The following is a 72,089-nucleotide window of genomic DNA, read 5'->3' as shown; positions in this document are numbered from 1 at the left end:
GGTGGACGAATGCAGCAGTTGTTTCACCTTTGTGAAAACTCCTTTCTGTACTGTTTGCCAAGACCACGCTGGTTTTTCTTGAGTAGGTAATAGAGGGGTGCCAGTTCTGTTGTCAAATTAGGCAAAAAGCATCCATAGTAATTGATCATCCCCAAGAATGATTTTAGCTCAGAGGTGTTCCTTGGTGCTGGTGTCTCTCTAATGGCTCTCACTTTTACTTCAACCAGGTAGAAGCCCTGTGCATCTACCCTATGACCTAAATAGACTACCTCTTTTGCTTGGAACATGCACCTTTCTTTTTTTAAACACATTCCCACCTGTGAGAAAAGCTTCAAAACTTCTTCCAAGTTTGCCAAATGTTCCTTTTCAGTGCGTCCTGTCACTAGAACATCATTTAAATAACTACAACATGAGGCAATCCCTGCAGTAAATTTTCCATTGTTCTGTGGAATAAGGCACATGCAGAGGATACACCAAAAGGCAAACGGGTATATTGGTACAACCCTTTGTGTGTATTAATTGTGACAAACTTCTGGGAGGCCTTCCCTAACTCCAATTGTTGATAAGCATGGCTCATATCAAGCTTCGTGTAGGCGGTTCCACCTGCCAACTTAGCTTACAGGTCTTCAATTTTTGGTATAATGTATTTGTCCAACTTAGCCACTTTACCAACAGTGAATTTGTAGTCTCCACAGATTTGAACGCCTTGGTCAGGTCTAAGTACGGGACTATCGGTGCTGCCCATTCCGAGAACTGCACAGGAGGAATCACTCCCATTTTCTCTAATCTGTCCAATTCGGCTTCTACCTTTTCCTGCATTGCATATGGTACTGGTCTTGCCTTCATAAATCGGGGGGTAGAGTCTGGATCAACATGAATTTTTGCTCGTAGCCCTTGGACCTTCCCAAGTTCAGCTTGGAGTACATGCAGGAAGTGAACACTGACATACACAGGATGCATGCCACAGTATCTAGCATGGAACAGTCAGTGGCAATGATGGCACAATGATGGCTGGTGCTGTCCTCCAGCCTTCCAGAATGCCAGCCAAGGGCTGAGGATGTCACCTAGAAGGATGAGGGTGCCACCCCTCACGTGATGTCATCATCATCATCCTTGGCTTCCTTGGCCCCTGTGCATCTGTGCAGCAGGACTCAGCAATGAAAGACTGCCTCTGCAATGATGCAGGTGCAGCAGTCTGGAGAATGTCCCCACAGGCACCGCCACAGGCATCTCAACTGTGGGCAGAGACAAACGGGTAAGCTGCCTCCACTTCCCCTGAGATCATGAGGAAAGCACTTCAGTGAAGTGGGTGAATGCAGAGGCCACTGCATCGGGCAGAACACTGAGTGAATCACTGGGGCGATTCTACCTGTAGCTGTGCACTTTTTTCCTATTTGTAAACGTTTGAAACCAGAGGTCTGAGCCTCCTTTATTTAATAGCAGGGACAAGGAAAGGGGTGTGAAGTTATAAAAGAAAGCAAAGCTTTATCAGCTGTGATGGTGAAATCTCTTGGAGATGTACATACTTCATTGGCAGTAAAAGGTTAATTGTTCCAGACTGCACCTTCACTGGGAGTGTTTGCACAGGCAGCTCAGGGTGAGATCTGTCTATTCGTTCCTCCTGGGACTGAGGGGTTCATTTGAATCAGATGATCCCTGATGTTAATGGTACCCTGGCAAGATGCTTGAGCCTCGCACTGTGCCCGGCCACATCCCTGCACAGCCCATGCACCTCCATGTTCTGCATCATCATCCTCCTTTCATTCCTCCTCTTCCATATCCTGCTTCTCCTCTTCCTCCAATGAGCTGTGTCCTTCCAGGGCTTCATCCTCTTCAAGGTCCACACATCTCTGGAGGGCCATACTATGGAGAACACAGCAGACCATGAAAATGAATGGGGCCCTTGAAAAAAGGTATTACAGGACACTGCCCGACCACTCCAAGCACTGTATCTTAGAAGCCCAATGGCCTGCTCAATGGTTGTGCTCGTGAGCAGGTGGCTTAGGTTGTATCGCTTCTGTGCCTCTGGCTTGTGCTCTTGTAGAGGGATGAATAGCCATCTCTTAAAGGGATACACCTTGTCCCCTAGAACCATCCCTGGTGTTTGAGGGGGGCGCTGGTGAAGGCGGGTGGGAAATGAAGAACTGCAGCAGCCTGGACTCCCAGACGATGAAGGAGTTATGAGAGCTGCCAGGAAAACAAGCACATACATGAAGGAAGCCAGTGGTCGCTTATCAGTTGAATATTGAGGGAGTGGAAGCCCTTCCTGTTGATGAATTGCACAGAGCAGTCACTCAGTGCCTTGGTGACCACAGAGACTAGACACCTTAAGGCAATAATAAGAAACATCCCTCATGACAATAATAAATATTTAAAACCTTGTTTGTAAAATTCAAAATCCCCCTTCCTTCCTCTAACATAACATCTTATGTTATTATGTTCCTGTAGTCCTCATATCCTTCCTCAATAACTTCACAATTGCAATAGTGGAAAACAGGTGACCCAGATCTTTCTGTCAGATGAACTCAACCACCTTTTTTTTATCACAATCAGGAAAGAATGGGATGCGCCACATAAATCTACTAGAATTATCGAGGAAGGGAGTCACTTGAAGGATTTAGTACAGCTCCATTTGTGTGTACAGTTCAACAGTTTAGCCAGTGAGTCAGTGAACCATGCAGACTGTGAGTGTTCCAGGATTGAACCACGGTCTGTACTGATTTTGCTGAATTGAGCCAGAATGGCACTAGAGCTGCCACAGTGGCCTCAGCATGACTTAAATTAGATGAGGGAAAATCAGCCATCAATTCCTACCAGAAATGCTAATGTGAACACTAGGTGAACATTGAATCAGTTGAGGCTCTGATGCTCCATTCTCATTTAGTTTATCAGCACTCAGCTAAATTTACAAATGAACAATGGCAATTTGAATAAGGCAGTCGAAGAATGTTAGTGCCCTTGGAATTGTACTCCTTCAGGGAAGAAGTCAATGCCTTCATGGCGAAGTGGAAAAAATTGTCAGGGTAAAGAAGGTCAATTTTCAAGATTTAGGGTGGGAATTTTTGGCCACGCCCACAGCTAGGATCATCTGGTCCTGCCGAAAGCCAATGGACTTTTAGCTAGGTCGCTGCAGCCCCCACAGAGTCCTACCATGGTGGGGACAGAAAATCCCAGCCTTAGAAATTATTAGCATTCATTGGTAACTTAGCCAGCTGGAACTAAAACTAATTCCACATTACGAACTGTAATGTGATACTAAATGAATGTGGAGTACATAGTAGTTTAATGTAATCTCCTGCTGATTACACTGCTGACAAATATTATGGAGAAGGGAAAAAGAGGAGAGACCCTTTATGGAATTTTATCTTGCAGCTTTGACACGTCTGTTTTACAAGGCTGAAGCTACACACCATGATAAAACAAATAATAATGACCTGCAACAGGAACAGGGGAAGAGCAGAATGACCATATTCAACCTATACCTTGTATCTTTATGATCCCCAGGCAAGGGCTTACCCTAGTACTTGCATCTTCCATTAACAATTTCACATTTACAATAATGGAAAAGAGGTGACCCAGATCTTTCTGTGATAAACCCAATCACCTTATTATTAAGTACTTTATTAAATATTGCTGTAACCAACATTCCTCAAACCAACAAATTGGTTGCTTTTTGCATTGATGATTATAATACCTTGCTAGGTGAAAACTGCAAATATATTTGCCCAAAAGTACAAGAGTAATATTCATTGTGAAATAGTTCGGAACAGCTTAAGAATTTGAAAGGTGCCATATAAATGCAAATTCTCTTTTTTTCTGTGCATTTTCCAAAGTTTTAATTATGGAACCTTTTACTAAAGCAGCTGACACCAGTTTGCCGGTCACCCATCAAGAATTTAATGCTGGCAGACATTACATCTACATGGATCTGCGACAGCTAGAATGGGATGAAGTGCAAGGCTACTGGAAACCGCAAATTGCAATAGGAAACCGGTAAATCTAACCAACACTTTTAAAATAATGTTTTCCAGCATAAAAAATTATTAATTGCTTCTTTAGCTCTCCTTTGCTGCTTTTTTCTGTTCCTATTTCTTTCCTTTCAGGAGAACAGAAAAAGGTAAAAAGATACCAAGGTTTGCAGACTGCATTCTCCAGAGTTCCTTCCAAAACCCTTTCTCTCCATCTCTTTGGTGTTGTTATGGCCCCTACTCTCCCCTTCCTACCATACTCTCATTACCATCACTTACCCTACTAACTCTCACTCTTGTTCCCTTTTGATTATAGTAAATACTCTGTCTTTCCATCCCCCTCACTTTGCTGTCATTCACTTCACTCTTCACACTCTATACACTCCTCATTCATGCAGCTGCCTCATTATTACTGTCAACCTATTGATTTTGACCTCCAAGAGATATTACTTGCTTTAAAAATTCAATTTGCAGGTTTAAGAAATAGTCAAATTTAGGTGATTTAAAATCTGTCTGTTTGCTATATATTTATCTCTCTTTCTTTTTTTCTCTCTCTTCTGCCTTCTCTGAAATAACATAACATTTAAGATAAAACTTAGCTGAAGGAAGATTGGCCAAATTTGTTCTCTAGCTTTTCATCAAATAATTTTGAGAAGCAAATGAGCACAAGTATACAAATGTATGAAAATGTTGGACTTTGACCCCAATCCCTTCCTTACCTACCTGCTGCCCCTAGGTGACTTCATCTGCAAGTTCAGCTTCTACACTTGCAGAGATGATATCCAGGAGTATATCTGCAGCACCCATCTTAACTCTTGCATTGCCTCTATACTATCAGACTGCTTGTCTGATATCCAGTTTTAGATGAGCCACAATTTCCTCCGGCTAAATATTGGAAAGACAGGCCAAGATGGTTGGACTTTCTCTTGTTTAAGATGGTCATTTCCTGACCTTTATGAATATTACCTGTCACACATTAACTGAAGCCTGCATGTTGTTCAACTCCTGCTGTAGGCTGGCACGCATTGCTTCAAACATCTCAGCTCCTTGGTGTTGTCATTCACTTCACTCCTTGGTGCCATACTTGGTTGAATGCTGGATGCAGTCTCTTGGATGTGACGATTCAGGTCACTTCGCACACACACTTTTTATGGATTAAAATACTGAATTCTAATGACAATGATGGTACTTCTTTATGCAGATTCACTTCATGGTTACCTGGGGAAGAAGTTAATGATGACTTGAACTCCACTTATGGAGGTACAACTGGTAAAAACATAATTTTTTTTAGAACTTCAGTAACATTTCTGTATTAATGACAAAATAGAGCAAGATTACTTTGTTTCCAATATTCAGACAATGTGGAAAGGAATTGTTTTGGACTGTTGCCTAGTCCTACTTGAATATTTCCCATTATTATTTTCAGTTAATAATATGCACAGGGCTTGAAAAGCAAAGTTGTCACTACTGTAAATGCAGTCAGTCAATAATCTGTGAGGCTCCTTGCAGCCTGAATCACCAATGTTCCCTGTAGCAATATGATGTCCGATTCAAGTATCAACTGGCACTGTCTTATACCTGCAATGGAGTTCCTGATTCTCAATAAAGAATATGAGTGGTAACAAGCAAAGGACAAAGAAATTGGATTTGATAGTCAATTCCAGTTGAAAGAAATAGTACTATTGCAGGAGTGATGGGCTGAATGAATCTTTTCTGTGCTGTAGTATCTATGATCAGCCTTCACTTACTGTGTAGTAAAGGGAATACATTTTGAAATTCGTACAATTTGCAATAATCTGGGCAATGCAACACATGTGCTTACAATAGGAAAGACACATATGGATTTGATTTGCTGTAACTTCTTAAATCCTTAAGGATGTGTATAGTCTCAGGCTGACTTAAATTGTATTGTTTCAACTGGGTCAGTGTTATCCCTTCTGTTATTCACAGAATCATTTTCCCTCTCAACAGGCTCACAGCAGTTTCTGTAAGCAGACCTGCCCCTTTTGATCTGGAAGCTATATTTTTGATCATAATCTTTCTTCCAGCAGATTTCATGGCCTGAAGGTTAACAACTACCTTAGTTCTAGTAATTAGTTTACTGAATCAAATAGAGTGCCCTCCTTGTGTTTGGACGGTGCCTTGAACTGGTGGATATTTAACTGGCCATCATATAACTGACCATCATAACTAACACATTTATTTATGAATAAGTAAGGGTACAAAGCATAAAGCATTTCACAAGTACTAGAGAATGCAATATAAATCATAAAATGAAAAGAAGAGTCTTAATGAATGGACTAATTAACCACAATAAATGCATTTAGATAAACTGAAATCTTTTCAGTTTTTACCAAGTTAATGTATTGTGAAGCCAGTTCAGTTTTCAAGCACAGTTCAACATGACAACTTCAGGTGAGGCATGGTAAAGTCCATTGGCATTCAATGCAACAGTCCCAACTTATTGGCCAGGATTTTCTGTGCCCGCTAGCACGGGTGTGTTCGGTGGCGTGAGCAGATAATATGGCATGACAATATGGCACCACAGTGTGAAACCAGTTTGCAATCGTCCACTGAGCTAACCAATGGCGGGCCACGTTTCCCACCATGGAACATCAGGAGCTTCACCGTAATACATCTGCATATTATTATTAGGCCAGCCCACTGGAATAGTGCCTCCCCCCACCACTAGATCATCCGCCCACGTCAATTTATTTCACAGCATATATAAGGCATGCACTTGGCAGGCTGAACTTCATCAGGACTTCAAGATTTGTTTGTCTACCTTGTTTTGGTCAGCACTCACAGTCATGCCAGGCTTCACAGGCAGCACCACATCACTTTTAGGGGGGCTCACAGGTCATAGTTGGGTGGCTGTTCAATGGCTGCATTGAACTTGCTTGGGGAAGGAGAAGAAGTGGCGTCAGGCAAGGGAAGAGGCTGCATGACGAGGGTTGTACTGGGGAAAGAGGGTATCCCAGGGTGTGTGTGGGGGCACATGTTGATCTGTGCAAGTGGCCTCAAGATGGCAAGGGCTGAGGAGACTGTCTCCAGAGGAGATAAGGCCAGATGGACATGTGAGGGTATGTGTGTGAGACTGGGTGATGATGTCGTTTGAACTGCCAGTGAGTGTGTTGCCAGTGAATGTGTGATGGGTTTGAGTGTGTGAGTTTAGAGTGATGAGATGGTTGCCTTACCCTGGCTGCACTGATGAGATTATTCATCCTCTATCTGCATTGGATGGCCAACCTCTTCTGTGCAGCAGTAGCACTGATCACCACTGCCATCGCCTACCAAACCAGGGTGATAATGTTGCTGCCTCTCCTGTGGCCAGAGTGGGGATAGAGGACATCCCAGCTGGCTTCTTGCCTTTTGGGGCCATGTCTTCTTTGTTGCAGTCCCAGGCTGGAAGCACTGAACACAGCTGTATTTAAAATGTGCCTGGCATGATGAAGCAGCGAGGTGACGGCGTGGCAGGCGAATCAGATCCCGTCCACCATTGAAACAGTGTGTATCCCGGAAATGCCTAATTAATTATGATGATACGGCGTGAAAAGCCGACATTGCAGCCAGCAGGCAAAAATGTCATTTTTACCGCCCGCTACCACACAGTGCAAATCTGGGACAATTCTGCACATTATATCTGATTAGAGTGATTGTTAGCACTGTTTTAAGTAGTCTTTAAAACTATGTGAAAATTGTAGGATTCTTCTATAGCTTTTCATTCTGTAAGGATACTTGAACTCTATGAATTAACTAGAATTTACTTCATTAAACGTTGCAGCTTCTACTCAACCTGATTGCATCCAAAAGCCCTGCTACTCACCAGACTCTGTGAGAAGCATGGTTTGTATAATAATACATCATGGAATGAAGCTAATTTTATTATTTTTAATTTGTGCTGTTTCAGTATCTTGTTATCCTACTGCTTCAGTGTATTATTCAATTTGTAAATAAACCTAGGCAAATTGATTAGCCTGTATACATTGGTTTGACATTTGTTATTTTCTGCCTAGCAGAAGGGACAAGGAGAATGTATTAGACACTTTCTCAAATGATGGAATTGGTACCATTAAAAGTGAATTATTATCCCACACATTGCATGCATAATGGCGCAGGTTTTTGATTTAGAGGAGAGTTGGTGTGCTTTTGAAAGCTGCCCTTTTACCATAAACACAAAACGAGAATCTCTGCTGGTTAAAGTATTGTGAAACATACCCCTTTCAGCATCCACTGGAAGTTTCTAAAGGTTTTTATCCTTATATGCTATCATCAATAGACAGCCAAAGCAGTGGTGTTCCAAAGAGTTGAGTGTTCTCAGGTTGAAAAATGAAGAGAGCAAGGGACTTAGACAATTTAAGATTAGCAGAGAGACCAAGGTCAGTTAAAAAAAAACAGTTACTTTGAGCAGAGTGTCCAGCCTCCTCCAAATAAGCACTCATATTTCATGAAAAGGACTCAGTTTAAAATTTTGTTCTATTAGTTTTAGGGGAAGATGTTCCTCCTGACTAACAAGTCTCCTTGGTATTATGAATATAGGAAAATCAGATGGAGAGGAGCATAGCCCTGCAAGGGGAACCTGCCTGATTTTCCATTGGATCTGCCTCCAAATTTTGTAATCATTCAACTTTTTTTCCTCTTTTGTTAGCTCTTCTTTGTCTGACTATGTCTCACTTCTGCCAAATGGTGAATGCATGTCAGCCAACTTCAGTATGTTTATTTTTCAGGTATTGAAGAAGCACATGCTAAACCCAAGATTATGAAGAAGCTCAAAAAGCAGTCAGCAGCTGTCAAATCTGGGACAAAGGTGGGAAAGAAAACAAAAACAAAACAAAGATGCTGAGTGTGGTTGGGGGTGCGGTGGTTGGGGGTGCGGCGGGGGTGTTGGGGTGGGGGTGTGGAATCCAAACTGCTTCAATTCTACCATCATAATTCAATCCATGTGGTTTTCAACATGATCTATTTAACCTATATTGACATTAAGCTGAAAGTATACTTTTCAAATTGGCACAGCTGACAAATTCCTTGTTAAAACTCAGTTGTTCAAGATTGAACTACTTCTCCCTTCATATGCAAAGCATTCCATTAGATAATAGCTAGATAGTGCGAATATTAGTAAAACAAAATTCAATCCATAATACTATCAGTGAATCAATCCATTAAAAGCTGGAGGGGAAGGATGGATAAGAAGACAGCATATGCTTGGCTTGAATGTAGTCAGGCTTTTCAATGTTTAGAAATGATTATATAGAGCAATATCATTTCTCTCAGGAGAATGAAAAAAATTGTGTAAAATGAATTACTGTTATTTTGCTCTGTAGGTAAATTTGTCTGCCATTTTATATGCAGTGTTCCTTTGGTTGTTTTGATTTTGGAATGAGAGAATCCCATGTTGTTCTTTGAATAATGCCATAGGCTCTTTGGCAACCACCTGAACAGACAATACTTTGATTCAATCTCTCATGCAGCTTTATTATGCAAAATTGGGCTCACAATGTTAGGGGTAATATATAAACATGGACTGAGGATTGGTTAATGACAGAGAGTAGGAATAAATGGGTAATTTTCCTGATTGGCAGGCTCTAACAAGTGGGATACAAAGATCAGTACTTGAGTCTCAACTATTTACTAGATTGATGACTTAGATGAAGGGACAGAGCAAAATGTCAAACCAGGTTTATAAAGTGAGCAGGTGATAAAACTTACTTGGACTTCTGTGTGCCAGTAGATTAGGGGCTGAATTTTGAGCTTGTCGGGCAGGCACGGTGGGTGGGCCCGGGAGCAGCCAGGAAACGTCCCGCTGCCTGCGATCGGCCCCTAACCACAATTTATCATCACCTTTTAGCCTATTTTCGATCTTATTTCCCACCACTGTCCCCTCTCCCCACCCCACCTCCACAAGGGCCATCTGTCACTTGTTCATGTTTTTCTTTCCAGAGTGCTTACCCTTGTCCTGCTATTATCACATTCTGATTTCTTACCTTAATGCCACCATCAATTCCTCCTTTAGCCTGTACCACTGCCATTAACACCCCTTTTGTTCTTGATATATTTGTCAATCTCTCCTTTGCCCCCACCTATCACTGGTCTTCTATCCTGCTTCACCTGCTCCACCCACCTTAAACAGTATAAATTACATTTTTAGTTCTCTATTGCTCTGAAGAACGTCATATGGACTCAAAACATTAATTCTGCTTTTCTCTCCATGGATGCTGTTAGACCTGCTGAGGTTTTCCAGCATTTTCTGTTTTTGTTTCAGATTTCCAGCATCCACAGTTTTTTGCTTTTATCTAAGTGCCTGAACTTCGTCATGCTCAGGTGCTCCGCCTCCGTAGGAGGTTTAGGATAAATGCAGCTCCGGATCCCTAACTTTAACTGCCAGGTGTCACTGTCATTTCGGGGAGCGTAACACAGCCGACTGAGTCATCTCTAAGTGCAGTCACAGCAGCAGTACTTCATCGTCCCAAGTATTATGTTACTGTGTCACCATTGATGTAACATTTTGTGCAAGGTTGCGTTAGTTCCGATGGAGGAGCTTTGCCAGATTGAAGGCCACTGAGGACCATGCACATGCTCCTGCGTCTTGTAGGGAGCTGTTGCGACTGGCATGTTGGATGGACGTATGAACAGGCAGCACTCTCTGATGTCTGATCCTGGGACGCCCTCCTCCAGGCAGCAATGATGCACTGTCATCCAGAAGCTCGTGGGTGAAATTAGAGGAGTAGCTATGCTGGTGATCATGCTGGCTCATGGCGGAGGGAGTTGTCCAGGAATATCCTCAGTGCATCTTGTCATCCTCCTGGAATCTGCTGGTAATGAGGTCCTCACAAACACCTGCCTTGTCTGGCCCATGCAAAGGCCCCTCTCCTGCATCCTTGGCTTCCAAGACCTTATCACTATCATCCCCTTCGAGGTCCTCCTCATTGGAGGAGACATGCTGCTCCTCCATCTCATCATCTGCCAAGCCCTACCCTCATTGCAGTGCTAGGTTATGTAGCATGCAGCAAGCCACGACGATACGTGAGAGCCTCTTGGGAGTGTACTGGAGTGCTCCACCAGATCTGTACCAAATTGGAATCGCATTTTCGGGATCTCTGTGGTCTTTCACCAATGTCCAGATTGTGCCATGAGCCTTATCATACCTCCGCTCAGCAAGAGTTTGAGGCCATCGCATGGGTGTCATCAGCCACGTCTTTTGCAGGTAACCCTTGTCCCCAAGGAGCCAACCCTCTATCATGTGTGGACCCTCGATGATGTCACGGATCTGAATCCTACTCAGGATGTACGCGCTGTGGGCGCTACCTGGGTATCTGGCGCACACCTGCATGATAAGTTTGTTATGGTTGCACACCAGCTGCACATTGAGCGAGTGGTAGCCTTTCCAGTTGACGTACTGGACTGCCCATTGCCAGGGAGCTTTCGTAGCCACATGAGTGCAGTCGATGGCACCTTGCACATGTGGGAGACCAGGATTCTCAGCAGAGCCCGGTGCATTTTGCCCTAGCTTGCTTGATCTCTGTCAAAGGTGATGTAATTGTGGGCCTTTGCATAAAGGGCATTTGTGCCTCTTGGATGCAGTTGTGGGTGGACACTTGAGAGATCCCGCAAAGGTCCCCGGTGGAGACCTGAAAGAAGCCACTAGTGTAGAAGCTGAGTGCAACGGTTACTTTCACAGCCACTGGCAATGGTTGCTCTCCAAGTCCCCTTGGTGCCAAATCCTGCAGAATGTGACAAATGTGACTCACCAGATCCCTTGACATACAGAGACATTGGTGACACTGGTTCTCGCTCATTTGCAGGTAACACATGTGATGTCCATACACCCTGGGCCTAGTGAGGCACCCACAAACCAAGGCTCTTTGGGATCATCCTTTGCATCTGCAGGAGGACCTGCTGTCACTTGGTCTTGGTTCTGCTCCTCCATGTGGCAAGCCAGGCACCTTGTTCTCATTCTCCCCTTCTGCCTATAAGCAATACTGCAGGCAGCGATAACGCCAGGCTTCATCTGCCTGGTGGTCTCCTCACTGTAGTATCAATGAGAAACACACAACAGTCATCATTTTTTTTTCCAAAGGTCCACCTTCTGTCAAGGAATCGTCTGTGATTGTGGGATCAAAGCCTTTTCACGCATGCCATAGAGTACTGGCCCCTGAAATGATGCCCAGTGCAGGGTGCACATGAACATTCACCACAAACAATTCCCCAGGCTCCTGCCCACTTGACTGACTGCTGACAGCTTCGGCCAGGTGACTGGAAGCTCTGCTTTCAGCCAATGCATTGGGATCATCATTACCTACACTCCAAGACTGTGCTGTTTGGACTAACCGTGAGAGTGAATGTTCACTGAGCACATGAGATTACTTTAGGGAATCTGGAGGCTTCTTCTTTGTGATTAGTGCGTGGCCACATTTCCAAGTGGGTTCTCAAGCTTTCATAGGCGCCTAATAGTTCTGCAGTTCCATAATACTTTGGTGAATTTGAAGGCTGTACGAACGAGGGGTTAAGGCTAGGGGAACAATCATTGCCACTTTGAGGAACCAGTGTTGGATGAATGGGCCTTATTGCTTCACTTTGCTGACTCCCTGCTTATCAATTGAACAGCTGCTAACCTGTCTCAGCTGTGCCTCTATTCCCATTGTGGAACTATCAATTCAGTTGGGTGGTCTTTTAGAGCAACACCCCACCCCTCCCAGTCATGTGTCTCAGTGCAACCTTCACTGCTCGTTACTGCCAGTGTAGCCCTTGCCTTGCAGCTCCTTCCCTTCTCTCAGTCCTGCCTGGCCCCTTCCCCAGTTGAGCCTTTACCCTGCAGCACAGTAAAAGCCACCTCCGCCTTAATCCTGGTGTGGTAGCTGCAGAGACTTGCCTGTGAGACCCTCGTGAGGCTGCTGTGCAGCCTGCGAAGCCTGGTGCTGAACCCCATGAGCGCTGTGCAATATAAGGCATGCAAACTAACCTCAGAGCCTTGAGCAAAGCGCAGGTCGCCAGCTGCATGTCATTTAAATCCTGTTGTGAAACACTTCGGTCTAATTGCAGCCGATGTGGGCTCTTCATCCAGCATGGAGGATAATTCCAGCGAATAGGCAACATAATGAGATGCCGATTCATGCGAATGACATCCACGATGTTCGGCAGTGGGAAACGTGGCCTGCCATTGATGGCTGAAACGCACAATCGTATCCTCATTTTACTTCATTGTAAAACTGGTTTTGGGCCTCCTCGTGTGATTTAGCCCTCACGCCCGCCATGACACCTGTGGCGATCGGGGGCGGAAAATCCCGGCAAATGTGTCTCCCTATATGTGCACAAATAATTATCCAATGAGTTTCCCTCACCTTTACTCTTAGTCTTAATTTATACAATTAACAAAGAGGTCTTACTGCAATTTAATATGGTCTTGGTGAAATCAGATCTGGAGTTCTGTCTCTAGTTTTAGTCTCCTTACCTAAGGAAGGATTTACTTGCCTTAGAGAGAGTGCAACAATGGTTCACTAAACCAATTTCTGGGATGAGGGGATTGTCCTATGAGGAGAGATTGAATGGACTATGCTAATATTTTCTGGAATTTGGAAGAACGAGAGGTGATCTCATTAAAATATATAGAATTCTTAAGGGGCTTGACAGTGTAGCTGCTGGGAGAATGTCTCCCCTAACTGTGGAGTCTAGGACTAAGGGCCACAGTCTCAGGATAAGGGGTTGGTCATTTAGGACTGAGATGAGGAAAATTTTGTTAACTCAGAGAGCTGTGAACTTCAGGAATATTCTACCCAGACAGCTGTGGATGCTCAGTCATTGAATATTATTTCAAATCAGAAATCAACAGATTTTGGGTGCTAAGAGTATTGAGAGATATGGGGATAATATGAGAAGTTGTGGCTAAGTTACAAGATCAGCCGTGATCTTATTGAAAAGCAGAGCAGGTTAGGGTCCAGATAGTCTGCTCCAGCTCCTGGTTCTTAAGTCCTTATGTCCTTTGAAGGTAGTTTAGATTATATACACAAATTCTGGAATACAGTTTATGGCTCAGAAGCAGGATTGGAGCTAACTCAGCCAAGCTCACACACTCTAATTTTAATAAGGTCAGAATGGAAAAAATTATCATTCATTTGTTTCACAAGATTTTATTTAAACATCAACAATACCTAACATATTCTAAGTTATTTGAAAATTACAGTGGATTTAATTGTTGCTCCTTGTTATGATGTGGCAGATGATTTGTGCCAGTCGGACCAAATCCATGAGGGAAACTTAAAGGTTTTGCAATTTGTATTTATTACGAGATGTATGCACTGAATTCAGAAGTAATAAGTCTATCAAGACCTTTAGAGACTTTAAAAATTAAATTAAAATATTTATTAACAAAATATGAAAAAATTATGGGTTTATGGAAATCTTTATATAAATTTGTGAATTTAGTAAAGATGCTTAATTGTCATAACACTCATTATTTGTGAACTTTCTGATTTTAACAATCTTCTCAGACACATCTGCAGCCCTTCACAGCAACATATAAGCAAACTTTGTTGGACGAATGGGTTTCCAGGGCAAAAGCAGGGGAAAAAGTGGGAATGAAACCATGCACCACCAGAATGACACATAATGCTGCAGAATTAAATATGGTGAGGTGTACTGACTTGTTCTTTTGTGACTTGTTTATATGTGAAGTATAACTCATCCATTTGAACTAGGAGTCTCTAGTGGAGCATGGAGCAGCAACTGAGTCCATCTAAAAGTTCCTCAGCTTGCAATATTCTTATTCCTCCTTGAAGAGTATGAGTTGACCTAGTAGAATGAAGTGATGCCTGCCAACATAAGGTTGTCATATCGGCTATTGGTACTGTTGTGTTTTAGAAATGTCTTTGATAATTATTTGTATGAATATCACACATGCTCCAAAGCAAACTTGCTGAGCTGTCAATAGGGCAAATCTGAAGCTAGCTGAGCTCTTTCAGAAGCTGTCTAAAATTACAATACTGTCCCTAAGTAAGTTAATTGATGCAGGATCCTGGGTTCTTCTGCAATTTACTTCATTCTACTTGTAAGTCTTTCTATTTGTGACCATGGAAATTTAATGGCCCTGCATCGCCCTGTAAACCAGCAGCTGGCATCTACCTAACACCTTCTGTGTCACTTATACCCTCTCATCTCCTTCCCCACAGTTTGGAAAACTCCACCCTTGTAGTGGATATTTGAGGAGCTGCAAACCTGTCGCAGTTCTCTCTCTAGTATATGGGCTGTGTTACGATCACGATCCTTGTATAACCAATAATGTTTAAAAAGAAATTTGAACTTCCAGTTAATAACTGTAAAGGGCAACACAACATTTAACATTTTAGCATTTTTATTGTAACAAATTACTAAAGCATTATATGCTAAACAATATTTTTGTAATTTATACTTTAAACTACAGAAAGGAATGTCCCTCTTTCACATTTATCATTATTACTTACACATCACATTCTCTACAGAATTACTGTCCTTGTAGCAAACAGTCCATAGTCACTTCCAGCTTCCATTAGGTTCACATTTTCTCATTTCACCGGTAATTTTGACCATTTCATGTTTTCCTCAGTTTTCAGAGAGTTCTCCAAATGCACAACCAGCCGTAAAGCCTGCTCCAATGACTCTCCCTCCTCCCCCACCCCCGGCCTTGCCTGGATTCCTAAAATGGCTGCGAAATGCGTCTCTTTGACTAGCACCAAATCAGCTCACAAAAATCCTGCAGCCTCTTCTCTCTGCTGATCACAGCAACTGCCGTACTTTTCATCTCTCTTTTTCCTTCTGCCCCAAAAACCTGGAACCAGCAAGTCTATTTACTGTTGGCGTAGCTTATGTTCCCAGGCGTGAGGACTTTGCAGTTTGCTCAGCTAGTCCCTTTTCTTAGTCAGGCTTGTTGTCAGGCAGAACTCAGAATAGTCACATGAACCTCTTCATTTTGACCTAAGTTTAAAGACACCGTCCAAAACATCATAATTGTAACAATTACTCTGTCCTTGTAAAATCCAGCTGTCGGCTTGCAGCCCCTCATGGCATGACAGATAAGTTATTAACTTTTTTCTGGTATTGAGTTGCTACGCATGGGGTATTTGCATTGGTTGTAATTGCACTGGGCTCCTCCTTCCACTACTGCTAAGCATCTCTCCTTGGGATACTGTGTCACTCTGTACCAAACTGACCCGCTGTTGTAAATTATCCAGCAGCACGCCAATAACTCTATTCACTAACTTGGAGCTGTGCCCTACTCTTGACCTCCTGCACGTTTTGGTAAATAAACCTTGGTGTTCTACTCCCGATAAATAAGCTACTATTCACTGATGGTCCAATTGTTGGAAATTATCCTGATTTATTCAAGTGAAGCTGCCTACAGCAGGATTTCTCACCTTACCTTGGATAGCCACCAATCACGCACCACCCTATTTCTACTCAGGATTTTTTAATGAGAAATACTAGGCTAATCAAACCTATTTTCCATATGATTATCATTGATGTTCAGGGAATATTGATGCAGAACTTTCCTTTGGGAGATTCAATAGACAGAATAGCATCCACAATAGCCAGATTGTACATGGTTTGTTGAAGGGAAGGATTGATGATCTCATTTTACTCCTTGTTTCTTTGTACAGCGTCATACAAAAATGCTGTTTTTGCTGAGATGTGACAATAGGTGCAAAAGTGAGAACCATTGGAACATTTCCTGTCAGCAGAGTCTAAGTTATAGTATTTCCTTGCATTCCTAAGTGAAATATTCTTTAGACTATTGTATTTACTATCTATTAACAGTGAGAGAGCAACTGCACCCAAGAAAATAAAGTCCATTCTTGGAATGAGAAAAGCCACACAGGAATATCTTAAGTGGAAGATGTGTACATTTATAATCAGCTTAAATTTCTCATTTAGATTATGCCTACTGCAACTGCTGACTTGACAGAAAAGCCTGGGACATCTGTAAAACAAAATAAGCAGATAAAGAATAAAGAAAGGTACTGTGGCAGTGAATTCTTATGGTAGGCTGGGCTGTATGAATAAAAACTGTCCTCAGCTCAAAACTGTGAAGTTCTTTTCTAAATTCTGAATTAACCAGAATTGAGAATTAAAAGATTAATTTGTCAACACACCAGGGGTGTGGCACTTATAATGTATGATTCTTAAATTACAAGTCTTGCTAATGTTTCCTTGCTAATGTTCTCCCACCCCTTCCCTTGTCCTCCCTTCTCTCCTTGGCTCTGGTTCCACAGAGAGTGACTATTCATATCTTGGTCTTGATAGTGAATCCTGGATTTGCTACAACTGGCCACTTGTTGTGGAGTTGTTAATAAGATGGACAATAGTGGAATATCTGTTTAGTTTTGTCCTGTTGGAACTTCTCCGACTTTGTTTGACAGCAATGTTGCTGTTGAATGACTTTAGCCAGTTGGGCATTTTATTAACACGTGAACACCTTGCATGCCATTTCCTAATATATAGGTACCCACACAACAAGTCTAAAGAATGCTAACTGTGGCTGATTTCAAGGCCCAGAGAAGTGGTTTGAATTGATAATATTTCAATCATTTGTGACTGTTTTCATTTAGCTTATTTGTTTTTCTGCTGGCACTTAATTTCTCATGAGCCTTGGTAACAATTCTCTAAATAAATGTTTCCCCCTCTACACCATTACTAAGTAATGAGTTCCAGAATCCTTGGTGTTTGGACTGTTAAGAGGACCTGTAGAGGCTAGTCAATCTGCACAAATACTGCTCTGTCCTCATCTGCACATTTGCATCTGATTATGCTTTTGTAGATGCTTATCTTCCCTAAAGAAGCTGAGACCGATGATCCAAGTACCACTAAGATATGCAAATACTTTCAATGTAATGTTAGATCCTTCCTTGGAATGACCTTGATCACAAAGCAGCATGCAATTTTAAAAAAATTCTCATCCTTGTTTTCAAATCCCTCCATAGCCTGGCCCTTCACTACCTCTGTAACCTGCTGTAGCCCTGCAACCCTGTAAGATATCTGTGCTCCTCCAATTCTGGCCTCCAACCATCCCAATTTTTATTGCTCCAGCATTGATGGTCACGCCTTCAGCTATCTAAGTTCTAAGCTCTGAAATTCCCTTCCTAAACCCCTCCCTTCTCTACCTCACTTTAGTCCTTTAAGACAAAACCTATGTCTTTGACCAAGCTTTTGGCTGCATACTTTAGTATCTCATTATGTGGTTCAGTGTCATGTGTTGTTTTATAATATGCCTATGAAGTGCCTTGGGACATTAGAAATACAAGGTGTTGTTGTTGCTTTCAGTGACAGTTCATGAAGTAAGGATGCCAGGTTGATCCACATTACCTGAAATGGCTGCACCTGCCACTCAGTAACTAAGAGACCTGCAAGCCCTGGTGCGCCTATCTTGCTGTGACAATTTGGGACTGTTTCCAAGGGTTTGGATAGTGAGAGGGAAACATGCGGAGCTGTTCCATCTGCTGAAAAAATGCCTGTAGCTACCACATAGGTATAGGTCTGACACATCAATGAGAGTAATGGTCAGTTGTGACTTGAAACTCTTCTCCAAGTTATGGTGCCATGAGTAGAACAGAGACCAACCTTCCATTTCAATAACCTGCTAATAAATGGTGACATAGAATCCTCAGGTGCTGGGAATTCTGCGATGAGTAACTCACCTCCCCAAAGCCTGTACACCATCTACAAGGCACAAGTCAGGAGTGTGATAGAATACTCTCCGCTTGTCTGGTTGAATGCAGGTCCAACAACAGTCAAGAAACTTGACACCTTCCAAGGCAAAGCTGCCTGCTTGATTGAGACCCTATCCACCACTTTCCACATTCTCTCCTTCCACTACCAATGCAGTGGCAGCAGGGTGTACGATCTACAAGATGCACTGCAACAGCTCACCAAGGCTCCTTAGACAGCACCTTCCAAAACACAACCTCTACCAGCTAGAAGGACAAGGGCAGCAGCTGCATGGGAACACCATCCTCCAAGCCACACACCATCCTGACTTGGAAATATATCGTCGTCCTTCACTGTCGCTGGGTCAAAATCCTGGAACTCCCTCCCTAACAGCACTGTGGGTGTACCTACACCACATGGGGACAAGAAGGTGGCTTACCATCAGCTTCTCAAGGGCAATTTGGGATGGGCAATAAATGCTGGCCTAGCCAGCGACTCCACATCCCCTGAAAGAATTAAAAAATGGTGCGCATAGGACAATCCCAGCCCATAATATTTAAGACCAAAATCTAAGCAGCACAAGAAAAATCATGAGTGTTATTGCAACCAAATATAGGGCAGTCATTCTGGGCTGGAACTGAATTTATTTTTATAACTGGTGGCGGGGTGGGGGGGGTGGGGGGGGTGGGGGGGGGGTAATCAATGGGCCTGAATATTTAGGATGGCAGGGGCTTGCCAACTCTGGCTGCCCTACAGCCATTTTACGCTCAAGTGAGTGTTGATTGGCAGTAGGCAGGACTTCTGCCCCTCTTTCGGGAGGATGCTAACCAATCTGATTGGCTGGCAGCTCTCCAATCCCTGCAGCAACAGCGCTGCAGTGGCTTGAAGAGGAACTGTAAGGAGCTGCCAGAGACTAAGTCCTGGGAACCAAAGACCCAGCTAAGTGTCAGGGGTCCCATGGCAGGGTGGGTAGGGAAGGCCTGAGGTCACCAGGGGCCGATCGGAGTCACGGGAGATAGGCCAGGGTGGGAGGGGGTTCCAGAGATCACCAGGCCTTAAGGGGAGGTCACCCCCAGTTAGAAGGGAGCTTCTGATGGAGGCCACCCCCTGCCCACCCCCCCACCACATGCTGCAGCCCGAGAGCTAATTTTATTTATTTTCGGGTTTCCCCCATAGAGCTTCAATCTGCATTAATTGGCCGCTTAAGGGCCTCAGCTGGGGCAAGGGTAGGCTTCCCGTCCAAGGCTTTGCCCACCCCAGCATAAAATCGCTGCGAGGCTGGGGAAGGCAGGAACCCGGAGGGAATCCTGCCCCTGCAATTTCACACTCCCCCAACTCCTGCCTAAAAACCCACCAGGGGTGGAAAGTGTCAAATTCTGGCCATGATTTTGAATCCCAGGTTAAAGGTGATATAATAGAGACAAATTTACATTTCTCTTGTGTGGTCCTTTGTGTTATGAACAGGTACATTTTGATGGATCTACAGGGAGCTGATGCAATAATCACTGTAATTTTCCCTCTCACAGACAGCCAGACAGTGCATTGGCTTATCAGAAGAATTGTTTTGAAGTATGGAAAAGCCATGCCCCAAAGATATTCAGGAACAGAAGAGCTGCGGTAAAAAGTACAAAGAGAGAAGTATTAAATATATAAAATTCATTTTATTTTCATGATGTCTCCTGCCTAAAACTTTGCACCTTTACCCACAATTTCAACCCCTTCCCCAACTGCTTTAGCTTAAGCATAACGTGCACATCCTTGATTTAAGATGAGTTTTAATCTCCATTATCAGATCTAAATGACTTAATTACATTTTTGATCCAGCCTCAATCATCACTGCCAAAACCCTCATCTCCATCTTAGTGCCAATTGGGTCTGATTTCTTCATGCCTTCTTTTCCTTAGATGCACCATTCACAAACTCAAACTTGTCAGAACTTTGCCTGCAGCTTATCATGTATCTTGTATTTGCATATAATTTTCAAATTTCTCATTTTCATCTTCATCTGCAAATCCCCCGTGATCTCTGCAATTTCTTCCAGTCCTCTCTACATCCCATTTGGGCTTCTGATTCTGGCCAGAACTCTAACAACATGCCCCATTTGTGATAGCAGAGCTTTCTACCTCAATGTAATCTGCAATTCTGTTGCTCAGCCTATCTTCCTTTCCAATCTCTTTGCATCTTCAAAAGTCATCTCAAAGCCTACCTCTCTGTCAATACATTCAGCCAGTTCCACTAATACATCTTCCAATTACCATTTGGCATGTGACCACCCCCACCAACTTCCAACTTCAGGAGTTTGCACTGCACCAATGATTTTACATTATAAACTCTGTACTTGTCAAACTGAGAGCCAATGCTACCTAAGGAATGTATTAAGCAGTTCCATGTATGCTTAATGAGAATGAATTCCCCAACCTTGAAGAACATTCGCCAATCCAAGGAGCATGAATTTTCAGCAACTGTAAGAAATCCCTATGAAAGGAGCTTGGGGACTTTCAACCCAGCTCCTGGTGAGCATCAGCCCCAAACACAATAATTTGGCACAAGTTCCTGGTCTTACCTTAGTAAAGAGAGAATTGTCTTCAGACCAGAAATTTACTCCATAGAATTAAGGAAAAAGAAGTTTTATGTCTAGGCGATACCATGAAAACATAATGACGAAAAAGAAACAAAATGAAGAGATGCAGTAGGAGAAAGATCAAAATAGTAAAAGGCACTGACATGCACTTTACGTATTTCAATTCTTGCTTCCAGGTGTTAATAGCCCCCGTAAGAAGCTACCACTGAAAAACCAACCAAGAAGAGAGACTGGTAAATCAGTTTCCACCATGCCAGTTCATAGTTCCTTCAAAAGACCTTGTAACATTGATTCACAGAGCTCTTCATCATACAAGTCATGCCCCATTTATGCACCTCACGATCTTCTACAGTACAGAATAGGCAGAAAGCGATTTTCTAATGTAAATTCACACAGCAGCCAAAATCAGGTGAAATAAACTTGTATCTTCATAATGGTTTTAAAGGATCTTTAGACCTTTGTACTTTAAGTAAGAGAATCATTGATTATATAGTTGTATTTCCAATGATCAGTTATACATTCTTAAAAAATGATATTGTATGAGCATGCTACTTATGGTGTGACCATGGGCCTCTTGCTTCCCACCCCAGGCCCCATCCCTCATCCCAAACTTCACCTTCTGAATTCTTGTTTTCATATGCTTAAGACTTGTCAATTGCACAGCCCCAGGACCCCTGGGTGAAGGAAAAAGAGTGACAAAACAGTACTGATGAAAAAGCCCCATCACCTAATCTGTCACTCTCAACCACCAGCTCTGGAACTGCATGTTCCTTGGAGAGTATTATCAGGTTGGGATCGGCTTGTGATGAGTCACCAGGCACAAGTGGGCTGCAACCAGGCATGGGTGAAAGAATGGGATGTTTACCAGCTCATTGGAGAGCAAGGTAGCAGATGAGTACCACTACAGAGGACTCAGATGAGGGTCTTAATTGCTTGGCATACAGGGGAGTGCTGAATGGACATGTACGCCAAGCTGCTGGGTGCATTGGTTGACATGCCAGACAACCTTCTGTCACTGCAAGGAACAAGGAGGAGTCCAGTTCCAACTTGGCAGAGGGGATGATAAAAAACTTGCCTTCTGGGCAGCCTCTACCCCATATCTATCGTGTTGCAGACCCAGAGACACTGCTACTGTTGACCCCTATCTGTTTCAGTCTTTGTGCACACAGGTCACCTTCTTCACCTACAGTGAGGATGCAATGACACTCTGGCAAATCCAAGAGCTCACCAAAACATATCCAAAAATATTCTAGCATGCTTTCAGACACTTTGCAACAGAAAAAATTCCACAAAACTATCTTGCCTGCAATCAGGGTGCCTGACCCTTTAAATTTCACTGCAGCAGGGCCCATCTTGCACTCCTGTGCTTTCTTTTCATGACACAAACATTGCCTCCAGACTCAGTGCCCAAATTGGGGATCCAGGTGCCACATCAGCTGGTTGTGCTGATGGTTCTGCATGCATCCATATCCTTGCAGAATGCCATGCAGCAAGCTAGAAGTAAAGGCGCACTGCTGAATTTTGTACTCAGTATCATGCAAAGTGAACCATTTATGATAAAGTAATGGTCAATGAAATAGCATCATTGTGTTACAGATCATATGTGCAGTAATCTTCAGTATTTTAATCATGCATTTAATTAAAAAACACAAGATATGCAAAAATAATGTTGTGCTGGATTGTATGGAATGGTATATTCGCTATCTTTGTTTAGAATATGGAGCAGTAACTGAATCAATCTGAAATTTCCTCGGCTTGGAGGTATCATCCTTTTTGTATGCAACCTTATTATTCATTAACACCTGCAGAATTTTCTAAGTGGCCTTCATTCTATTTGTTATGCTTTCTGTATGTGCTCAACAGGAACAAACAGACCTGGAAGCCCAGCATACGAATTACAATGCTGAACAAACAGATAAAGTAACTAAGGCAGCAATATGGTAAAACACCATTTTTCTTGTTTTTCTTTCCTTGATCACATATTAGCTTGAAGCTCTCTTCCTCCCCCATTGCCCTGAAAAATGGTGCACTATAGTGGTTTAGTAGCAGCTCATTTTTACCTCACAGCCTCTATAATCCTACAACAGCTCCATATTTGGCTAAACAATAATAATAATGGAATCCTGGCCATTGTCTATGTACACCAGCTTATTGGAATGCACCAGATGATTCTCCTTATATTCCATAAGCAGTTTAATATACACTTTATCAGAAGAAGACATAGCCTATAAACATACAGAATTTATTCAACTGGACAGCAAATGAACAGTGCTTATTGCTGCAATTACCAATTGTAATGATTTCTACAAATGTACATCAAAACAATAAAATGTGCTTTTCCATATGTGTATTGAACCACGAAAACTGACATTCACTTTTTCCATCTTGAATCACTGCCAGACTCATATGAGCTTGGTTTCAGTTGGCTACAGATTGATTGTTCGCATCTTCCAGCTGCAAATAAAAGACCCAAACTAGAAATTTCCTGCCACAGAACTGTCAATCAAAAGGATCATTGCTAGTCATTGGCCCTGCTGCTTCTCTCAATTCTCAGACACAGTTCTGTTGAAGGGTCATGAGGTCTCGAAACATCAACTCTTTTCTTCTCCGCCAATGCTGCCAGACCTGCTGAGTTTTTCCAGGTAATTCTGTTTTTGTCTCAGACACAGCTGTCAGTCAAAATCACCACTCTAGGCTGATTCTTTGATTCAAGGAAAAGACTTTAACAGGCACATTCCATTTAATTGCATGGATTGGATGCCTTTTTAAAGTCTTTGCCACATGAACTTCTTCAATTTCTCCTAGGCACAGCAAACCCAGAACATGCAATCACCCTTCAACCTGATCCCGGGCATCTTGGACCTTTAAGAGGTAGATGGCCCTCTGCTTAATGCAGCACCATGCTCCTTCGCCACATGTCAGAGGCATCATTACTGAAAGTGGGAAGCTTTCCCATGGCCAATAATTGCACACATCTCAGAACATGTGCTACACCCTCAGCTGCGGCATTATTTAATTCCCTGTCAGGGAAAGCAGCAACCCTTTTCAGAGAAGCTGTTTATTTTTGACCTGCAGCCGACCAACTTCCAAGTTTGACTCCTACATTTGTTTTTCAGGGGGTCCATTCAGATTAAGGGTAAAGGTATCATGTCAGCATTTAACGGTCAGGACAGCCACCCTGCTCAGATGGGAAAATTGAGGTTAGTGTATAGATGCTAAGTACTGGATTATATACCCTGCAATGTTTCACAACTTCTCACCTGTATGTACTGTTGGGAAAAAAGTAGACAGAAAAAAAACAAGGCTGACTTAACGTATCTCCTAATGGTTGATTACAGACCAGCATCGAAAGAGAATTTGGAGCAGGTTTTCTTTCTTAGCTGTCTAACAAATAATACATAGAGGCAGATGGAGAAACCATAAAGGAGATAGAACCTATTTGAACATGGTGAAAATTGAATTTTAAAAATCCAGCAGATGTAGCTGGTGAAAATTGAAGTACCAAAAGTACTAGACCAATTAAATGTTGATGGCTTTCTCAAATAGGCCTTTACACTTTCTCTGTCTTTCTATGTTCAGTTCCTTATTGTTACAGTGTGAGGAAAACGAAAAGATTCCACTTGACATTGACGTAATGAACGAGAATCAAAAGGCTCATTCCGGAATGCAAGATGATTGCAACCCTGAGGTAGGGATTAATGATAACAAGCCCTGGCTCTACATAGAACACCACCTAAATGAATCCATGTGGCATGTTACTCAATTCTTTTAAATCTTTGATGGAGTTTGAATTTTTGAAGAGGTTAGTGTTGGTACATCGAAAAAAACAATTGTTCTATTTCCTTTTTGTATTTTATATTTGTTCTCACACTTTAAAATTCCCTACACCGTGCTCAGCTTTCTGGGAAAGAGAGCTTCTTCCCTGTCAATAGTCCAAATCATTGCATTGTCTGAAATGGAAATTCAGCATATGAACCATCACAACAGAGATCTGCATCACACTGCTCTGTGAACTTAAACTATTTAGTATATTTTATACAACGTAATAAAAAGTAGTTTTATGCTGACACACATTCCCATTGAGTAAGGGTGGGAAATTGCCTTGTGTAGCGTTGCTCCTAGCTAATACTATTTGGATCAAATACTCCTGTGGTAGCAAATTCCACATTCTAAATACTCTCTGGTAAAGATATTTCTCCTGAATTCCCTATTGGATTTATAGTGACTATCTTACACCTTCTTTGTGGCTCCTAGTTCTGCTCTTGCCCACAAGTGAAAATGCCTTTTCTATCTCTACTCCATCAAACAAAATATAAAAACTGATAGCAAAAGCTTCTACAAGTTTATAAAAGGAAAGAGAGTAGCTAAAGGGAATGTTGATCCCTTGGACGACGAGACTGGAGAGTTAATATTGGGGAACGCAGAAATGGCAGAGATACTTAATCAATATTTTGCCTCAGTTTCACAGTGGAGGACACTAGTACCACCCCATTAGTAACAGGTAGTGCAGAGGATATGGAGAACGAGGAACTTAGAACAATCACCATCAGTAGAGAAAAAGTACTGAGCAAACTATTGGGATTAAAGGGTGACAAGTCCCCAGGACATGATGGCCTACATCCCAGGGTCTTAAAGGAAGTGGCAGCAGAGGTAGTGGATGTATTGGCTACAATATTCCAAAATTCCTTGGATTCTGTAAAGGTTCCAGTGGATTGGAAAAATGCTAATATAACGCCCTTATTAAAAAGGTGGGGAGGCACAAGGTAGGAAACTATAGACCAGTTAGTTTAACATCTGTCGTTGGGAAATTGTTGGAACCCATTATTAAAGAAGTAGTAATGGGACATTTGGAAAGTCAAAATGCAATCCATCAGGGTCAGCATGGTTTTATGAAGAGTAAATCATGTTTGACTAATTTGCTAGAGTTCTTTGAAGATGTGACAAGCAAAGTGGATAATGGGGATTCGGTAGATGTAGCATATCTGGACTTTCAGAAAACCTTTGATAAGGTGCTGCACAAAAGATTAATACACAAGATAAGATCACATGGAGTTAGGGGTAATATGTTAGCTTGGATAGAGGATTGGCTAACCAACAGAAAGCAGAGAGTGGGGATAAATGGGTCTTTTTCTGGATGGCAATCTGTGGGGTGCCACAGGGTTCGGTCCTTGGGCCCCATCTATTTACAATCTATATTAATGACTTGGATTCAGGGGTAGAAGGTACTATAGCTAAATTTGCAGGTGGCACCAAAATAGGTGGGAAAGTAAGTTGCAAGGAAGAAATAAGAAATTTACAAATGGATATGGACAGGTTAGGTAAATGGGCCAAAATTTGGCAGATGGAGTTTACCGTGGATAAGTGTGAGGTTATCCATTTTGGTTGTAAGAATAAAAAGGCGACTTATTATTTAAATGGAGCGAAACTTCAGAATGCTTCAGTGCAGAGGGATCTGGGTGTCCTCATGCATGAATCACTGAAAGCTAGTATGCAGGTGCAGCAGGTAATAAGGAAGGCAAATGGAATTTTGGCATTTATTGTGAAAGGAATAGAGTATAAAAATAGGGAAGTGTTGTTGCCACTGTACAAGGCATTGGTGAGACCGCACCTGGAGTACTGTGCACAGTTTTGGTCCCCTTACTTGAGGAGGGATGTAGTTGCATTGGAGGCGGTTCAGAGGAGGTTCACTAGATTGATTCCAGAAATGCAGGGCTTGTCTTATGAGGAGACATTGAGCGGTTTAGGCCTATACTCGCTAGAGTTTAGAAGGATGAGAGGAGATCTAATTGAGGTATATAAGATGCTAAAGGGGATAGACAAAGTAGATGTGGAGTGGATATTTCCCCTTGTGGGGCATTCTAGAATGAGAAGCCATAGTTTTAGGCTAAGGGGTGGTAGATTTAAATCAGAGATGAGGAGGAATTACTTTTCTCAAAAGGTCATGAATCTGTGGAATTCACTACCTCAGAGTGCATGGATGCCAGGATGCTGAATAAATTTAAGGAGGAGATAGTAATGGGTTGAAAGGTTATGGGGAGAGGGCGGGAAATTGGAGTTGAGGCAAAAATGAGATTAGCCACGATCGTAATGAATGGTGGGGCAGGTTAGAAGGGCTGAATTGCCTACTCCTGCTCCTAGTTCTTATGTTCTTATGTAAACCCTTTCATAATCTTAAGGAGCTATAAGAAGTCATCTCTCAGTCTTGTCCTTTCTAGAAAAAAGAGCCCCCAGCATGTTCAATCTTTCCTGATAGGTATAGCACTTCAATTTTGGTATCATTCTAGTAAATCTTTTTAGCGTTTGCTCCATTGCCTCTATATCCTTTCCATAATATAGAAGCCAAAACTGTTGACAGTAGTCCAAATGTTGGCTAAGCAAACTTCTATGCAAATTTAACCACAGCTTCTCTGCTTTTAAATTATATTCCCCTAGAAAGAAAACTGCAATGCTTTGCTTGCTTTATTCTTATGGCCTTATTAATCTCCGTTGTCACATCTCGTGACTTGTGCAGCTGTGCTCCGCATTCCTCTGTTTCTCTACCTCATTTAGGCTCTTATTTTCCAAGAAGTATGTAGCCTCTGTATTCTTAATGCACTACTTCACATTTATCTATATTGAAGTCCTTTTGCCAATTACACAGAAAGAAGGAAAGACTTGCATTTATATGTCACCTTTCACTGTCACAGGATGCCACAAAGCTCATTACAGCCAATGGTGTACTTTTGATTTTGTCACAGATGAAATTTTTGTGATGCTTTTTATTACCTGTGATCAATATGTTTATATGTAATATGTATGTGTTTTCTTATTATCATGCACTTTCCCTGGAATTTAAAATGCAACGTCTCACTCACTCGACTCACACATACACTGTCACACACAGAAATTAGATATAGCCGAAGGTAAAATAGTACAATTGCAATTTATGATCTTCTCAGTCTCCTCATGGCAAGCCTGTAGTTTCTTAGATGAGCTGATGCATTAATTGGAGTGAAGGCCTTGTAAAGCAGAGAATTCTCAGCAAGCTGTGAGGCTTCTTATAGTCTAATTTCCAGGAGGTTGGTTCTCAGGTGAACTTGAAGTTGGAACTGATTGAGGGAGTCCTTCTCCCACTTTCAAGGTATTGCTGTTTATTACCTTGGCTGCTTAGATGACTTGTAGCTGATTCAATGGCTTTCTGATGGAGTACTATCTACAGAACAACTTCTTGCTGTTATTTTAAAAGCAAAAATTCTGTCATGTCATGTGACCTTTTTCAATCCCAAAGTTTTTAAACATAAGGTCAGTGGCTGTATCCATTATACATCCTGTGTGATGGCTTTCACACCTTGAGAGTTTGGGACAGCCAATGTATCTGAATCACCCATTCAACTTGAAATGACCCTTTTGAATTAATTTCAGGAAAAGGCGTTGAGTCAACATCAGTCTGGAAGGTTCCTTTTGTTCCCGCTTGAGACAGGAAGTGTTTTAATCCATGAGAGAAATCAGGAGATCCTTGGGTGGCCATCTTTTTTCAGTTGTTTCTGGTTAGCTTAAAATATAAAAATTATTTTTAATTTCAGAATATTCTCGGACATGAAAAAGTATAGTTGCTATTGTAATGAGGAAACACAGCAGCCAATGTTCACAAAGCAATCTTCCACAAACAGCAATGCGTCAACATCCAAATAATTTGTTTTTTTTAAAATAATATTGATTGAGGGATAAATACAGCCCATGGCTTCGGTTGGAGCTCCTATGTTCTTCAAAATAATGTCATGGGATCTTTTACGTCTACTGAGAGAGCAGACAAGACCTCAGCTTAACATCTCCTCTGAAAGATAGGACCTGCAATAGTGCAGCACTTTCAGTACCTTGGTGTCCTATTTCGCCCTAATATGTGGTTCCAGCCATTTCTCCTTAACATCACCAAGACTGCCAATTTCCACTTCCCTAACTTCTCCTGACTCTGCCCCTGCCTCAGGTTATCTGCTGCTGAAATCCTTATCCATGCCTTTGATAACTCTAAACTCGATTATTTTAATGCACACCTGGCCAGCTTCCCAAATTCTACCCCCTGTAAACCTGAAGTCATCCAAAGCTCCGCTGCCCGTACCCTAAGTAGCATCAAATCATGTTCACCCATCATCATCATTGCTGGCTGTCCCTCAATTTAAAGATGGCATTGACTCAGGGTTGTGAGTTTCTGCCAAGCATCTTCATGTGGCTGAACAGGCTGATTCTCCACCCACAGGACTTTGAGCACATGGGGCAGGACATCCCACTGTTAGTGGGATCCAGAGTGCAGGATTTGCCTCCTTTTCCCTCCTTCTCTACTACCGCTCTGACTCATCATTAGGACTAGTTGTTTGATAGCACAGAACTTAGGTATTGCTGAGAAAAGAGACTTTTTAGTCGAAGCTTTTCGTCTGGTATGCATCTGGACAATTTGCAAGAAAATACCAATGTCAGGGAAAATAACATACTTATACTGTATGAGAAGAGAGTGCTGATTGGTTGGCAAGTGGATTCTGATTGGTAGAGGCGTTTCCATGGAGAACGCACCAGTTTATGGTGACTGACAGTTAACTGGTACATTCTCCATAGCAACACCTCTGCCAATCAGAGCTCAATCAATCAGCACTCTCCTCTCATACCGTATAAATATATTGTTTTCCCTGACATTGGTATTTTCTTGCAGACTTTCCTGATGAGGCTTCGACAAAAAAAACTTTTCTCAGCAATACATCATTAAAACAATGTGACTCAAAGCGTGATGCAGCTTGATGGACAAGTTGTCACCATTTTGAATGCTTGATAGCAAGCTCTTCCCGGTCATTAATGTCAATGCTGCCGTGCTCCAAGGACGGTTTCAGAATGTCTTTGAAGCATTTTCTTTGTCCTCCCCTGGAACACTGGACATTTGAGAGTTGAGCAAACAGGACCTGGCAAGGGAGATGCTCTTCGGCCATCCAGGCACAGTTTCCAGTCCATCGAAGTTGATTTTGCAGAAGTTTTGCCTGAGTACTTGTGGTGCTGGCTTCAAAAAGGACACTAGCATTTTTTCGATGGTCCTCTCACTGAATACAGAGAATGCAATGGAGGCATTGTTGATGGAATTTCACAAGTGTTCTTATATGTCGCTGATACCCAAACCAGATCTCGCACAGTGAAGGAGTGTTGTGACAACAACTGCTCTGCACACTCAGACTCCTGTTGCCCTTGTTGTCAAATACTTGCTGCCATAGTTTGTAGAAGGATGAGCTAGCGCAGCTAATCCGGAGTTGGATTTCCTCCATCACCCATCACCTTTGTGCTCACTGACCTACAATAGCTCCACAATTTTAAAATTATCGGAACAAAAACAGAAAGTGCTGAAAAAACCCATTAGACTCGAAACGTTAACTCTGTTTCCCACTTCGCAGATGCTGCCAGACCTCCTGAGTTTTTCCAACACTTACTATTTTTATTTCAAATTTCTAGCAATTGAAGCATTCATTTTAAATCCTATTCATGTTTCCAAATCCCTCCATGGCCTCACCCCTCATTATCTCTGCAATTTCTTCTAGCCTTACAACTCTCTGAGATATTTGCACTCATGTAGCTCTGGCCTCTCGAACATCCCCAATTTTAATCACTCCACCTTTGGTGGCTGTGTCTTCAGCTGCCTAGGCCCTAACATCTGGAATTCTGTCTCTAATCTTATCTGCGCTGCTTCCTTCCTTTAAGATGTTCCATAAAACCAACCCCTTTGACCAAGCTTTCAGTCATCTGCCCAGCTATTATCCCTTATATGGCTTGGTGTCACATTTTGCTTTAGAACACTCCTGTGAAGCACTTGGGATGTTCCATTATATTAAAAGTACTTAGACATACAAGATGTTGCTGTTATAATACTTCACTGGAGTGTCGGCCAGAATTTTGTGTTCAAATCTCTGAAGAGGGATTGTAATTCACAACGTTCTGGCTCAGATGCAAGCGTGCTAGCCACTGAGCAACGTGTAATCCTAGAAGTTTATTAATGTCTTCCTGCATTATGTCAAAGTCCTTTCTCTGTGTTAATTACACTCCCCACTTTGATGTCACCCACAAATTTTGAAATTTTACTTCCTATTGCTTGGCGGCCATTCATGCACACCTTCTTCTGAACAGCAATTTTCAAGACAGACACCATGGGTGCAGTGGTCTATATGGTTACCATTTATGTGCAGGGAATACTAATGCAGAACTTTCATTCAGGAGATTCAATAGGTGGAATAAAATCAACGGCAGCTGGATCATACACGATTTGCAGAAGGAAGCAATTGATGGTCTCATTGTATGTCTAAATTTTTCTGACAATACAATTACAAAAATAGGAAAGGTGCTGTTTTACTTGGAATGTTATAATGGGTGGAATATTGTGAACGACTTGAAAATCTCTGCTTCTCCCTTTGACATGGGATAAATTAATACATATTCTGCTTGCATTTCTGAAAAATAAAATATTCTTTAGAGTGTTGTATGTACTATCTGTTAAGAGTGATACAATGACTGCACCAAACATGTAGCGCGGTATTTAATGGAGGCAACGGAAGTCTCAGCCACCAGCCGAAGAGCTGGTGAGAGTGCTGTGTCACCTCTTTTTGGCAAGGCCCACGGCATTAAGTGCCAAATCAGACACATAACTGGCAAGCCTCTCCCGGGATCAAGGATCCTGAGGTTAGAAATCCTGACCTCCAAGAGCTGCTGGCCAATCGGAGACCAGTAGGTTTTAATTGCTCAGGGGCGGCACCACAGAGGCGGTGGCTGCTGCCGGCACTGTTCACCTGATTACACGGATCGCCATGGACCCAGGCATGGGGTGTCATGGGAGGTGGGTCGCAACGGAAGGGGTAGGGGTTCGGCAGCAAGGGCAGGGGGTCACTTCCAGCAGGTCCCCTCCTCTTGATATTGGTGCCTCAATCAGGCACTGACCGCCTAAAAACAGGTCTTGAAGCCCACAAGAAAACACGCCAGGATTCGCTTTACAGGCTTCCTGCATGCTGAGCACCTCCGCCCGCCACTGAGTAAATACCAGCAGCAGTGGGATGAGACACTTAAGTGGGCATTTGATTGCCCTTAAGGGCCTCATTTGGCAGCAGGGCAGGAAAGCTGTCCATGGATCTTCCCACCACAGACTTAATCAGTGCAGCGGTGGGAAGGCGGTGGGGGTCTCCACCTGCCACCCTCTCAACTGATTTAATGTCCCCCCCACCGCCACCAAACTCACCATGGGGGAGGGCATTAGATTCCGTCTGTAGAGTCCACTTCTGGCATGAGAGAAGCCACATGGGAATATTTGTAAGTGGGAGAATGTATGCATTTAATCAGCTTTTATTTCTCATTTAGCTTGTGCCTGCTGCAACTGCTGACTCAACAGAAATGTTTGGAGCATCTGAAAACTGGAATAAACTGGCATACAATGAAGAAGGGTAATGTGACAGTGAACTCTTATTCACTGTGTGAATGAAAACTGTCCCCAGCTCAAAGCTGTGTGACATTCAGCTCTGAGCTTTGAATCAATCAGAATTGAGAATTGAAATATTGGCCCAGAACTTGCTGGGAAAATAACAGCAATTTAAATGTACATGCAATTAATGGTGTAAAAATAAATCAGCGATTTATGGTGAGGAAGGGACATCTTGTGCATTGCAATTCAGCACAAATTGCTGGATAATTTGCACAGCTTTCTTCTCAGCCTTACAATAAAAAACAGCTCACTTTCAATCTTCCCGTGAGTTTCAAGAAATTACTACATTTTTGCTGTTGAAACAAATTTAATGTGCTGCAGGAATTTAGGACTGGTACTTTATGATGTCCTCTAATCATGACATTTATATTCCTGCAATGCCACCCAATCTCTTCGGATAAAATTGGAACAATCGAAATTGTGGAATCTCATTCTGGCAAGTAGTAAATTATTCTTCAAGGCTTTTAAAAATTAAAAAAATGATGTTTTTGAAGAATATTTCTTTGTTTTCCTTTCTATTTTTTTTTCTTTTTTAAATTAGTCTTTCTTTCCCTCTTTTCCTTCCTCTTTCTGTGCCTAATTTCACTCGAATTCACCCACTCTCCTTCTCCGCTCTTCCTGTTTCTTTTTCTATCCTTAAATTGGATAATGAATAGACCCTTAGTCCCTCCATTCACTAAGGTCCCAGATGCCTCGCTGGCTCCGATGTTATCAGCTTGCCCTTCCTCAATTTTTGAGCTGAAGGGTGATGGAAAAACATCTAATACTGGTTACATGTGATGAAATATCCTTTGTCCAGCAAATTCAGGGCCATTCATTTGTCAATACTGCTGCAGTGTGCTACTTTTCAATATGTATTTGTAAATTTGCAGGTTTTATCTAATGCTTCCTTGCCATAGTTCTCCCATTCTCCTCACAATCATGGGTTCAGGAACGAGAGTGAGGTCGAAAGTGGGTGGCGACTGAGCGGAAGGTTAAAAATGGACCCAGGTGGAGCATTCCTGTTCCTCCCAGCTCCACATTTAAGGAAGTTACTTTGATTCTTGGTTGCAGGCAATTCCTCTTGCTAGTTTCCTCGAGTACAGCCACAATGGCATGGGCTGCCTTAGGGCAAAATAACTTTGGAGAAGGGATCCCAAGCTGATGTTGGGCCCCTTCTTAGAAAATGTAAATACCTAATGCCTGCATCAGGCATGGGTAAAGAACAGCTCTTGGTTGTCATTACCCAATATGGTGGGCAACGCATTTCCAGTCAGTAGTGTGCACAAGACCACCATTTTGAGGCCTTAGGTGTCCACATAGCCCCTGTTTTTCTAGGACATGGGGCGGAATTTTACGGCCCGGTAATGGCAGGGGTGGAGTCGGGGCCAGAAAATGCAGCAAACCATTCAAAAGTCCATTGACTTTGGTGGAACCTGAAGATCCTGCCGGTGGGAAGGGCTGTAAAATTCCACCCATGGAGTCGGGTTCTATGTAGCGCACACAGAATAATTCCAGCTCATAATATTTAAGACAATATCGAAACAACACAGGAAAAATTATGACTCATCTAGGGTGGAATCTTCAGTTCCGGAGTCTAAGTCCTCTGGCGGGGGGGAAAGTTGCACGATTTTCCCAGGTGGCTGGACGGCTAAACACGCACAAACTTCCATTGTTCAGCTCATTAATTATGCATCACCAAGGAGCACAGCGAACCTTGTGGTGGGGTGGGCAGGGAGTCACACACCCCACCATTACCTCATGGGTCGAAGGTGCCGGACAGCCATTCACTCAGTGTAGGCCAGGAACTCTGCAATAATCCTCCAGAGTCCTTGTGGTGGCAGCTTATACTGGAGAAGCTGGCAGATGTGAGCACCTACTTCCTGGGACCTAAGAGGGCGTCTCCTGCATTGCCTTTCACTCACTTTAGATAAGAACACCGTCTACAATAAATCCATGGTTGGGCCAGTGCTCACCATTGTAGTGGAATGTGTTCGCCAGCATCTTGACCTTCTTGAGGTCCGACTGCCTCTTGTTGCTCAGGCCCTTAAGCCTCCTGGTCCTGTGCCAATCCTCCTGGGCCCTCCATCTCCATTACCAAGGCAGGGTTGCCTGCAGCCTGCACCATCGACACAAAGTGGATATGTGAACGAATTGAAGTGATAAATTTAGTGAGCATGTTCTTTACATATTTCCCCCATCTCAAAACCAGCAAGCCAGTGCTAAGCCCTTTACCTGGCCTTCATCTAGACATGGCATCTCCACCGATTCAAGGTGAAGGACATCCTGGAGGACCAGAGCTGGGTGCTTTTCCTGTTCATACATGACTGTGCATGGAGACATTGCTCTTTGACTAGGGTGATGAGAGCCATGTGCAAGAAGCCCCACTCTGACACTATTCAGCTTGTCTCCACTACCGTCGAGAATCTATAGAGAGACCATTGCCTTGGCAACATAGAAACGCTAACCACATGAGCCCTTGTCGGCCAGGAACTCTGCAATAATTCAGCCAGGAGGATGGAGGCTTAGAGTCGCAAGTTGGCTGCCATCCACCAGCTGTGCCCCTTGGAGGAATCTACCTCCATCCCTCCCTTCATCCCTGCCTCTGACTGCAACAGATGACAAACTGTGCATAATGAACAGCAGCTCCACACCTTGCTGGGATCTTAGAGTTATGAGACCTATGAGTCGGGAATAATCCTGCTGCTGTATAGGCTTCACCATGGAGAGGAGAACACAACTAAGCATGGTTTTCATCCAGTTACTTCTTGCACTAACCTGGAACTCCACCCACCCAAAAAGACCCTCCTCCCACTCCGAGGGATCTCACTTACCCACTAACTGCCTGGTCAAAGTCAGATTTGAAAAGTGGTGCGCGTCACTTTCCAGACTCGGTCCATCACCTTCTACCCTCCCCTGTCACCCACCAGCTTCTCCCCATCATCCTTGACCCACCCAATATCACCATTTCTCTCCTGTCTGTCACCCTTGAGCCTCCCCATTACCCTGGACCCTATTACAGTCTGCCTCCACCTGCTTTCCCTCCCCTCAGAGCTAACACCCATTACTGTCCCCACATCCATCCTGACCCTGCCCCCTCCCATTATCTGAGTCCCCCTATAGTCTATAGTCCCCCTCCACAAACCCCCAATGAGCAAAGGCGTTCACGCACCAAACACTTGTTCTGGACCTGTCAGCCCATCACACTGCACTTCTTCCACTGACAGTGAGTGGTCCCTCCTATCACCAGTATCCTGAGTTCACCTCCCAGGATCCTCCCACACCCCCAACCCCATTGACACCATCAACCCTGCCCTTTAAGCCACCCTTTCCACCATCCACCCCCTTCACTGGACACTCTCCCCCCATCTCTTCCCCAGACACCCACCCCTCAACAATTACCCGCTTAGCCTGCCTCCCGTGTCTAGCCAATCTGCAGCTTTTGCTATGGGCTGTCAATATGAGTGAAGTGATGTGAGGTCCCCAAGAAGACCAAAGCAGCATCGACTGACCCCAAAGCCATGGAAGAAGTGAAGGTCTCCAGGTGCATGTCACTTACATACAATTGTAAAACTGCACATTCTAAATTCTCATTGGCGGAGAACTTAGTTTGAAGGGCGAACTTAATCCTGGCATGGTGGTCTTTTAATGAGCATGCATGAGATGCTAATGCATGCAAATGGGGTTCCTGACATTGTTTGTCAGAAGCTTCACCTGTCTTTAATCCACCTTGAAAGTCCAACAGTTTATCACACCGTCGGGAAAGAGATTTTTTGCCACCTGCCAATTTAAGTGCGCCCACCCCCCACAATTCACACTGCTAGCAGAAGTGGAAGATTCCACCCAAAGCATCTAAGATAGTCACATAGGAACTGGAGCTGTAACATATTTTCATATATTTTTCACATATGAGGGAAAGACCGAATTTTTAATCCCAGAGTAAAGTTAGTTCAATAAAGGCAAATTGATTTTTCTTTTATATGGTACCGTGTGTTGTGTGAACAGAAATATTTTGAGGGAACTGGTGCAATGAATATTGTGCTTTTCCCTCTCACAGCAGGCGTAGCCGGCCAGACAGTGCATCGTCCTATCAGGAGAAGTGTATTGAAGTCTGGAAAAACATCTCCACAGAGATATTTGGGCACAGAGAAGCAGTGGTAAAAAGTATGAAGAGAGAAGTTTAAAAAATAAAATGTATATTTTTTTGGTGATGGTTCTGCCAAAATTTGTGCACCCTTGCTCTCAATTTCATTCCTCTTCCCAGCAGCTTCTTTAGACTAAACATAACAAAGCACATCCTTGATCCTATTATGAGTTTGAATCTACATTATCTGGTCAAACAACATGATTGCTAACTTCCACTTTTGTCCCTGTTTCAACCCATCAATCCCAATATCCCATCATGCCACCTGCCACCCCTCTGCTTGTTGACCTGGCCTCAGAACCCATAGCACATTGATTTCTAAACTTTCATTTGCATCCTTATCTACAAACCCCTCCAGGACCATACACAAGCAGACCTATGCAGTCTCTTCCAAGAGCGCCCTACATCTCTACTTATAGATTTTGTTCTTCCATTGCAACCTAGTTGTGATCCCCCATCACTATGCTTAACCTACATCAGCAAAGCCACAATGCAGTCTGGAATACTGTTTCAAAATCCAATTCTGAAAACCACCTTGATGTCTAGTTCTCTGACCTTGCTTTCAACCAGTTGCACCAATACTTCTTCCAGCTGATGTCTTTATGAGGTGCTGTCTGAATGTGAGCATTCTGTCAACGATGATGTCTTGATTAACAGGGTGGGGATCGTGCTTCAGTCTCCAGCAATCCAGGCTGATGCTCAATCCTCTCTTCGCATTGGCACTGTGAAGGTAGTATGTACTAGAGACTATTTTACCTGGAAGGGTTGTTTCCAGGATTGTCACTGACTTCATCTCCTCTAGGGATCTTCCTCCCACAGCTTCCAACCTGATAGTCGCCCAAGCTCGGATGGCCCGCTTCTACCTCCTACCCAAAATCCACAAACAGAACTGTCCCGGTAGACCGATCATGTCAGCTTGCTCCTGCCCCACGGAACTCATTTCTCGTTATCTTGATTCCCTTCTCTCTCCCCTTGTCCAGTCCCTTCCCACCTACATCCATGATTCCTCTGACACCTTACATCACATCAACAATATCCAGTTCCCTGGCCCCAACCGCTTCCTCTTCACCATGAACGTCCAATCCCTCTACAACTCCATCCCCCACCAGGATGGTCTGAGGGCCCTTAGCTTCTTCCTCGAACAGAGGCCCGAACAATCCCCATCCACCACTACTCTCCTCCGTCTGGCTGAACTTGTTCTCACACAGAACAATTTCTCCTTCAACTCCTCTCACTTCCTCCAAATAAAAGGTGTGGCTATGGGTACCCGCATGGGCCCCAGCTATGCCTGTCTCTTTATGGGGTATGTGGAACATTCCTTGTTCCAGTCCTACTCCGGCCCCCTCCCACAACTCTTTCTCCGGTACATCGATAATTACTTCGGTGCTGCTTCATGCTCTCGTCGGGACTTGGAAAAATTTATTAATTTTGCTTCCAATCTCCACCCCTCCATCATTTTCACATGGTCCTTCTCTGACACTTCCCTTCCCTTCCTTGACCTCTCTGTCCCAATCTCTGGTGATAGACTGTCCACCAATATCCATTACAAGCCTACCGACTCCCACAGCTACCTCGACTACAGCTCCTCACACCCAGCTTCCTGTAAGGACTCCATCGCATTCTCTCAGTTCCTTCGCCTCCGTCGCATCTGTTCTGATGATGCTAACTTCAAAAACAGTTCCTCTGACATGTCCTCCTTCCTCCTTAACCGAGGTTTTCCACCCACAGTCATTGACAGGGCCCTCAAACATGCCAGGCCCATCTCCCGCGCATCCGCCCTCACGCCTTCTCCTCCCTCCTAGAAACATGATAGGGTCCCCCTTGTCTTCACTTATCACCCCACCAGCCTCCGCATTCAAAGGATCATCCTCCGCCATTTCCGCCAACTCCAGCATGATGCCACCACCAAACACATCTTCCCTTAACACCCCACCGGCAGCATTCCGTAGGGATCGTTCCTATGGGACACCTTGGTCCACTCCTCCATCACCCCCTACTCCTCAACCCCCACCTATGGCACCTACCCATGCCCACGCAAAAGATGTAACACCTGCCCCTTCACTTCCTCTCTCCTCACCGTCCAAGGGCCCAAACATTCCTTTCAAGTGAAGCAGCATTTCACTTGCATTTCCCCCAACTTAGTCTACTGCATTCGTTGCTCCCAATGTGGTCTCCTCTACATTGGAGAGACCAAACATAAACTGGGTGACCGCTTTGCAGAACACCTGCGGTCTGTCTGCAAGAATGACCCAAACCTCCTTGTCGCTTGCCATTTTAACACGCCACCCTGCTCTCTTGCCCACATGTCTGTCCTTGGCTTGCTGCATTGTTCCAGTGAAGCCCAACATAAACTGGAGGAACAGCACCTCATCTTCCGACTAGGCACTTTACAGCCTTCTGGATTGAATATTGAATTCAACAACTTTAGGTCTTGAACTCCCTCCTCCATCCCCACCCCCTTCCTTTTGTTTTTTCCAATAATTTATATAGATTCTTTTTCCCACCTATTTCCATTATTTTGAAATCTTATATCCCCCCCCACCTCCACTAGAGCTATACCTTGAGTGTCCTACCATCCATTCTTAATTAGCACATTCTTTTGGATAAAATCACCAACTTCAACACCTCTATTTTCTTTTGTTCTTTTGTCTGTGACATCTTTTGATTATCTCCTCCTATCACAGCTTGCTTGTCCCTACAACCACACCACCCCCACCCCACTTCTCTACCCCCACCCAACCCCCCACACACCCTCTCCACCTCCCCCCCCCGCACCCCCCCCCCCCCTCGCCCCCCACCCCCCACACCCACCTTAAACCAGCTTATATTTCACCCATCCTTGGATTCACCTAGTTCTGTTGAAGGGTCATGAGGACTCGAAACGTCAACACCAATCAAGCAGGCTGCTTTGTCCTGGATGGTGTTAAGCTTCTTGAGTGTTGTTGGAGCTGCACTCATCTCAGCAAGTGGAGGGTATTCCATCACACCCCTGACTTGTGCCTTGTAGATGTGGACAGGCTTTGGGGAGTCAGGAGGTGAGTTATTCACCACAGAATTCCTAGCTTATGACCTGCTCTTGTAGCCACATACTTACATGGTTAGTCCAGTTCAGATTCTCTTCAATGGCAACCCCCAGGATGTTGTTAGTGGGGGATTCAGTGATGATAATGCCATTGAATGTCAAGGGCCAATGCTTAGATCATCTCTTGTTGGAGATGGTTGTTGCCTGTCCCTTGTGTGGTACAAACGTTACTTGTTTTTTATTCATTTACAGAATGTGGGCATCGCTGGCTAGGCTAGCATTTATTGCCTGCCCCTAATTGCCCATGAGAAGGTGGTGGTGAACTGCGTTCTTGAACTGCTGCAGTCCCTGTGTTGTAGGTACACCCATCGTGCTATTACTTGCTACTTGTCAGCCCAGGCCTGAAAATTGTCCAGGTCTTGCTGCATTTGGACATGGACTGCTTCAGTATCTGAGGAATCGCGAATGGTGCTGAACATTGTGCAATCATCAGCGAACATCCTCACTTCTGACCTTATGGTGAAAGGAAGATCGTTGATGAAGCAGCTGAAAATGGTTAGGTGTAGGACACTACCCTGAGGAACATCTGAAGTGATTTCCTGGAACTGACCACCACCATCTTCCTTTGTGCTAGGTATGACTCCAACCAACAGAGAGTTTTCCTCCTGCTTCCCATTGACCCGAATTTTGCTAGGGCTCCTTGATGCCACACTCATGTCAAGGGCAGTCACTCTTACCTCACCTTAGAGTTCAGCTCTTTTGTCCATTTTTGGACCAAGGCTGTAATGCGGTCAGGAGCTGAGTGGCCCTGGCGGAACCCAATCTGAGCATCAGTGGCCAGGTTATTGCTAAGCAAGTGTCTCTTGATAGCACTGTTGATGACCCCTTCCATCACTTTACTGATGATCGACAGTAGACTGATGGGGCGGTAGTTGGCTGGGTTGGATTTGTCCTGCTTTTTGTGTGACATACCTGGGCAATTTCCACATTTCCAGGTAGATGCCAGTGTTGTAGCATTGGTGCACAAGTTGAACAGGATTGGATCTACGACAGACCCCTGGGGTAGCCCATTTGTCTATTTCCTAGTCAGACACTAGTCTTTTCACCCACACTGTTTGTCCCAGAGTAGCTGTTGAATGCTGTCAGTAACCCTGGGAGGGAGAATTCCAGAAATTTTGATGAATAGGCCAGTGTGCCAGACTGTGTCACATGCTGCCATATGCTACAGTGAGGTCAAGGAATATTGTCCCTGATTCTTTTGAAAGCCATTTTCAATGAAAGTGGTTAATGCAAGGATCTGATCACTTGTGCTTCTTCATTGTCAAAAGCCTGCTTGGTCCAAACTCAGGATGTTCCCCACTTCTGGTCTGATCTGCTGTAGAATTAGACATTCTACTACCTTGAAGCATTCTGATAGCAGGGATATTAGCCGATGGTTTGATGGTAATTTTTGGTCTCTGCCTGGTTTGGGAGGCTGAAGACATTAGACATGCACCAAGATTTTGGCAGTGTTCCATCACATATGATCCATGTAAAGAATTGGGCCAACCAGGAGTGGGCCAATGGGTCAAGGTGTTTTAGGAACTCAGGGAGGATATTGTCATAACCAGCAGCAGTGCCCAGCTTGATGGCTTGTAGTACTTTGTCCAACTCCAGGTTGGTGAAGGGGTCAGATTTGGAATCGCTCCAAATATGCTTCTTCACTCTTTTTTTCTAGCAGTGCCTACCTCATGTGAAGGAAATGGCTCACTACTATTGGCATTTACAGATAGGCGGCTTGGCACTAATGCTTGCTGGGCTGCTCCAAGATGGTATACGACTATCCAACATTTCCAACTTGAGCAGGTGCAGTCCAGGTTCTTGATTGTCTCTTCCCATCTGGCCCAGTAAGTACAGTCCAGGGATTCAATCAGATGGTGTGCCACATCTGGGTCACCAGAGGACTCATATTCCCCAACTAAAGAGCTCCCTATCTCATTTAGACTGTTGGAAGAAAGGAAACACAGACAAGTGTTACTTGTAAGGGGCTGCAGGAAAAATCATTGGATGAGTCAGCCTGCTATTGGCTTGCTTACCTTCTTGCAGCTAACTACAATGTGGGAGAGGCTAAACCCTGGGCACAGATTGCTTACCTGTGTCCTTAGTTGGGAATGTACGTGGCATGTGGGGTCCGAATGAGAGAAACAGAAAAATACTTGAATGAAGACACATTAGAAATTTATTGGAGGATAGATTCTCAGGAAAATAATGATGGCTTGATAAACGTAATAGACCTTTAAATGTTTGTGGGGAAGATGAGGAGTTGAGAAAGTGCAGTGGGAGGAAGAGTAAAATGGGAAAACAACACTGATGTGTACATTATTTATTTCAATTCTTGCTTTCAGGTGCTAATGACTCACCCAAGAAGCTTCTCATGAAAGACCAACCAAAAAGGGAGACCCGCAAGACACTTTCCATCATATCACTTGATGGTGGCTTCACAGGATCATCCACACTTGAGTCAAAAAAGTCTTCACAATACAAGTCAGACCTCATTTATGCTCCTCAAAATCTTCAACAACACAGAGTAGGCAGAAAGAGGATTTCTACTGACCATTCGCTCAGCAAACAAACTGAGGTGGAATTAACTCATATATCTAAAATAATTTTAAGGAACTTTACATTTCCATTGTTACAACCACAGCTGATGTTATTTGCTAAGCAAGCCAAATCTCAGAGGGAAACTTGTCTTACTGATAATAACCTTTTTTTGTATTTTGAAAATGAGAGAGCTCAGAAGCATAGAATCCCAGTAACACTTTTAGGATTTTAAAATTGAAAGGTATAAGAAGAAAAAAAAATTAAGCACACAAGATTAAAATTACACAGTTAAAATAGCCTTACAAAACATCCCCCCCGCCCCACCAAAAAACCCACTTGGTCAGAACACACTTGACCCAACAACTCCCTTATAGATTTTTAACTATAAAATTTTAGTAATATTACCGAAGGCAAAATTTGTACATCTCATGACTTCTCACTCTCTTCCACTCTGCTGTGGAAATCCAAGAAAGTTCGGAAAACAAACTGCTTTCTGAGACAAAGACTTTTTTGGTCTCACTGGATGGCTGTTTCAGATTTCACAGTTTTCCTCAGCACAGAGTTGGTCTCGGGCCACCTCCCCCACACAGCCACCACAGCTCAACTAAGAGCCTTTCCTTTAATATCTTTTATCCCTTTCATCTTATATTCCATTGTTCTCAAACACCTTTTTGAACTCAACTTTTCCAAACATAAAAATCTTTCATGTTTTCCTATTGCCTCCACTTCCAGGTCAAATAAAATTTAATAATCTTCCCTTGCTTACTTATGAAACCTTTGAAAGTTATAAAGGTCCATTGTCACTTCTAAACTCTGCTTTGAAATTTAACGGCTGAAAAGTCAAGTCCCTACCTATCACCTAATGCAAATTTTAAAACCCAACCTATTTACTTGTAAATTCTCTTCACCAGAGCCTCTCATTACAAATGCATGCATCTAGATATTTACCCTTTTATCTCTCAACTGTCACAGACAAGCTGTCTCTATGAACCTTCCCCCCGGTTTAATTAATCATGGACACACACACACACGTACAGATACACACAGAGAGACATCCTTCTTCACAGAATATCACCATATTCCAAAAATATTAAAAACAACATCCATCTTCACACCATATTAGTGATAAGGGTATCACTGACAATGCAATTCTATTTCCAATAATCAATCAGTTAATTATTTTGAAAATAATTATTGTATTATTGATTAAGATCCACCAGTTCAGCCATTTTCAATATCTCTAGAGTTGTGCAGAACTGAGCTACACAGTCCCACCTATTGCTTCACAGTACAAGGGGACAGTGATGGACACAGTCAAATAAATATTGAATTTTAATATAATTGCAGCGTATTTTGAGTATGATGAGACACTAGACAATTTTCCAGTCTCGGGGCAAGTTAACTATTTTTGGTGTGCTTTCCAGCTTCTGCCTGGGAGTCTGCTGGAATACTGGGATAGGTGGGGAGCAGAGTGTTGTTCAAGTTGGCTATGTAAAGTCTCTGAAACTTACCTTAGAGTAGTGTTACAGCTGATTTTGAAATTTCGGCCACTTTTTTACATTGATATTTTACCGAGTAATGTTGCAATGATCCACTTTAGCTTTTGGGACAATTAAATCTTAAACGTTCACTGCACCACCTGTAACATTACTGGGTGCCAGGAATTAATAGATGAATTTTCTCATTTGTCTATTATTTCAATGCACCTAATAATGGCTGGTCATTTATTTGTCTAAGGAGGCATGATTTCTTTATCAGATGTTATGGGAAAATGGGCTAAATAATGGACATGAAATTAAACAAGTGAGTGTGAGGTGCTGCATTCGGTTAAAAAAAACAACAGCAGTAATTTGTTTGCAAGTAGGCTTGATGCTGTGGAGGTGTAGTAGGATTTGGAGGTACAAGTAAAAAATCAATTTTAAAAAACTAATGGCCAGGATTTTACAGCCCCTCCCACCCAGCGGGATATTACGGCCCCGTCAAACTGAATGGAGATTTAAATGGCTCGCCGCATCCATCAGGGGAAGGCTTTATTGATAGGGGGGTGATGATGGTGCAGTGATAATGTTCCTAGCTTTGTTATCCAGTGACTTAGGCCAATGCCTGGGGACATGGGTTCAAATCTCAACGTGGCAGCTGGCAGAATTTAAATTCAATTAAAAAAAAAATCTGGAATAGAAAGTTAGTCTCAGTATTGGTAACCATGCAGCTATCTTTGATTGTTGTAAAAACACATCTGGTTCACTAATAAAGAGGAATCATATGGACTTGAAACTTTTCCTATAGCAGGCGGGCTGGGTGGGAATGGGCGGGGGCAGTCATGGAGCCGCTTGCAGCCCATAATCGGCTGTGCACTGCCATTGTATGCAGGCAAGCCAATTAAGGCCTGCCCAGTGTAATAAGCGGCCGGTAGTGCTCGGCGTGTGCCATGTGCGTGAAAGAGCACAGCGATCTCCCCGAGGCACGGAGCTGCCTCAGGGAGATTGAAAGGATATTAAAAGGATTGAGTAAATCAGTTAAAAATTTATTTAAACGTGTCCCCTCATGTGACTTTGTCGCATAAGTTGGGACATGTTTTCAAATTAATGAAAATGTATTTATTTATTTAATGAAAGGTTCAGGAAACCTCATCCCAACCGTCGATGAGGTTTCCTGAAAAATGCGAAGGCCATTTGAGCTTTTCGCCTGCTCGCCAACGGGCAACGTTCTTAAGTGGTTTAATGAATTTCTTAATGGCCTTAATAGTCTATTGACATTTCGGTGGGTACACAGCCGACTCTGGCATGCGCCTGCCAAACGAAATATCGCGATGGTGCATGATGACATTGGGACGCACACCTGATGTCATCGCGCGATGTTTTATGCGTCGGCGTGCTGGGCCTACCCCCACACACTGACCGGAAAATTCTGCCCTCTGTTTCTGTCTCCAATGAGGCTGCCAGACCTGTTGAGTTTTTCCAGCATTTTCTCTTTTTATTTCTAGTTCACTAATGCCCTTCAGGGAAGGAAATCTGCCATCCTACATGGGGTGCCAGACTCTCAGCAATGTGGTTGACTCTGAAATGGCCTAGCAAGCCACTCAATTCAAGGGTAATTAGGGATTGGCAACAGATGCTGGCCCTGTCAGTGATGCCCACATCCTATGAAAGAATTAAAACAATCTCAAGAGGTATAACCATGAGAGCCAAGACGTGGAAATGAATCTATATAAAGCCTCGCAAATAATATCAGTTAGAGCACTATGAGCAACATTGAACTACATGACAATTGATACTTTAGGAAAGGTACACCTGAAATTCAGGAGGATGAATAAATAAAAGTACAAAAAGAGACTTGAAAATGTGTTTTTCTTTCTTTGAAACGGATTGTGAGAAGATGATATAAAATAATTTGAAATTATGAAAAGGTGGGATAAAATACCAGAGTAGACCTTCTCCAGTAGCTGTGGGGTCAAGAACAAGGTGCCATAGATAAAACGTTAAATGTAAGGGATTTAGAACAGAGGCCAGGAGAAAGCATTTTACACAGGCAGTTATAGGGCTGTAGAATTCATTTTGATGATTAGTTTTTGAGGCAGAAACTAAATCATTATTCAAAATATAGCTGGGGGGGTAGACAAAAGAAAATGTATTGAATGGCTAGGGGAATGGCTAAGTATAAACAGAACAATTTTCTCACACGGAGGGTAAGTAAAGACACAGTCTAGTTAGACTGATTGGCTTTGAATTCATGGGCTACATTTCCCCCCATTGGCTGTTGTGCAGGGGTGGGCGGGTGTGAGCATAAACCCGATCAGCGCCCCCCGATCGTGCCACTATTTTACATGGGTGGGCCAATTAAGTCCCGCCCAGCATGATGCTCGCCCGGAAGCACTGAGCGCTCCCTGTGCAGTGGGGGAGGGGGATTCCCTCAATCGGGAGTGCGCTCTTTTGCACACATGCATGCAAAGGAGGGCAGAAATCTCGCTGAGACACAGAGGTAGGGTGATCAGTTTAAGATTTTAAAATTTAAATAAAGGGAAAAAAAACTTTTAAAACATGTCCCCTCATGTGACAGTGTCACATGAGCTGGGACATCTCAATGAATTTTAAAAATAATTTTTAGAGAATTTTAAAACCCTTCATGAAACCTCATCCCGCCCGTGGATGAAGTTTCATGAAAAATGCGAAGGCCCCCTGGGCTCTTTGCCTGCCCGCCAACCTTAAGGTTTGACGGGCAGCTCATTTAACTGTTCTAATTAGTTTTTAACAGGCCTTTGACAGTTCAACAGGCGCGCAGCAAACTCGGCTGTGCTCCCGCCGAACTAAAAATGCAAAGGACGTGCGGTAACGTTGGGACACTCGGCCGATGTCACCCCGCATCATTTTATGCGTCAACGAGCACCCCCCCCCACCCCGACCCCGCACCCGCCCCCCCCCCCAGGTCCTCGCTCGCCGACCGGAAAATTCTTCCCCATGTTGTAACTATGTGTTGTATTAAGTAGGTGCTTCTGGCTTCCAAGTGATTTTATTTTAATGGAGAGAATGATTTAAGGTTTTACTATGGCAGGATGTCTTCAAAACCCAACTGTAATTGCTTTAAGCGGGAATTGGATGATCGCCCGGCTAGCTATGGGGTGGAAATTTATAGGGATAGATGGGCCTGGATGATTAAATAATTCATGGAGGGCTGCTTGGTATATTCAAGGACATGGCAATATTATCAGAAAGAAATTCAATTCTCACTGCTTGTGTTTCAATCATCCCTTTCTATCTCTAGTACGCTTTTGAACTCTTCATTACTCTGATTCAAGCCTCTTATGCAGCCCCCTTCTCCTTTCACCTGATCTTTGGACTGGTTGCAATTTCAGCTACCTAGGCCCGAAGCTCAGGAACTCCTTCCCTAAACCTCTTTGCCTGCTTCGATCTCCTTCTTTAAGATCCTCCTTAAAACCACTTCTTTAACCATGTATTTAGTCACCCTTTGTAATCATTGTTGTATGTTTGTTAGTCTAGTTGAGGAATGATTGCTGAGACATTGGTATGTTTAAACAATAACTGGTTTATTATATATAACTAAACTATGTATAATTATATATCACTAAACCCATGACTACGTGTTACACTGCTGGAGCCATGAACATTCTCCCCCTTGACTCCTCATCACATGTTCTCTTACCTCATGATTATGGGAGGTGCTATTTACACAGTCCCACACATTAACCCTTACAAATCCTAATAGTACATCTCCTTCCAAGACTTCATCCATATTTTTTACATTCATATTTCCATACTACCTCATCTCCACCCAAGTCTCTGACATCACAGATTCAATCCGTCAGGAGGCTTCACAACTCTCCCTGATCATGTTCCTGTCAGATTTGGAAGATCAGTGACTTCTCTCTCAACTCCTCTTTCTTGACTTGGATGGTCTTCATCGAGAGTTGTAGTATTTGGTTCTTTAATTTCTGACTCAACGTCTGGTTCTTCCAAATGTATGAATAATTGTCATCTTGGATTAATATAAATAAGAGTCCTCCAGGTTCTGCATATGGTACCTTCTGAAATATGTACTAAATAAAATTTTGGTTGATTGTCATCTCTTTGGACTATTACTCCTTCTTTCCCTTGGTCCAGATTCTGGATCAGGACTTGATCTGTTTCTTTCTCTCTTTACTGTTATATTTTTCTCGATCACACATCCCACTCTCTTGATTTGGTTTTTCAGGTTTATCTCTCTCTTTGCGTTCGCATGCTCCCTATCCTTGCCACTTGAATTTGCCCTATGGTTGTTTTTTTTTCCAGCCTTCCTTACTTCTGGAGTAATAACTCCTTGCAGGCTCTCATTCTTGAACTCTCAGAAACCCTGGACTTCTAGCCCTGGAAGTAATTCTTTCAGTAGGATGGGAAGCGATGAGGAATTGACCTGATCAATGTCTTGGTCTCTCTCAGAATCCAGCTGACCTGGTTTATCAATAAATTCACTTTCTTTCCAAGTAAAAAAGGCGGACATTGCGTGGCTTTGTTCCATGTCTAGTTTTTGACTTCTGTCACCGTTAGCATCCTTGATGACCACTTTTGGTGGATGGATAGATGCAGATGTATTTTCTAAAGGGTCACCACTGTTGGATGAATGTGATATTTGAACAGAGTATTCTGTCACCAGATTGTAATTTTCATTTTCAAAGCAATACTACAGAGTGATGGGTAGTCACTGTCATTCTTGTGTTTTTTCTGGTCTAATTTTTTCACTGTGCATTCGTTGTGAGTGAGTGAACTCCCCCCCCAACCCCCTCCACCACCAGCCCCCACCTCCCCCTGGCCCCCGGATATCCTCCTGCAGAACAGGAGGGCTATCAGTCTCTGTGAAGAGTTCCAAAAAGTCAGCACTGAAGTAGCAATCCAGGTCTTCATTGTAGCTGGATAGTCTCAGTGGTTCATTTCTGAAATCACCCTTGGACACTTGCTGATTGACTTCTTCCACTTTCCTGACAAGATTGAGGGCTTTACAGGTTCTGCTACTGAAAAGAGAGAATTCCTAATTCTGATGAACATACAATGTTTCCAATATCTGCCTTCCCTTGTGCTGGAGCACTGCTTGTAATAGTCTGTTGACTTTTCATTGGATCCTTCGTGGACCATATAGCTGGGTTTCTGTTGGCTGCAGGCAATGCGTTGGTAACCATGGTTCATTGTCTGATAAAACTGTTAGGCCTACTCCAGTATCTAGTTTAAAGCTGTGATATGTCCATTGAGTTGTATATCTGCTTTGAGACATCATAAGGTTATGAAAGATGGTATAAAAATGCAAGTGCTTTCTTTATTTTTACTGACCAATACCTGAACTTTTTTGTATTTTTTTCCCCAGATTATGCACAGGAGAGCAAAAGACTTATCATTGTCAGAAAAGAGTGGCTTTGATTTACCTCAGAGTCGATCCAACGTCAGCTAAGTGAAAGAAGTCCGGAATCCTCTAAATGACATTTTGATCCAATCTTATTTTCTGTTATGTTTAATTATTTGTATTTACATTTACAATGCCTTCTATTCAGTGAATAACTTGTTTTCCATCTTATATTCTTCACTTAGCCCAAACTCGCATGATGAAAAATAATTAGAACTTTACATTACACAAAACCTTTTTGTTTTAGAATGTTATCCAAAAATATGAAGCATTTTATCCTGTGATTATCATAGTCATGATCAACATTTTATACAAAAACATTTCTGTGTTCCTGTGTGGCTTACATTTCACTGATCTTTGTCTGTATATTGTCAAAGCTAAATGAAAGCAGCAATCATTTACAGAAACATTGCAATTGTGTTATTTTGTTCAATATATATAATTTTGTGTAAGTATTAATTTACACAACTACAACACAGAAATGGTCATACATATGCTTGCCTCTGATCTGGAAAATGCTGGCAGCTGAGTGAAGTGATAGGTTAGAATTAGGGCAGAAAATTATTTATTTGATAATTATGTATGGTGGTAATTGCAGATAATTTGCATGCTCACTCTCCACCTCTCTGAGACCTCTCTTTTTATATGTAATGAGTGCTGTAGGTATGTAAGTTGTTGAAGACAAATGCAAAATACTGAAAGTGCTGGAAATCGAAAATAAAAACAGAAAATACTGGAAATACACGGCAGGTCAGGCAGTATCTGTGGAGAGAGAAACAGAGGATGGAACCTTCTAAACTTAATCCCTGTAAGAACAGCAGGACTGTCTGCAAGTCAGGAAACTGATTCACCAACTGGCGGACTTTGCCAAGGCCCTCTCCCAGTGCCATGGCATAAATATCCAGCATTCCCCCGGCCAATCAGGGAGGGCAGATGGGATGACCCACTGGAACTGTCAACGAAAAGATTTCTAATTAAAGGGACCACGACATGGGTTAGAAAGGCTCACCTGTACCTGGATTTTTCATGCTGCAGCAACCACAGGAACAGAGGAAGGTTTTGCCATGCATCTCACACACTTACCTGGAAGTTCTTTCGCTGGATCCGAGGTGAGTAGTCCCAATGATGGGAGGAAAAGTATTGTCTCTCTAATCTAAGCAAGCATGGATTGAATGGACACTGACCTTCCCAGCATTCTCCAGCAAAGCAAGCCTCATGTCAAAACCCCTTGTAGCTCCCCTCATTCCTGTCCCTGTAGGAACCTCACCCCCCTGGTATGGTAGACTACCTCTCTAGTGCCAGGGTCAAGGATGTCACTGAGCAGCTGCAGGACATTCTGAAGGGGGAGGGTGATGGTCCATGATCAGAGGATTATTTAAATGATGATATATTGGGAAATGTGGATGTACAAAGGGATCTGGGTGTTCTTGTACACCAGTCAATGAAAGTAAATAGGCAGGTGCAGCAAACAATTAGGAAGGCAAATGTTGGCCTTCATTGCAAGAGGATTTGAGTTCAGGAGTAGGGATGTCTTACTGCAGTTATATAGGGCCTTGGTGAGACAACACCTGGAGTATTGCATGCAGTTTTGGTCTCCCTACTTAAGAAAGGATATACTTGTCATAAAGGGGGTGCAGTGAAGGTTCACTAGGCTGATAGCAGAGATGGCAGGACTGTTGTAAGAGGAGAGATTGGGTCAACTGGGTCTGTATTCACTAGAGTTTAGAAGAATGAGAGGGGATCTGATCGAAACATATAAAATTCTAACAGGGCTAGGCGGATGCAGGGAGGATATTTCCCTTTGTTGGGGAGTCTAGAACCAGGGGCTACAGCCTTAGGATATGGGGCAGGCCATTTAGGACTGAGATGAGGAAAAATTTCTTCACTCAGAGGGTGGTTAACCTGTGGAATTCTCTACCACAGAAGGCTGTGGAGATCAGGTCGCTGAGTATATTCAAGAAAGAAATTGATAAATTTTTGGATATTAAGGGCATCAAGGGGTATGGAGAGAAACCGGGAATATGGCATTGAGATAAGAGGATCAGCTATGATCATATTGAACGGTGGAGCAGGTTTGAAGGGCCAAATGGCCTATTCCTGCTCCTAGTTTCTATGTTTCTATATCGGTACCAATGACATAGGTAAAAAGAGGGATGACATCCTGAAAGCAAAATATAGGGAGCTAGGAAATAAATTAAAAAGCAGGACCTCAAAGGTAGTAATCTCAGGATTACTTCCCGTGTCACGTGCTAGCGAGATCAGGAGAATGACCAGATGAATGCATGGCTGGAGAGCTAGTGAAAGAGGGAGGGATTTAGATTTGTGAGGCATTGTTGCACCCCAGCAGGACTGAGACCAATATCCTCAGGGGGTATTTGCTAGCAATGTGGGGGAGGGTTTAAACTAAAGTGGCAGGCAGATGGGAACCTGAGTGGGGAGACACAAGAGAGGGAAACAAAAGATAGAAATGAAAGACAGAGAAGTAGAAAGCAAAAGTGGAAGGCAGAGGAAACAAAGGCTAGCACCACAAAACTATTGTCAATTGTTGTAAAAACCCATCTGGTTCACTAATGCCCTTTAGGGAAGGGAATTTGCCGTCCTTACCTGGTCTGATCTACATGTAACTCCAGACCCACAGCAATGTAGTTGACTTTTCAATGCCCTCTGGACAAGGGCAATTGGGGATGGGCAATAAATGTTGGTCCAGCCAGCGATGAACAAAAAAAAAATTAGAATGGAAACTGAAGTACTCCAATCTGAAACTAGGGCCATAAATCTAAACAAAAGAAACTACGAAAGTATGAGGTGTAAGTTAGCTAAGATAGATTGGGGAACTTCATTAAAAAGCATGATGATGGATAGGCAATGGCTAATATTTTCATTGCAACAGTTATACATTCCTTTCTGGCAGGAAAAGTGGCCCAACCATGGCTAACAAAAGAAATTAAGGATAGTATTAGATCCAAAGAGGAGTCATATAAAGCTGCTAATAAAAGCAGCAAACCTGAGGATTGGGAGCAGTTTAGAATTCAGAAAAGGAGGACCAAGAGATTGATTAAGAGGGGAAAAGTAGAGTATGAGAGTAAACTTGTAAGGAACATAAAAGCGGACTGTAAAAACTTCTATAAGTGTGTAAGAAGAAAAAGATTGGTGAAGACAAATGTAGGCCCCTTACAATCCAAAACAGGAGAATTTATAATGGAAAACAAAGGAATTACAGAGCATTTAAGCTAATTTTGGTCTGTCTTCACAGAGAAAGACATAAATAACTTCCCAGAAATGTTAGGGAACCAAGGGTCCAGTGAGGAGGAATTGAAGGAAATTAGTATTACTAAAAAAAAGTGCTAGAGAAATTAATGGGACTGAAAGCTGATAAATCCCCAGGGCCTGATAATCTACATCCCAGGGCACTAAAGGAGGTGGCTATGGAAATAGTGGATGCGTTGGTTGTCACTTTCCAAAATTCTTTAGATTCTGGAACAGTCCTGACATATAGGTGAGAGGCAAATGTAACACCACTTTTTAAAAAAGGAGGGACAGAGAAAACAGAGAATTACAAACCAGTTTGCCTAACATCAGTAGTAGGGAAAATGCTAGAGCCTATTATAAAGGACATGATAACAGTACACTTAGAAAATATGAACAGGATTAGACAAAGACAAGATGGATTTATGAAAGGTAAATCATGTTTGACAAACTTACTGGAGGTTTTGGAGGACACAACCAGCAGAATAGATAAGGGAGAACCAGTGAATGTGGTGCATTTGGATTTTCAGAAAGCTTTTGAAAAAGTCCCACATAAGGGGTTGGTGTGCAAAGTTAAAGCATATGGGATTGGATTGGCATGGATTGAGAATTGGTTAACATACAGGAAACGGAGAGTAGGAATAAATGTGTCTTTTTCAGAATGGCAGGCAATAATGAGGCCCCCGGCCTGTGTCACACCAAACATTTTCTCATACGGCACACAAAGAAGCACCTCCCTACTCATCTACAATACATCCCACGAGATTCATGACAGGAACAGCATGAATAACACGCAACTTGACCCTATACAGACTATACCCTTATACCTGGATGGCAGCTGATCTCGGGTGACGATTGGCTGCGAGACCACCCCTGCCCACCACCCCCCCCGGCAACAGGGAGAAAATTCTCCCTCAGGAAAAGGGTGGAGTTGGAAAGAACAAGAGGGCAGGCCTGAATAGGGTGAAAGGCAGAAGAAGTTACATAACAAAAGAGATGATGGTGCTGGGCAAAAGGAGATGGTATTGGGACAAGTAAACAATCAAAAGATGTTCCAGAGGAGGTATAAACAAGAATAGCAGAAGTATCACAAACAGCTGCTGGTGTCTGAAAAAATGTGGGCATTGGTTTTGGTAAAAGATTGTTGAGCTCAATGTTGAGTCTGGAAGGCTGTTGGAAAGATGAGAGGCTGTTCATCGAGATTACTTTGAGCTTCATTGGAACAGTGTAGTAGACCAAGGGAAAAATGTCCCTGAGGAAGTAGTGTGGAGAATTAAAATGACAGCTGAACAAATGCTTGGGTCTAAATGGAGATGCTGTGTAAAGCAGTCACCCAACGTGTTTTGCTCTCCACAGTGTAGAGGAGGCTGTACAATTAACAGCAAATATAGTGTACCAAATTGAAGGAGGTACAAGAAAAATTGCTGCTAACCTGGAAGGATTGTTTGCAGCCCTGGACAATGAGATGGCAGGAGGTAAAAGATCAGGTGCTACATCTCTCATGCTTGCATGGGAAGATGTCATGACAATGGGATGGAGCAATTCGGGAGTTGATGGTTGTGGGGTGAAAAGACCCTTTGGAATGTTGAAAGGGGAGAGGAAGAGAACATACGTTTGGCGTTGGCTATGCTGGAGATGGTGGAAATGGGGGAGGATGATCTATTGAATGTGGAGAGTGAGAGTGAGTCTTAGAGTTAGCTGCGCTGATGGAGATAGAAAACATAGAAAATAGGGGCAACAGCAGGTCATTCAGCCTTCCGAGCCTGCTCTGCATTCAATATAATAATGGCTGATCTTCTATTACAAAGCCATACTCCCAGCATGACGCACGCCAAGAAGAGCACAGAAATCTCCCTGAGGCACAGAGCTGCCTCAGGGAGATTAGTTTGATTTGTAAAAACTTTAATAAAGAAAAAAAAATTTTAAGACATGTCCCCTCATGTGACATTCACACGAAACCTCATCCCGCCTGTGGATGAGGTTTCATGATAAATACAAAGGCCGTCTGGGCTCTTCACCTGCCTGCCAACCTTAAGGTTGGATGGGCAGCTCATTAAGTATTTCAATTGATATTTAAGTGGCCTTTGTAGGCCTTTGACAGTTCGGCAGGCGCGCACTGGAGTCAGCTGCGCGCCTGCTGAACTGAAAATAGGAATGAGGCGTGGTGATGTCAGGACACACGTCCGATGTCACCACATGTCATTTTACCCATCAGCGAGCAGGACCCAACCCCGCTCGCTGACCCAAAGATTCTGGCCCTGCTTTTGAACTTGCTTAAAACCTGTTGCAGCTCCAACTTTTCCAGCTCCGATGAAAGGTCATCAACCTGATACATTTACTTTGTGTCTCATTGTACTGATGCTTCCTGACCTGCTGAGTATTTCCAGCATTTTCTGTTTTTAAATTGTTGAACAGCCAACCTACAAACAGCAAAAAAGGGAAACAAAGCACCTTCTAGGTATTCTTAATCACATGTCTCTTACTTTTGGAGGAGTCCCAATTGATCCGAATTTAGAAACTGGGTTAAAGGCTCAATTTTCCATTTTTCTGCTTTACCCCGAGACTTCCAATTTGCTGCCCCCTGTGTCCTGCTCTAATTTGTGTCTCTTATCACAACATGAACTTTGCATAGAGTTCATTTACAGCTAGAAACCCCTGTTTATGCTTCTCTCTTACTTTACTATTCATTTTATTCCTGTATTTTCTGGTCTACAAGCGACAACTCTGATTCAAACCTACTGTTGGAAGTCAGATAGTTGCAAATAACTTGAAATTATAAAGAGAAAAACAGAAGCGTTTAATCCTCTTATCCAGTAACAGTTGAAATCACAGAGGAAATCTAACAAGACTGCTGATTGAACCCACATGGTCATATACCCACCATTTCTTTGCACACAGCCTTACATGAATTGTAAAGGGTTCCACTTTTTAGAAGCCCAATTTAACTGTAATTACCAACGTAGAATAATGCACATAAGCCTTATCCATGAAGCTAAGACTTACTTGTCCTCACATCCTATTTCTGTTCTTTCCCTCACGTTATGTCCAGTTTCATCTGAAAGACAGCCTTTGTTAAAGTTATAAAAACAAAAAAACTGCGGATGCTGGAAATCCAAAACAAAAACAGAATTACCTGGAAAAACTCAGCAGGTCTGGCAGCATCGGCGGAGAAGAAAAGAGTTGACGTTTCGAGTCTTCTGTCGAAGGGTCATGAGGACTCGAAACGTCAACTCTTTTCTTCTCCGCCGATGCTGCCAGACCTGCTGAGTTTTTCCAGGTAATTCTGTTTTTGTTTTGTTAAAGTTATGTTTGTGGTAGCACATATAATGACACGCAGGTGTCAATAGGATTAGCATGCAAACATGAGTATACAGCTGCCACCCCTTTTTTAAAGAGGGAAGCCTACAGTGTGAGGCTGTATATATTGATGAGCATTGGGAGTGCCAGGATTGCAAGGATATTTTGCATTGTAGGGAGAGGTGCTGCAATCTAGTGAGGTTATAGATAACATTATCAGCAGAGGCTTTCAGGGAGCTTCAAGTGGGTCCTCTTGCCAGACCCAGTCTTGTAATATAATTGGACTTTTTTCCTGCATTACACTGCAGTACATAGCACTAACAGCCAAACCCATTCCATCTACATGGCTGATGCTGCTCTTTAGGATTTTGTTCATCCTGCAAAACCAAAAAGCCATTGTTCCCTCCTTCTGATCCATGGCAGGAGAAATTACAATCCTGCAGTGGTAGGACTTGGCTCCTTTCCCACAACATAACATAAGGACTTACTGATCTTAAACAAAGCAAGCAAAGGAGGGAAGAAAAAGTGCTAAGCAAAGGTCAGACACTTCTTCAAATTCAAGAAGGGAAAACTGAAAAGGTGTGTCAAGCCCCTGTTGAAGGCACAGTCAGTCATATTTCTTCCTAACCATCAATTTCAGATACCCATTGCAGGAGCCTAGGAGTTGATTGTTTTTTTGCTGGCCCTTTCAACTGAAAATGATGTGTTAGTATAGGGTGGGAACCTGAAGACAAAGAAAATGTTCCCAGTACGGCATCATTCCAATAACTCAAAGGAGATTTGTTGAGCATTTACTAAATAACTATGTCCAACTACATTCAAGGGGTGCCCTATACACTCTGTCAGGGGAGTCACTACGCTAACGAACAACAGTTCAAGAGACAACCTCACCATCGTTAGTTTTTCTAGGATCATGAAAAGGATTGCTTTGTGTTGGGATAACAGAGAACAATTCATTCTGATGGCTTACATCAATCACTATATGTTCCTTTAAATCACATCTGATGTACAATGAAGTGTCTTCACATATGAATGATCATTACCTAGGATCAATATATAACTCCTACATCATCAGCTAGCTGCCTTTGCCTGTGGCATCCAAAGCAATAAAAGGTTGTTAGAGAATTTGGTTTATAAGTTAATGTCATGGCTGAACATATTGCAAATGCCAGGAAAGCTTCATATAGTGAGTTGATTTTTTTGTCTGGATGTGGAGGCACAATTGGGTGCATGAATGATCATGCTTAGTTTTTTTTTGGAGGAAATCAAGTTTTCTCGCACATTCCCAACCCTGTGTCATTTTCCTCTGGCCTTTTTGCAGATTGGGAAAGCCTAGCATACAAAATGCACACCCACCTGCACTGGGGCCGGGTTCCCATTTTAAATGGTTGGTGGGGGGGGGGGGGTGCGAAAATTGGATTTCCTCCTGTACACCTTTTATGGTCATATGGGGTTTCGAAAGCTCATTAAAAGTCAGGTTTGAGAGTTCATGAAAAAAGTGGTATGCCTGTTGAGGAAGTTTGGAATATTCTGAAAGGTAAGTGTAAAGTGTTTTCACACCTTCAAATGTCACTGTTAAGTGCTGTATTGTAATGTAAATGTGTTTTAGTGCAGTGATCCATCATATGGATCTGTCCTTTAAAGATAAGTTGACCTTTGCATCGACCAGCCTTGTTCATATGCATTTCAGTGCTTTTCCAATGGAAAAAGAACCATAATGCAGTGAAAAATGTTACTAAATATCATGTCAGCCTGTGCTGTCATCTTTTCTACTGTGATTTTAATGGCTCTGGCTATTTAAAAAATGGTTTTGACAGTTTTAAAAAATCTACAATTGAAAGAAATCTAACCATCTTGTTCCATTGTTTGTCAGGCACTTTGCTTTGAAATTGAAATGAGCACCTACTGTTCTTTTCTTCCCAGAAAGTAATCTATTGGTTGAACAGCTGTAGCCATTATCAATGCTTGGCTGAGGTTAAAGTGCTAATGGGTTTCAACACAGTAGGTGTTCCACTCACCAGAGAAAGAATGGCCATTTCAAAAAGTTGTAATAATAGATTGTCCTTTTGATGTTGTTTATGGTTTGTTGACACAAGCTAATAGAATTACTAGTATTACAAGGGTTTTTTTACACGACAGAAAGCATTTTTTCTCAATTTAAAGATATAGAGGCTTTTATTAGATGATGAGAGTTCTTTTATTTCCCCAAGGAATGCAAAATATTTTCCGTTGATATTTCATAGAATCTGAGGACTGTGCATAGCACATAGTGGGTGTGTGGTTATGGGGGGTGCATGAGGGGCATAGAGGAGGCATGGGGTGGCACGGATGATCTGAGAGGGCCTGGACAATACATGATGGTGGCCTGGGTGATCTGAAGGGATATGGGCTGACATGAGGGGTGGATGGGGAGGTTGAGAGAGGTGAGGGGGGTTTAGGGGGCCTTCAAACACTGTTGGGAGCTGGGATACTATGTTGGAGAACTGAGAACTTAACCAGCCCACCTCCACACCCACACTCCTCCTGCACCTCAGCACAGCTCACAAACTGCACTGCAAACCCAACCACAGTGTGAAAAGACAAAAATAGCATGTCAAGTCACACGAGTCCTGTGTGTAGTTTGCGAGCCACACATGTGCACAGGTTGGGTTTTCCTGAGCCCAGAGGAAGATTCAGCCCAATATCTATACAATGTGATCAAGTTGTAATTTTAGTGACCTTCGTCACTTGTGGGTCTTTATAATATGAGTTGACAAAAGTATGTGCAATAGCTAATATCTACTGCATGCTACCTAATCTTGTAAATTGGGGAATCTTAAAATGAGTAACCAATGTACTCATACAATGGCTTTGGAGGATGAAGGATTGTAAGAGAAAAAAATGAGGTAGTATTGCATGGGAAGTGAGAGACACTCATATTGCCACCAATCTCATTTAAGGTATTCCTCCTGCTCACACTAGCTAAACACACTGATCCATCGAATTAACCTTGAAACTCCATGAAACATTACATACATGTAATTATAACTTGAAAAAATAATTTATGTTTCAAAGGAAAGTTTGTCTTTCTGCTGCTGTTACACCAGCAATCATTTTCATTACATGAACTTAACTTGCCTCCATATCTTATCAGAAGTCAACATAAAAGAAAGGTCAAAGCAAAAATGGTGATGCAAAAATATTTCTTGTAGTTTGAAAGAACAAACTTCCTACCACACAGCCCCCAACCAGCTGCACCCACCTCTGCTGCCCCCCAACCACCAACCCCACTCCCCCCGCCCCACCCCTGCCATCAAAGCTATGTACTACGTTGTTGCTAACAGGCAGCTCTTTAATTGGGAAATTTCAGTTTATCCTGAAGGAGCATTGCAGGCTGTGAGAGCCAGTTGGCTATTTCCTGGCTAGTTTGCTTTTTAACATGTGGATTAGAAAGGTCCAAGCTTAAGCTTAATATTGCTGCTTTCTTGGGCATTGTATCCTGTACAACCAAGTCATGTCCATGTTCAAGAAATGTGCCTTTCATATGCTTTTAGTCAACATGTCTGAATTTTTGAGCAGACCGTTTCTGAAACAGGTGAAGAAGAAGAGGAAAAAGCTCCTCTTGATGCCTCTTCCAATGCTCTTTGTCACTTTAATAGTTTCCAGATTCCTGGCCCTAACTCTCTTCTTTCCACCTTTGATGTCTAACCCCTCTGTACCTCCATTCCCCATTAGGGTAGACTGAAGGTTCTCTGTTTCTTCTTTGAATGGAGGCCCAACGAGTCCCCACCCACCATCACCTTCATCCGCCTGGCTGAACTTGCTCTCGCATTGAACAACTTCTCCTTCAACTCCATTCACTACCTCCAAATATATGGTGTGGCCATGGGTAACCACATGGGTCCTAGTTGTATCCAACTTTTTTGTGAGATATGCAGAACATTCTTTGTTCTCAAATTACTCAGGGGCTCTCCCTCACCTTCTTTTCCAGTACATTGATGATTGTATTGGTGCCATTTCTGCTTTCACACTGAACTGGAAAATTTTATTTGTTTCCAATTTTCAACCTTCACTTTCCTTTGCATGGTTTGTTTTCAACTTTACATTTCCCTTTTTTAACTTCTCTGTCTCCATTTCTATGATAGGCTATCAACCAATATTCACTATAAGCCCACTGACTCACAAAGCTACCATTGCTATGCTTTCTCACATCCTACTTCTCGTAAGGACTCTATTCTATTCTCCTGGTTTCTCTGTGTCTGTTACATTTATTTCAACAATTTTGACATTTCCAATATGTTTTCCTATTCCTCAGCCAAGGATTCCACCTTGCCCACTGTGGTTGACATGCCCTTCTACCATGCTCGTTTCATCTCTCGTGCTTTTGCTCTCACACCTTCACCTCCCTCCCAGGGTCCTCACCTTCCACCCACCAACCTCTATCTTCACCATTTCTGCCACCTCCAAAATGATGTCGCCACCACACAAATATTCCCCACCCTTTCCTTTCAGCATTCTGAAGGGACTGTTCCCTCAGGGAATTCCTGGTCCATTCCTCAGTTACTCGCAACACCCTCTCCCCTTGCCATGGCATCTTTCTATGCAAGCACAGGAGGTGCAACCCTTGCCCTTTTACCTCCTCCCTTCTCACCATCCAAAGCCCCTAAAAACTCCCTCCAGGTGAAACAGTGACTTAGTTGTACTTCTTTCAATTTAGTTTACTGTATTCGCTGCTCACAATGTGGTCTCCTCTACACTGGGGAGACTAAAAACAAACTGAGTGACTGCTTTGCAAAACACCTCTGTTCAGTCCACAAGTGTGACCCTGAACTTCCCCCTTTGATCTTTTTGCCCATGGCCTCCTACAGTGTTCCAAAGAAGCTCGATGCAAGCTCAAGGAACAGCATCTCATCCTTTACCTGAGCATTTTACAGCCTTTTGGACTCAAACTTTGTTTCAACAATTTTAGGTCATAACCTCTGCCCTATTTTATTTCCATTTTCTTTGCCAGTTTGTTTTCTCTCTTGTTGCTCTCTTTTTCCTTTTCTTTGCTTTCGGATGGCAGTATTCATGACCCTATCATTCAAAACTCCTTTGGACATGTCTTTTGTTTCTTTACTACTCCCATTACAACCTCTGGACTCATCTGAGGCCCTGCCCCCAAGGTCACCCCCCCCCATTTAACATGCCCCCTAGCCTCTTGAACTCAGCAAACCATCACGCACCGCGCCACCCCCTCCCCCACGCCCCCCCAAACCCCACCCCCCCCCCCCAACCCCAACTTGCCAAGAACCATGACCCTGAACTTGTTTGGGCTTCTCAGCTTTGGAAACTGCCTGCAACCCTAGCAGTGGCCATCATTTCTGGATGGCGCTGCTGGGGCTACAAAACTGCCGGCTACCCAATTGGCCGGCAGATCTCTAAGGTGGGACATCCTCTCAAGAAAGGGGCAGAAGCCTCACTTTAAAGCAATTAACACTGCTCCCAGTATTATATTGTTGTGGGGCAGCTGTCGGGATCATGAACAGGTTCCCCTTGACTTTTTAGCCGGTGAGGCGGGGTCCACGGCACCCTGAAAAATCCAGCCCACTATCTCAGTTTCTTTCTCCACAGAAGCTGCCAGAACTGCTGAGTACCTTCAACATTCTCTGTTTCTCTTTATTATTAAAGAAACACATCTTCAGCTTCTAAAGTATTAAACTTTGATTATTGCGGTTGATCCTGATTCAGTGGTGTACATTCCTGAACGATGAACATCATGGTGCTGTTGCTGCAAGCTCATACATTGAAGTGCTTTCATGAACAATTCCGCTATTGAGAAGCCTCATGGACAACACCCAGAAACTCACTGAATACTGAGAAAGTGATATGCGTAGTGATGTCTTCGTCCAGTATAGGAGACAATTTGAGGCGCACTGGAAAGTAAAACAAATAACTGCCTTGATTCCAAACCTGCATTGCTTTTTAACCTCCAGAGGTTTCAAGTCACTGATCAATTAGTTATTCTGTTTGCAGGTTCCAATTACTTTACATTGCCTTGCGCTAAGGGCCTTTATGAATATGCCTGAGAATCTATATCCTTCGCAACTCATTTTATTTAGCACTTTATTTGAAGAACATGTTAATGCAGGCTGACCCAACATTCCTGTGATACAGAAGGAATATACCCTTCAGACAGAATACCTTATAGATTCACTCATGCTCACACAGATCCTCCTGAAATACAGTTTTGCTCCACTCCTTGTCATAGGGCCAAATGCAAATAACAAGTTGAACTAAGTTTTGGAAAGTGCAAGAGAAAAAGACAGAAAGGGAAGATTGCTGCATTTTTAACATTTAAAAGTGCCACCCATAGACATCGAGAAGCATTTCCTTGGAATTTAATGATGTTGAATCTATTAATTAAGAGTTATTGATTCACAATTGTGAACTTTGTTAAAAATTAAATCAGTTTTATAAATTCCACAGCTTTAAGTAAAAATATTTTAGAACTTTCAACTCAATTTGTCTTTGTAGACCGGCCCCCTCCCGAGAGTTTTATGTAGAAAACAAATGTTGAGTGTATAGCTTAACCACTGCATGAGGAAGTAATGTATCAACATGTCAGGTATTGGCCACAATAGTCTGGATTAATAACAATGCCTATTTTATTCAGTTGACACTAGATAGATAATTGAACAGGAAACTGAAGAAATAAAACTACGAAATGCCAAATAATTTCCCATTTAATCCTATTACATTAAAATCTTGATAGATGAATAATGGGTTTGTCAAGGCATGTTATATTTGAATTACCCTTGGATCAAGATTTCTATTAAAACAGGAATAAGCTGAGCCAATTGGCACCTCTTTGGTCTATAATACAGTGAACCATTCATTCAGCAATTCAGTTCAAATAATTGAAATGCTAAACAATACAGACTATATACAAACCTGACTAGACTTTTAAAACATTCTGCTGCTTCCAGCTGTGATTTGGTAGCAAATTGGATGTACTCAATATTCTGCAATAATTTGCAATTATATAGTATTCTTAATGTAATAAAACAACCCAAGGCATTTTACAGAAGCAAAAACTACACACTGAGAACTAGTGACAGAAGAGTTGTAGAGGTGACTAAAAGCATATTTGAAGATTTACATTTGAAAGGGAGAAGTAGCATGGAGTTCTTATGCTTTGTTTTTTTTTCCGTTCTTTAGCAATGCTTTTTTAAAAAAAATTAATCTTTCACTTTTGCAGTTAAATGACTAATAAAGTCACCCTCCTGTCTTCATGTCAGTTGCAGCACGAGACACAGCAGTGAATACCATCATGTTTTGAACTGCCTGGATGCAAATATCTGGGCGGAATTTTCCATTTTAGACACTGTGTGTTGGTGGGCGGGTTTTGTGGCACGTGTCCCACTGGGTGTTGAGGCGGGAAATCACAACTGATATCACGCTCGGAAACTAATTAATTATGCATCAGTGAGTAGCCCTCCGAGTCACATGGTGGGGCTGGCACTGATTCATCCAGCCCCGCCATTACCTAATGTGTTCAAAGGTCTGGGCACCATATTTAAATGCCACCCGAATACACACACTCGCTTTCTCCAGCCCAGCTGTGTAGAGGAAACATCTCAATATGGCTGTGGCCAAGAAGTAAGCTGCACCAAAGTTCAACAATGACTCCCTTGAGGCCTGCATCTGTGGAGTCGGCAAGCACCGGGATGTCCTCTACCTCAGGAATGGCTCCAGGAGGCCCACCAGCCTCACCTCCCCGGGGTTGAAAGATGGTTGCTTGGGAGGTCAGGCATCCGCCCGAGAAACGCCATCCAGTGCAGGAAGACAATGAATGATCTCATCCGCTCCACCAGGGTAAGTCAACCTTCAGCCCACTTCAATCTCACACTCTCATAATGGCATTATGCACTCAAAGGGTTAAACTGCTCAGGGATCTCGCACAATATTAATGGGGGAGATATCAGCACTGATTGTCTCACGGGCACTAACATCACCAACATCTCATCTTTCATGCTGCACAAATTTCATCCTCAGCCCTTAGCAGGGAGCGCTCAGTACACACACAGCAGACATGCATGCTTCCCAACACTCCTCCATCCCTTCTCATCACATTCCATTCATTTTGGCTTCATGCAGGTCCAGCTTGCCCACAGCAAGAGGATGAGTTCTCAGATTGGAGGAAGGGCAGCCGACATTCAGGAGCTTTCCAAATTCAAAGAGGATGCCGCTGAGTTGGCTGAAGAGAGTGAGGGGTCGCTCCTTGGGGAAATTGGCCTCTACCAGCAAGCCAGTACAGATAAGCCCTTCATGATTTGATCCCATCCTGACATTCTCAGTGAGTGACATGCATTGTTGTATTTAGCCTGATCATGAACTAAAGCTATCTTCTCTCTCTTGCGGGCAGCAGCAGATCTGGGTAGACCAGCAGAGCTAACATAAGCCCCAGCACTGAGCCCACCTCAGAGGAGGATGATGAGGATCCATTTGAAGAACACCTGTCACTGCATTCAACTGCACCCTGTACCAGTGCAGAGACACACGGTGGGTCCTAGTTCTAGATTAGGCTTGGGGTCACATTGCAGAGAACACCTTCCAGGCACATCTCCACAGCAGTTGGAGCAGCAACAGCCCAGGTCTCTGGCACTCGGAGGATTGCTGGAGAGCAGGCACCCGCTGAGCCTGAGTCGGATGATGAGCCTCTGGAAACGGCCATGTCACATATTCTGGAGATGCAATGACCGGCTGCGGAAACTCAGGTAGAGTTGTGAGAAGCACAGACTAGAGTGAAGGATAAAGGAGTCCATCTGAGTTCTGTCTGATGTCGTGGCTCTGACATGCGAGCACCTTGAAGTCTCCATGGGAAGGGTGGAAGCCCCCTTGGAGACTGTGGTCCAGTATATCCTGCTGGATTTGTGTTCAGACTTGCAGTCCATCGCTATGGCATTGGTGGGATCCATCAGGCTAGGCGAGAGGGGGGCAGGGCACCTTGACCTCCTTCCAGCAACCCATTTTCCTCAAGGAGTCAAGCAGGGGTCTTTGGGCACCCATAGGGAGGGGGACCAGGAGTTGGAGACCATAGGGCCATCCAGCCAGGTGACTCCAAGAATAGCCAGCCAATCCCAATCGCCTCTGCATGTGACCCTATCACCTCCAGCTGTACAGGCCGAAGAATGTCCCACAGCAGGAGACCCAAAGCAGGCTGTCTCAACCCTCTAGAGGACACCCACTAAATCATCAAAGACAACAGGGCGTAGCAGTCAGCAGTCTGCTTCCACCTCTGCTGCGGATATCAGGGTTGCACCTAGACATAGCAGTAGCATTAGAAAATTAAGAAACTTTGACATCACTCCTGGGTCACGGATGTTCACTGTTTATATCATGCACCTTTGTAAATTCATATGCTGTTCATGAGTCATTTGAAAGCGTTGTGCATATGCATCTGTGTGTCCTATTATTGCAAGGGTGAGCCGTGCTCCCACTCAGTGATCGTCTCCCTTTGCGAGCTTCACATCCATGTGATGTGTAGCTGAGTCAGGATAGTTACTCGGCCTTTGTGTTATGGCCGGGAGATGTGGCAAACTCTTTACTGAAAGTGTCTGCAAAATGCGTTAGTAACCTATACGCCTTACAAGACAACGTGGAGTTAGGCACGTTAAGTAGCCCTGGAGGATTAGCTGTAATTATTTCCCAAAATCAGAAGACTGCCTTCACTGGTAGCGCCAAAGCACGAGACCTGCAGTCATGAGGGTCTCTCTAACCATGTGCGCATCTCAGTGTCTGCTAAAAGTTTCTAATTAAGGTGGTGAAGACTGCATTCACCACTGACCTTTCCAAAGCTTAGGGCCTGGTGGATCATGACGGTTGAAAGTGCAAGTCCGAATGCTGAACTTGCTCTCGATGTTACTGGTTGTAAGAGCCTTTCAGTGTACTGGCATGGCACTAAGGAACAGAAGGAATGTGGCCATGTCTCGTTGCCTACACCTTACTCCTCCTGGAATCTTGTGGCTATCAGTGTGGCACGGGCATGTGTCCCATGTCGTGCTTCTTCGATGGCATCCTCACCTGGAAGCTGACTCTCATTTCCCAGCTCAAGTTCCTGCCTTCCTGATCCTCATTGTCCGAGGATTCCCCCCTTTGAAGCGCCAGGTTGTGAAGAGCGCAACAGACCACAATGATCCGGGACACACTCTGTACTGCAGAGTCCACCTGAGCGGTCCAAACATCTTCAGGATGCCAGTGGTCTGCTCGATGATGGATTGTGTTGACCTATGCACCGTGTTGTACCTTTCTTCCGAAGCATTCAGACGATGAGGCATGGATGTCATTAGCCATCCTTTGACAGGGTACCCCTTATCCCCAAGCAGCCAGCCCTGTAATTACTGAGGCCTTTCGAACATGTGAGGCACCTAGGAATGACTCAAGATATATGAATCATGGGAACTCCCAGGGTACCTGGCACAAACATGCATGATGTGTTTCTGGTGATCGCACACCAGTTGAACTTCCCTATTGATGAACATCAGGAGTTGCTGCCATGGAGCTCTTAGAGCCACATGTGTGCTATTGATTGGACCCTGTACTCTAGGGAAGCCTGAGATAGCTGCAAACCCCAGAAATCTAGTGGCCTAACTATCTTAATCAAACTTTACATAACGATAAGCCTTACTGTAGAGGGCATCTGTCACCTCCTTGATACGTTCATGTGTTGAGGACAATGAGATGCCAAAAAGATCTGCTGTGGATCCCTGGAATGAGCCACAGGCAAACAAATTAAGCATGGCTGTGACCTTCAGGGGCACTGGCAGGGAGTGTCCTCCCAGTCCATGGGTGACGGATCCTCCCACAGAACGTGGCAGATATAGAAATGGAAATAGTGGATGCGTTAGTTGTCATCTTTCAAAATTCTGTAGATTCTGGGACAGTCCCAGCAGATTGAAGGGTTGCAAATGTAACCCCACTCTTTAAAAAAGCAGGGTGGGAGAAAAAAGGGAATTAGAGGCTGGTTAGCCTAACATCAGTAGTAGGGAAAATGCTATAATCTATTAATCAGGATGTGATAACAGGACACATAGAAAATATCAGCAGGATTAGACAAAGTCAGCATGGATATATAAAAGGGAAATCATACTTGACAAACCTACGGGAGTTTTTTGAGGACATAACTAGCAGAATAGATAAGGGAGAACTGATAGATGTGATGTATTCGGACTTTTAGAAAGATTTTGTTAAAGTCCCTCATAAGAGATTAGTGTGTAAAATTAAAGCACGTGGGGTTGAGGGTAATGTAGTGGCATGGATTGAGAATTGATTAGCAGACAGGAAGCAGAGATTAGGAATAAATGGGTCATTCTTGGACTGGCAGGTGGTGACTAGTGGGGTACCACAGGGATCAGGGCCCCAGCCATTCACAATACAAAGCAATGATTTGGATGAGGGAACCAAATGTAATATTTCCACATTTGTTGATGACACGAAACTTGGTGGGAATGAGTGGTGAAGAGGATGTTAAGAGGCTTCAAGGTAATTTAGACAAGTTGAGTGAGTGGGCAAATAAATGGCAGATGCAGTATAACTTAGATAAGTGTGAAATTATCCACTTCGGTAGGAAAAGTTGATTGACAGAGTATTATTTAACTGGTGTTAGATTGGGAAATATTGATGTACAAAGCGACCTGGATGTCCTTGTACACCAATCACTGAAAGCAAGCATGCAGGTTTAGCAAGCAGTTAGGAAAGCAAATGGTATGTTGGCCTTCACTGCAAGAGGACTTGAATACAAAAGTAAGGATGTCTCACTGCAGGGCCTTGGTGAGACCACACTTGGAGCATTGTGTGCCGTTTTGGTTTCCTTACCTAAAAAGGGATATAGTTTCCATACAGAGAATGCAGCAGATGTTCATCAGACTGATTCCTGGGATGGCAGGATTGTCATATGAGGAGACATTGGGTTGACTAAGCCTGTATTCACTAGATTTTAGAAGAATGAGACAAGATCTCATTGAAATGCATACATTTCTGACAGAGATGGACAGACTTGATGCAGGGATGATATGTCGTCTGGCTGAGGGGTCTAGAAAAAGTCGCCACAGTCTCAGGATATGGGGTAGACCATTTAGGGCTTGAGATGAAAAGAATCATTTTCAATCTGAGGATGCTGAACCTGTGGAATTCTCCACCATAGAGGACTGTGAAGGCCAAGTCGCTGAATATATTTAAAAAGGAAATAGATAGATTTCTAGACTCTAATGGCATCAAGGGGTATGGGGAGTGAGCAGGAGTATGGCATAGAGATAGAGAATCATTTTGAATAGGAGAGCAGGCTCAAAGGGTTGAATAACCTACACATGCTCCTATTTTCTATGTTTCTATATGACCCACCACATCTCTTGACAAACACAGGCATATGCGGCATTGTTTTTCACTCATCTCTGATACAAAAGTTTTCTTCAGTAGACTTTTGGTCATGTGTTACAAACGTATAATAATTTTCATAATATTTTTCTGGTTTATTGTAAAGTAGGTTTATGGGTGTGAATTTAGTTGGGTCTGTCTGGGTGACTTAATTATATTTTGAGTCAGGTAGACTGCAAGTTTGGAATTACCAAAAGAAGCTAGGTGTAGAAATGTGTTTGAAATGCTAATGAGTAAACACGGATGCTGGCTTAGCATGTAAGGTGTGAAAGTAATTTGCATTTTTTTAGATAAATGAAGGAATTGTTTGAATTTCAAAGAGATGTTAGTCTGTTTACAACTAGCCAGATAAGCAAGGCTAAGGAGTGTGTTTTTTTCCCCAAAGGTTGCTGACAATATTGGCAACATGAAAGTTTTTATATTATGAGAAAGATACAGTTCCAAAGACATTACAAAGACAGTAGAATTTACATATTAAAGAGAGAGAAACAAATATAAAAGAGAATGAAAGGCTATGTGAGGAAAGGGCCATGCAAGATCTAATAGGTGTGTGTGAAACAGCCATGAAGAAGCCTCCAGCCATTTGTACATAAGTCTGCTATCTAAAGTAACTGAAGTTGAGGAAAGCCATTTGGAATTCCATTGTCAAGTAGGTACTGTGTTAACTTACTGAGTTTGTTTTTAAATCTAAAATATATTTTGGACTGTGGCTTAAAGGGGGTAACTGGGAGTCAGGTTAATTAGGAATTTTAGGAGTTGTTATAGTAGTAAGTAATTGTAGTCTTATGTATATGCTTGAAATCTTTTATTTTGTTAATAAATATTTTAATTTAATTTTAAAATCTCTAAATTTGTCTCTAAATCTAATAATGAGTCTTAGTGGACTCATTTTTGAACTCAGTGTACACATCTTCTCATAAATAATACAAATTGCAAAACCGTTGTGATAGTGCAGCCAAGTCTCCCTTGTGGATTTGGTCTGCCTGGTACACATCACCTTCCACATGTGAGTTGCCTCCATGGGATGGGTCTAACCTCCTCATCCTCTAGGTGTTGCTGGGGCTCCCATGGACCTGATGCTGGGCTTCCTCTCGAAGCTGCGCTTGGCGGTGCCAGGCTCTTTTCCTACTCCTCAATTGGATCACTGCCATCCAGAAGGCAGCATTGAACGTAGGCTCCATTATTCAATCTTACTTCTCCCTGTGGACTGATAGATGCAATAGATTAATGAATACTGGGCAAATATAGTAGAACTTGCATTCACAAGCAGAAAGCCAATGTCATGCCCTAAAGCTGCATCTGCGCTATTATCTTTTCGCTGATTCAGCCTTGTAGCTGAGGCACAAACTCACAGATCTAGATGACCAAGATGCCAACCCAGATACTTGACATCTCAATCCCACAGAGATTGGAAGAGATTTGGATACGTTCATGACAAGTGCCACCTGACCAAAGACACTCCTGCAATCTCTGATCTGGTATGCTGATCAAGCTGAATTTGTAATTCAGCAATGACTGGGTGCCCATTGGTCTCATTATCCATGCCAATTGGAGAAAGCACATTAGAAGCTTTCATTGATGATCTGGCAGATATGCAGCAGCTGTGTTTCCTTAATGGTTGTTTGCATTTTCCATTCTCACATACCTCTCTGTTAAAGCTCAAATGGAGCAACTGTACCGTGAAGCAAATGACTCCTGAAGGATCTTGTTAAAGCACACAAAAAGACAATGGCACCAATTGTGGGCATGGAATCTGATCTAGCTGAAGTGAACTGAGATACTAGGCTAGAGGATAGATCAATAGAGAAGCAGTGTCAGACATTTAAGGAGATATTTCAGAATATCCAGAGTAAGTATATTCCTACCATAAAGAAAAATTCTAAGGGGAGGACCCACCATCTGTGGCTAATGAAAGAAGCTAAGGAAAGCATCAAATGTAAGGAAAAAGCAAAAAAAACTGTGCAAAAATGAGTGGCAGGACAGATGATTAGTCAGAATACAAAGAACAGCAGAGAATGACTAAAAGGTTCATCAGGAGGAATAAATTAGAGTATGAAAGGAAGCTAGCGAGAAATATAAAAACGGATAGCAAGAGTTTCTACAGGTATTTAAAAAGGACAAGAATAAGTAAAGTGAGTGTTGGTCCTCTAGAGAATGACAGATTGGAGTTAATAGTAGATAATAAGGAACTGGCAGAAGAAATGAACAAATATTTTGCTTCTTGTATTCCCTATAGAGGATACAAAAAATACTCAGGTAATAGCTGTAAATCAGGAGATGAAAGAGAGAGAGGAACTTTGTGAAATTACAATCACTAGGGAAGTGGTACTGAGCAAACTGATGGGACTGTGGGCTGACAAGTCTCTGGGTCCTGATGGACTTCATCCTAGGCTCTTAAAAGAGGTGGCGAATGAGGTAGTAGATGCGTTGGTGTTAATTTTTCAAAATTCGCTTGATTCTGGAAAGTAGCATATATCATCAGACTGGAAAGTAGCATATATAACCCCTCTGTTCAAGAAGGAAAGGAGGCAGAAATCAGGAAACTATAGGCCAGTTAGCTTGACATCTGTCGTGGGGAAATTGTTAGAGTCGATCACTAAGGAGGTTATAGCTGGGCACTTAGAGAAACTCTATATAATTGGAAAGAGTCAGTATGGTTTTGTGAAAAGGAAATCATGTTTAACCAATTTATTGGAGTTTTTTGAAGGAGTACCATGTGCAGTGGATAAAGGGGAACCTGCTGACATACCCAAATTACAGGCACCTTAGAGACGAGCATCAGCTGTCTTTTTTGTTCCAGATGCACTTATTTTCAAAATGGTTATTGCATTACTGTTAAATATTTTCCAGAAATTTTGAACACCCAGCTGAAATTATGATCAGCACCTGATCAGCTGTAATAATGCTTAGAATCCCCCTCCAACAAACCAAAATTCTTCTCTGCTCAATTAACAATTTTGCAGTGGGATCTCGTGTTTCATTTCAAACCGCACTCACTTGGAGCACAGTGTAACTTAAGTAATGAACTGTTTTTGCATTTTTATTTACCTTCATTAGGGTAGTCACAGGGCAAAAAAAAGAGGAAATCAGGTTGCTGTTGAGAAGCCACATTGTGCAGTGCATGCAGGTCGGTCTGAGGCGGGAGTCGTTTTTTTAAATTAATTTATGGACGTGGGCATTACTGGCTGAGCCAGCATTTATTGCCCATCCCTAATCACCCTTCAGAAGGTGGTGTTGAGCTGCCATCTTGAACCGCTGCAGTCCATGTGGTGTAGGTACACCCACAGTGCTGTTAGGTAAGTGGTGGAATGGGGAATTCTTTACTGACCATCCATAATGGCAGAGAAGCTGTTCCAGCTTTCATTCCCAGATATATTGTGGCTTCTCAGCAGCTAAAGATGCTGGGGACAGAGCTCCCCATTCCACAAAAGTCATTTCTTTTTACAAAGCCCGCTGCAATCTTGTGCCAACTGGCACATATTGCCCTCATGAAAGTGCTGGGCTAGAAAACTTTGGGGGCAGAAATCCAGAAGGAAAAAACAGTAAAAACAGGGGAAATAAGAATATTGGTCCCAACTGGTCCTGTGTACCATAACATGGAACACCAGTAAAAACTGGGAAATAAGAGCATTGGTCTGAACTGTTTTTCCCTTCTGGGAAGTAAGCAAGCTATGAGGGGAAGTGACAATGATCCCGACTCACTGAAAGTTCCAGCACTAGGCTGTGTTCCTTGTTTTAAGTTGTATAAGGACTTGGTGTATTAAAGGCTGTCCAGAATTTGTAATTTGTGAATTTTGGTCCCCAGATTGGCTCTTGCATATGTAAGTTATTTAGTTCTCTCAAGAGACTTTTTATAGGTG

This window comes from Carcharodon carcharias, chromosome 16 (assembly GCF_017639515.1).
Source record: "Carcharodon carcharias isolate sCarCar2 chromosome 16, sCarCar2.pri, whole genome shotgun sequence".
Classification (NCBI taxonomy): Eukaryota; Metazoa; Chordata; class Chondrichthyes; order Lamniformes; family Lamnidae; genus Carcharodon; species Carcharodon carcharias.
This window is presented reverse-complemented; position numbering follows the sequence as displayed.